Consider the following 71,266-nt stretch of genomic DNA (forward strand, 5'->3'; position numbering starts at 1 on the left):
TTAGATTTATTTATTTATTATGTATACAGCATGTATGGCTGCAGGCCAGAAGAGGGCACCAGATCTCATTACAGATGGTTGTGAGACACTATGTGGTTGCTAGGAATTGCTCAGGACCTCTGGAAAAGCAGCCAGTGCTCTTAACCTCTGAGCCATCTCTCCAGCCCCTCCCCTCCCCCAGTCAGGCTTTCTTTTACAACCCAAAATGGGAGTGGTAAAAGAGGAGGTCAACTGAGTGCTAATGACCGGCTAGTATATCAAAAAGGGGATCTATGTGCTCAGTCGACATTCCTAGAAGTGGTTAGGTAAGAAGTTAGGGGTCTGTTAGTAAGGTTGTATAAGAAAGGAGGGTCTCACCCTAAATTGCACAAGAAATAAAGCTATCCACCTGACCTAGGAGACAGGTGTTGTTTCGTATGGCCTTGGATGCTTCATAGGCATTTTAGATAAATACACTATTAGGAGTTCTTGGACGCATACAAGAAAATCATTTTGGGAACCAGCTAATATTATATATACAAAAGCTAAAATATCACCAAGACCTCTTAAGCCATGGCTTGACCTTTGGAGAAGTCCTTGACTTTTCCAAATAGTAGCTGAATTCCATGACGTTTTCCTGTGGCTTGCAGCATACAGGCACCAGGTATGCATGTAGTGTACTTACATACATGCAGGCAAATAATCATACACCTAAAGAAATCAATCAATGGTAGGGGAGAATGGAATCTCAAAAGACAAGTTCAAAATGGATTCCTCTTACCTCCACACACATGCACTCACACAACACACATGCATACAATACACAACAATACAAAAATCAAATTAAAAATAAAAACAAACAGTAAACAAACAGAAAGAAAATTTAAGATTAAAACAAAAAAATTGGTCAGGTGTTAGTGGTGCACGCCTTTAATCCCAGCACTCAAGAGGCAGAAGCAGGTGGATTTCTGAGTTCAAGGCCAGACTGGTCTACAGAGCGAGTTCTAGGACAGCCAGTGCTACACAGAGAAACCCTGTCTGAAAAACAACAAAAAAATTGCTTATCCTAAGAGCCAGGGATATAGCTCAATGATAAAACATTTGCCAGGAATATACATGGCCCCATGATCCTTAGCACTAGGAAGCTTAAAAAAAAAAAAAAAAAAAGACTGAACCTCCCATGTTGGTTAAACACAAATGAATTACCCTAGCCATATTATACAGGTCATAATTTTTTTTTTTATACGAGAGCAGGAAGCTGATTGCATGTACTACAAGGGGCAGGGAGCAGGCAGTAACAAGAATACCACCGGCAGGCTGCCCATAAATTCTTGACCTTTTCCTCAATAACTGAAGGAAAGCCTAGACTGTGACTTGAAAGACAATAGGAATTGTTTAGGTCACACGAGATAGTTTAAAGAACTCATCAGTAGAGAAAAATGAGACCCTTGGAAGAAAAGTTTTTTTTTTTTACAATAATTAGCATTGTATTTGAATAATTTAATACATTTACACATAATAGAGCAAAGATACATAAGGGAAATTGTAAAACTTCTTAACTGTAGTGAAAAGGTTAGAAAAAGGTCTATACACAATGTCTGAGAGACGAAAAAATGCTCCCTACATAGACCAGGCCTTAGCACAACTGACTCCATGATAGAAGTACCATTCAGGCTGTAAAACTCAGCACACAGACAGCACCACCTGCCAAAACTAAAACAAAGACCTAATCCACCAAAGCCCATAGTTCTGGAAAAGTCCCTAAATGTACTAACCTTGCTTTTTGGCTTCTGCAGTTCCGCTTCTGGCTAACTGTTCTTGTTAACTGAAGTATGTCAACAGAAGACATGGTTTTTGTGCTTAAGAGCTCACCCTAAGAAAGCCTTGGGGCTACAACTGGGATCCTGAACACACAGTGTAGTCCCCAGCTGTCTAATAAAGACTTTCTATTGGCTTAAATCCATGTCTGAGCAATCTCTGGTGACTGCCCCACACGTGAGATGAAAACTGCTGGGCTCAGCTGCTATAAAGTGAGTGAAGAGCACTGGCTTTTCTATCAGATTCCAACCTCAACCCATTAAGGTACCCACAAATGGGTTAGTCCACCGATGAGATTAATACCCTCATGATCCTGTCACCCCCAAAGCCTGCCTGTGAACACTATGGTGTCAGGGAATAAGCCTTCAACATTTGAACTTCTGGGTACATTTAAGATCCTAAGCTTAGTGTGGTGGTGCCGACCTATAATCCCAGGCTGGACTACATACTGAGACAATAGTGTCTCAGAATACTGAGACGACAAAAAACCTCCAAGCTGTAACATGCACTGTTTGCCTTGTTACACATTTTACAGGTCCAAGCTTTTGCTGTGACCCTTGGTTGGTAGTCATCCATACAGTCTTCACCTTGCATAGCTCAGAGTAGTGAATGAAACCCCAGACCTACCTTTAATAGCTTGGTTAACCTCCAGAGTGTTTCCAAATGTCAAATCAACGTTTTCGATTTCTTGAGATATGTTCTCCCTTCCTTAGTTGCTTGTAAGTCTTGCCGTCACACCCCTTTTAAAGGTGGGTATGTCTCGAGAAGTGGTTCTCAACATATGGGTTGTGACCCCTTTGAGGGTTGCATATCAGATATTTACATTACGATTTATAGCAGTAGCAAAATACAGTTATAAAGTAGCAATGAAATAATTTTATGGTTGGGGTCAACACAACATGAGAAACTGTATTAAAGGATCGAATCGCCGGGCGTTGGTGGCGCAAGCCTTTAATCCCAGCACTCGGGAGGCAGAGCCAGGCGGATCTCTGTGAGTTCGAGGCCAGCCTGGGTGAGTTCCAGGAAAAGGCGCAAAGCTACACAGAGAAACCCTGTCTCAAAAAACCAAAAAAAAAAAAAAAAAAAAAAAAAAAAGGGGTCGAATCATTACGAAAGTAGAGAACTGTTGTAGAGACAGAAATAAAATGTAATCCAAATGCAAGGCATGTATGTCATCTAATTTTTTCTGGTAGCTACAATTAGAAAAGCAAAACCAGGCACTTCTTTTTTGTGTGTGTGCTTTTTGAGATAAGGTCTCTCATGGCCCAGGCAGGCCTGGAACTCACTAGTTGAAAATGACCTTGAAGACGAGTGGGTGGTGGTGGCACACACCTTTAATCACAGCACTAAGGAGGCAGAGGCAGGTGATCTCTGAGTTCCAGGACAGCTAAGGCTACAGAGGAACCCTGTCTCAAAATAAACAAAGACCTTGAACTCTTCCTGATTCTCTGACTCGGCTTGCGAGGTGCTGAGATTACAGGCATGTGCCACCACCTCTGCTCAGAGTATTTTTCATTGCCATTTTTCTATTTACTTTTTAATGGACATTGGTATGAGGGTTTCAGATCCCCCTGGAACTGGAGTTACAGTTGTGAGCTGCCATGTGGGTGCTGGGAATTGAACCCAGGTCCTCTGAAGAGCAAGCAGCCAGTAATCTTAAGCGCTGAGCCATCTCTCCAGCCCCTCATCACCATTTTAACATGTCATTAACACCCGAAAATGGAAGCATTCTGCACTGAAGATTCTGGAATGAAGGAAGTCTTTGCTATCTTATGTCCAGTGTTCATACAGCTAGGGTTAGAGCCTTGATACTCAGTATGGTCTGCAAACGAGGGGTATCGGCATCATCTAGGTGCTTGCTAGAAATGCAGAATCTTTCCTTTAATGTAGCCCAGGCTAGCCTTAAATTCCTAATCTTCTTGCCTCCACCTCCAAATTTTGGTGATAAGTATATACTGGAACTCACTATGTAAACCAGGCTGGCCTTGAACTCAAGAGATTCACCTGTTTCCCACGTGCTGGGATTAAAGGAATGTAATGCCACCTTCAGCAAGTTGATGTTGCTAAGCTGCCTCAACTGCACAGTCCTCACAAGGGTACCTGCTTTTTAACAAGCACCCCCAGGTGTGGTGGCACACACCCAAACTCTGGTTATTTGCCAGCCACCTGTCTTTGTAAAAAAAAAAAAAAAAAAAAAAAAAATGCATTGGCAGGCAGCCATATTTATTTACTGTGTATAGCTGGATATTTGTAACAAAATTCTTCTGGCCTGAAAAACCTACAATATTTATCACTGGGCCTTTCCCACTAAGTCTTAAGATGGAAAAGCTTCTCCCCTGTTACTTCCAAGGCTGTTGTAAGTCACTCAGGTCTTAATACCCTCAATGGCTGGGATTTCAATAAATGCTAACTACTGTTGAGAGGCAACGTAACAGAATGGGCTTTGCAGCCTACTAGAAAGGAGCGTAAGCTCTGTGACATTAAACATGGCCCTTAACTTGAGGTTGAATGTTGTTGGCTCTACATTTCAGCTAGTTTCATCTACACTGGCTATGAGGCTGGGGCATGGCACAGGGCAACATTCAATCAGCGGTAGCTTCAGTCACATCTGTGTTCTGTAAGCTGTGCCAAACTACAGCAAACAAACCGTGCCAAACCTGTTAGTCCACAGGGTGCTACTTCCTGTGGCTCCAATCTGCAACCCACAAGTAGATCTCAACGACAGCAAAAGAGTTTATTTGAAAAAATTACTATGTATTGAAAATATACATTAGAAATTATTACAGACGTCCATAGCAGCCCCCTCCCCCACCACAAAAGTAGAAATATCTGCTTGCTATGCTAATGCCATAAGTAAATCCAAACCAGAAGAACACCGGCAGTCTCTCCTCCTCATGTGCTGAGTGAGGGGAAAGGCTGACTGTCTGTGTCAGTCAGTAGGAGTTCAGCAAGTCCCAGTCTTCCACGGCCAGACACACACACTTCTGCTTGGCAGACTGTGGCGGCGCGCTCTGCTCCTGCTCCGACTCCTCGAAAGCTCTCTTCTTGCTCTTCTTTGATTCTTGGCTCAACAGCGGCCCATGGCAGTCCGGAGCCTTCTCTCTATAGAACTGGAGTTTTCCAGAAGAGTTCATGTGGGTGTCTGCCAGGGGACATTTCCTTGAGGCTTCCGAGAGAGCTCGTTTCTGATCTGTAAGAGTACCAAGGGGCTAGTGTGAGTTTTCTGTGCTGGTGGGCCAGGGCCTGCCCAAGTCTGACAGATCGCCTAGGACTAAGACAAGGCCCTAGGGTGGTCTGGGCTGAGTACTGGCAGCAAGAGTGGTGGATGCCCTACCATGACAGAGCGAGAGGTAGGTGCTTACTAGGTTTTAAGTGAGTCTAACTAATACCCCAAGAATCAATTTTCTCAGCTACTCTGAATAGAAAACATAGAATGACACAGATATAAATGTGTCAGTGTCAGGCCTACCCTCAAAGCTCACAAGCTGTTGGCTTCCTTTTTCCTTTCAAAGCCAGACCTACCGTGCCCTCCAAGGCACAGGATCGGCCCCTAGAGTGTCTGGTATGTCCGAGGATTCTTTTTTTAGTTTTTCACAACAGGGTTTCTCTGTGTAGTCCTGGCTGTCCTAGAACTCACTCTGTAGACCAGGCTGGCCTCGAACTCACAGAGATCTGCCTGCCTCTGCCTCTGAGTGCTGGGATTAAAGGTGTCACCTCTATTGTTTCCTTCAGTTTATCAATTCTTGTTTAAAATGACAAAATAAACACAACCGAATTCAGAACTTTCCTTTTTTCAGAGCTGGATGGACTCAGGGTCTTAAGCATGCTAGGCAAGCATTCTACCAGCAGCTACAACCCTTGCCCTCCAGAACACTTTCTTACCTCCGTCACTTTGTGTTTGTGGGTAGGACCTGAGTGTGCACAAACATGTGCCACAGTGCATGTACAGAGGTCAGAGGACAACTCTTGCGAGTGAGTACTCCCCTTCCATCATGAGATCTGAGATCACTCTCGGGCTGCTAGGTTTGCATGGCGAGCATTTCCACCCATTAATCATCTCTCCAGTCCACAGAACTCTATCTTGTACATTAAAAGTCTGTAACTATTAAACAGTAATTCCCTTTTTCGATGAACCTGATGCTCTGGGAAGCTCACAAAGGAACAATCATAATACAGTATTTGTCCTTTCACGACTGCCTTATCTATCTCATGTAACATGTCTTCAAGGCTCATTTGTCAAAGCGTCCTTACCTTAAAAAAATAAAAAACTTAGATCATTTTTAACTGTACGTATGTGATTAGTATGTACACATGAATGCAAGTGTCTGGGGAGATCAGATATGTTCAGTCCCCCGGAGCTGGAGTTTCAGGCAGTTATGAGTCACCTGACGTGGCTGCTGAGAACCCAATTCAGGTGCTCTGTAAGAGCAGTACACACTCTTAACCACTAGGCCATCTCTCTAACCCAAAATGTCCTTACTTTTTAAGACGGAATCACACTCCCTTGTCTATAATCCTGCATTCTGTTTATCCACCCATCTGTTGAAGGTACTTGGGTCTCACTTCTTTTTCTCTAGTGTCTGAGACTGAATCCAGCCTTGCCCACGCTAGGCAACCCCGTCCACTGAACTGCATCCCTAGTCCTGCTTCCGCCTGCTAGGGACACTTAATGTCTTCTTTTGTGCCATGCACATCTTCTTTGGGATGAGACAGATACAAATAATAAAAGCAACCTTCCCAAGGTGGTGCTTACACTGCAAGCTACATTAAGGGGATGATTCGCCTTAGTGGTCATAAACAGACAACACTATTACAATGAAACTCCCCCCGAGAGCAGACAGGCTGAGTGTTTTAGACAAAGGACTTCTCACAGAAGTACTGGGCGGCCTTCCGAGGCTCTGCATCTTTCCGCTGTCGGACAGCTTCCACGCTCACTCGCTCCCACTGCAGAACGATCTAAAAGGAATTTTGAAAGATTTGAACCCAGACAAAAACTTTCCTCCTTCCCCCCTTGGTCTCTTCCCCTTTTTCTCCTCTGTTCTGTCCCAGGGAGGCAAGCACTATACCTTTGAGCTAGTCTTTGCTCCCTTTCCTGAAACACAAACCCATTGATAAATTTTGTTTATAAGAATCAAGCAGACTGGACACACAAATACGATGGATCTGTGTATCTGTGTGATTAGGTCACTCTGCTGAGCCCACTCTTTCCCAGTTCCATTCTTGTTCTAAGGTAGGAATCAACTGCTTGAATTGCACATCTTTACCCTAAACACTAAAATCTAAAATCTTGGTTGTAATACTTTCACATACCCTCAGACCCTTCTTATGCCCTTATTATTACATGTCTGTAATAACTCATCTCTCCTATGTATGTAGAATGCCCACATTTCTATATTCTCACAGTACTTCAATTTCTATTCTTAACTGTTACAAATGTAATTTTATTTATTAGCTACTGCTAATTCTTTAGAAATTTGACTGAATATAAACTATACATGACAGAATGAAAAGTAAATGATCATTTCAACACATCTTGAGTAACAAGGATTTTGCATTTAATATTTGTTACTAATGGAATGTAACAATCATAATGACCATAAATGAGGAAAAACACTTGCAGGATACAGAGCAGTTCAAGTATTAAGAATACAGACCTAGCATGGTAGAGCACACCTGTAGTTCCAGAATTATGAATTTGAGCCCAGCCTGGGATACACAGTGAGACTCAAGACACAAAGAAAATCACAAACCATAAGAGCACATTTACTAGCCAGAGGGCCCTGAGCTTTAGATTTAATTTCTGGGTCTTGACCTGTTATACAGAGCTTAGTAATGGCATGCACACCACAGGGCTGTTATAAGGATTACACGAAGGGTCTATCGCTGTCCATCATGCAGAAAGCACTTGGAACATATTAGTTATGGACCCTACAATGGTATTTCCCGGTTATAGAAAATGAGTACTGATCTAAGGGAAAGCCAATCAATTTGGTGATTTAGTAGGAAATAAAAGACACGATCCTTCCACTAACAGAAATAGAAGGGCTAGCTGTGAATACAGAAAAAGAAAGCAAGTTTGGATAAACTGACTTCAAGGTGCAGGAAGAAACCTGTAGATAATATTTGGGAATACATATGGTTTCTGATAGATGTGAGTCATTTTCAGGACACTGAGAAACCTAAGATCACCAGAGGAGTAGATGTGTAAAAGAGAAAAGAAAGGAGGAATCAGCTAAGAGAGAAAAACCCTAAGGCATGATGTTTATATTAAAGTCACTGAAAGCCACAGAAGGTGAACACTGGCGACTTGGCTGCTTCCAGACACTTAACGTACCGAAGAGGAGGCTAAAAGCAGACTGCAGGGAAGGCAGCAAGAGGTCCGAGAGCCGAGGACAGACAGAACACAGCTGCACTGGGCCGAGGAACTCACTAGAATAAGGATGGCTGACAGAAAGAAATCACCACCAGAGGGGGACACTGAGGATGTGGTGAGGAAGCAAGAGCAACATAGTAACTATGACACAGGAAGCTGAAGGCCAGTCGGGAACAGGACTGAAAGAAAAACAGACAAGCAAGGGCTCACCACTGAAATAAACTGGCATAGCTGTTTCCTTTAGAAAGGAGGGAAGTAGAATGTGGTTGGAGAAGTAAAGGAATCTGGAGACAAAAGACAGTGGGCTCCTGTTAGACAGCCTCCCTCTTCAGGGATGGGTCAGGCTGGAGTTCCTGCAAAGGATTTAGGAGGAGCCAGGAAAGCACCCTCTGAAGCCCTGGAGGTCCCAGGTGACGGCAGGAAGCTGCGCTGGCATAGTCACCTTCCTCTGAGGTCACAGTGTTAGGTGTTTTACTTGATCTTTACCAAACCCACAGAGAAATCCTAGTGTTTTGAGTTTATGGGTCTATTGGATCTACGAGGCAGAACTCTCCAGTCTCTGACTCCACAACCTATGCTCTTTCCCGTGATACTGGCTACCAACCTACAGGAGGTCTTGGCAAGAGACATGTGTCCAAGGTTTGTGGGTGCTAGGTCGCAACCTGGGTTCCACTCTGGCAGTTACTGCAACATGCCCAGTCTGAAACCCCTGACACAGGTCTCCCTTCTTATCTACAGGGGTGATGATATATTCAGGCAGCTGGGCAGGTTCACCATCATGCCTTCTGCTCAGAGCCAGGGAGGGACTCAGGGCAAAGACACCATGCTTCCACCAGGAAACGACAGTTAAGTGTCTGAAGGGGAAAGGTGTCCCACACAGGTGAGCTGCTATCTACCTGGAACCTTCTGACTTTCTATTCAAGGCTGTACTTTACCAATCTGGAGAAGGGCAATATGAAGTCAAGAGAGTCAAAGTCCAGTTCTTTCACTGGCAAGCGTCAAGAGAGAGAAAGACCAAGAGGCTGCTCACTAAGGCTATGGAAAAGGAAAAAGAAAAAGCCCAAAAGAAAGGGAAAAGTCTGGGCTGGAGAGATGGCTCAGAGGTTAAGAGTACTGGCTGTTCTTCCAGAGGTCATGAGTTCAATTCCCAGCAACCACATGGTGGCTCACAACCATCCATAATGAGATCTGGTGCCCTCTTCTGGCCTGCAGGTGTATATGCAGACAGAACACTGTATCCATAATAAATAAATAAATGTTTAAAAAAAAAAAAGAAAGGGAAGAGTCAGATTTGAACTGGATACAGTGTGACACCAGTTAATTCTCTCTGGAGTACAGCTGTTAAGAGAGCAGTTAGAGCAGATTTTCTTCTTACTTATTTCCTGAATCATTTGTAGAATAAGATAGCATTTGTGGCATGATGCCCGTCTACCAACCATAGCAGGGAAGTATGACGCTCTGACACCCAGTACTAACTCCTGAAGTAGATGAGTCAGTACAGTCTCTCACCACTGCTGACTGAGGTGAAGACTACAACTGAGCCCAAGGAGTACCGGAAGGATTAGTGCTTATTTGATTTGTAGGTCCCTAGAGTACAAACGGGATGCTGTAGGGAAAAGCCTGGAGTACCTGGTCAGCCCAGCCCTCTGTCTTGCAGTTACTATGATCAAATTCTTTCAAAGGCACTTTGGAGTGAACAAGGCCTATGTGTGTCTGGAGCTTGTCCTTGACGGCTTTGATATCCTAGTGAGGGAGAAACACCAGAGACATGAATACATTTTCCAATTCTTACTTGCTTTTAGTAGCAAAGACCACCATAAATTAGGTGTGGTGGTACACACTTGTAATTCCAATACTAGGGAGACTGAGGCAGGAGGATCATGAATTCCAAACCAGCTGAGCATGGTGACATATGCCTGTGATCCCAGTATTCAATAAGCTAAGGATTGCCTTGAGTTTGAGGCCAGACTGGGATACATGGGAAATTCAAGCCTAGGAAAGGGTACATAATAACACTGTATCTCAAAAAAGCAAAAAAACAAAACAAGACCATCATAAATACTAGCTCTTCCTAAACACCAATTAATAGAAGCAAAATATCAAATCATAATCTGTAAAATGAAAGAAACCAAAAGCCTTACCTTTAGTCCTGTTCCAGAGATATCTAAGCAGTTTAGTTTTCTAAAAGAAAATAGGTATCCAATGCCAGCATCTGTGATCTCAGGGTTACCTAGATGTCAAAAATAAGGTAGCACTCTGTCATAACTGCTGGTAAAACCCCCACAGCAAACTCAGGAAAAAAAATACCCAGATAACAATAGGTTATAAGTACAGAATGTGTGAATTTTGCAGAGCAAATTCAATATAAGGGTTTTCTTTTCTCTGCTTACAACGAAGCAGCCACACTAGATCCTTCAGAGCTCCAACTGCCTAGGACTTGGATGAGCAGAAGAATATATATATGATCAAGCAGTTATCCCAAATAACTCCATTTGGAGCTGCATGAAACTAATGAAATGGTTTCTATGTTCTGCTCATCACCATTTCACCTCTGAAGTAAAGGCATGTGTTTAGTTTGAAAAGACTTCCAAGGCACTTACAAACAAAGGGACTACTATTCCTTTCTCTTGTGTTTCTCCAGAAGCTTTTCTTATATATTACCTTCTCACATCAGAGAATGCTGCTTTAGCCATTTCCTCTAGGAATGCTACACACAGTGCCAGCTATACAGCAGATGCTCAAATTGTATTTACTGAATAGGTAACTTCCCTGGGGAGGTATGCAAGGGGATTCAATAATGTTACTGTCCAGAGGCCAAAACTAAGGCTCAGAGAAGTCAAATAACTTGCCCAAGGGTACAAGACTGTTCTCTGCCCTCGCCTCTGCAGTTTCCACTCACTGGGAACCAATCTACCTTGCCACAGACAGTGTTACTGGATTCTCAAACTGTTGACTTCCTAACACTGGAGTCAACGGAACTGGTTAATCTTTCTTCTTTTTCTTTCTTTCTTTCTTTCTTTCTTTCTTTCTTTCTTTCTTTTTTTTTTTTTTTTTGATACTGAGTTTCTCTGTATAACCACCCTGGCCATCCTGGAACTCACTCTGTAGCCCAGGCTGGCCTAGAACTCACAGAGATCCACCTGCCTCTGCCTCCCAAGTGGTGGGATTAAAGGTGTGTGCCACCACTGCCCAGAGGATCTGGTTAATCTTAAATAACCACAAGAGTGGACTTATTCAGCTTCTTGTTAGATAAATACTGATGAAAAGAACCTAAATGACAGACACCATGGACCAGAGACTCAAAGTACAGCAAATGTCCTTATGTATGCTCTTAACGTGACAGAAGGGCCCAGTTGGCTAAACACTAAGTGGCATGGGAAATCTGGAAAGCCTTTTCCTCCCTGCAGGAAGTGTGATAAGATGCTAAGGGCACTGGGCCAGGAGTCATGAGCTGCTGGCTTCAGCCCTGTTACTAGACGGCAATGGCTCCTAGAAGGTCAGCTTGCCTTGTATCGTCTCAAATGAGGGGCGATGACCCTAAGGCCATTATTTTCCAGACATTACTACCCCATAACTTACAAGACAAGTCTAAGAGCGTTAGATTCTCAAGGCCTCTTTTCATCACTCTTACTGGTGCTGTCATTTTCCGAATGCCGGCATCAGATAAGCAATTATCCTTCAAGTGGAGCTGAGTTACACTGGAGAAACAAAGTCCATAGAGAGTATCACTTAAATACTGCTTGAGAACATGCTTTAAAACATTTCACTTAAAAACATAAAATATCACCATCTCGAAGTATTATTAAAGTCCACCCAAATCCTACAAGCTGTTATGTTTTCAACTGTCCTTTCTTGCTGCTGCTGTTCTTGAACTTTCGTAAATCTTTAAAAATAATTCTATGTGTTCAGTGTTTTGCCTGCATGCATGTCTGTGCACCATGTGTGTACCTGATACCCCAGAAAGCTAGAAGAGGGCAAGGAATCCCCTGGAACTGGAATTACAGATGGTTGTGAACCACTATGTGGGTGTTGGGAATTGAACCCAGGTCCTCTCCAAGAGCAGCAAGTGCACTTAACCACTGAGCCATCTTTCCAGTCCCAAATTTTTGTTACATATATTTATTTTTGTGTGTGTGGACAGTGGGAGGGATGCATATGCCATGGTAAAAGTGTGGGGGTCAGAGGACAACTGTGGGAGTTGGTTCTCTCTCTACCATGTGGATTTTAGGGATTGAACTCAGGTCATCAGGCTTGGTGACAAGTGACTTTACCCACTGAGCCAGGTTTCCAGCCTCAATTTTTTATCCTTTGCTATAATAAACTAGGAATGGACAAATAAGGGACCTTTTTCAAGCCTGATGGTTTCAATTACTACAGGTTAAATAAAGGTTATTTAGAAAAAAGAACAAATCAATTATCTTTCCTAAGTATTATCCAATCTATATTGTTATACCAAGTAAACAGAGGTTGAAAATATTTTTGAAAAACAATTAGTAAATAAACACAGGAAACTAAGTGGCACCTTAAGATAATACCATTGGATCATCCTTTTAAAAATAAAACAATCATTTAAAGTGACAGCATGCTGGTACCTAGACAGGGCCTCATTGGTGAGATGTTCCAGAAGTTCATGCTCATCTCCAAGCTTGCAACATGAAAGATCCAGGCGGGTCAGCTCCCGGAAAGACTTAATCTCTTCAAGTTTTTCTGCAATCACCAAATACCTGTGCAGTGTGGAGAGCAATCAATAGCTTGTCTTTATCTTTTAGAATTTTCCATTTGTGACCCTGTGTCAGTCAACATGCCATCATCCCAGAGTACCACGTAGTAAGCTCACATCACCAACGACTGTATCACATGGGTTGGGCTAATTAATAAATACCTCAAAAGACTTTGTACATGATGGTGAAATAAACATTCTGAATAAACAGAAGTATATGAGCAAAGGCAAGCCACAAGAAAAAACATAGTTTGTAATTAGTCAGACCTTATAGTGGTAGTGCTGGGACTTCACCTGGGAATTTCCAAACTCTTTAGTATACTACAAATTTCAATTGCTCACTCCTTCTTTTGAGGAAGGGTCTCACTCTATAATCTAGGCTGGCCTTGAACTCCTAAGTCTCCTGTCTCAATTAAAGGCATGAGCGCTAGCTTTAATCTTCATAGACTTAAAAATATTTCAAAAGCTATCTGGCAGATCATATTTTATCTTCCTACTGAAACTCAAGCTTGAGCACCTGTCCACACCACTGGAACTCTGTTACCCTAACTACCCTCAAAGTATGTGGCAGCATGACTCTCATTTAGATGCTCACTAAGATAAACTATGAACATGAGTGACTTCATGACACTGGAGCATCTTGCCAAGCAGTTATCAGGAAGCATCAGGGAGGCCTCTGGAGAGGAAAGATCAAAATGGCATTCCATAGCCTGGCTGGGCTCTGCCCTGCCTTTTAGTTCTTCATCCATTTCTAATGAGGTCAGTGGGGAAAAAAATGAAAGTGGGCTTTAATCCCAGCACTCGGGAGGCAGAGCCAGGCGGATCTCTGTGAGTTCGAGGCCAGCCCGGGCTACCAAGTGAGTTCCAGGAAAGGCGCAAAGCTACACAGAGAAACCCTGTCTCGAAAAACCAAAAAAAAAAAAAAAAAAAAAAAAAAAAAAAAAAAAATGAAAGTGGGGATTCGGTATGACAGGAACAGGAGAGAAGGTGTTCCTAAGGTACCAGGGAAGCTTGACAATGGCAAGAGCATCTTCTTCCCATCTGCTTTCCTCTTGGAGGTCTGAAGTTTCTACAGCAGAAGAGTATGCTAGGTTAGCGAGAGTACAGCTCTCTTACTCAGCAGGAGCTTCACTGCCCAAAACAGGACAGATACTCAGAAGGGCAGAGTGGGGTCAAACTCTTTCCTTCCTATAGCCAACTGAAATTACTGGTACTCAAACTGACCTACTAAGCAGATGGTTTGAGGTACCGAGACCCTCTTTAAACTGAAAAGTTTAATCTGCCCGGAGACAGCTCACCCTGAGACACAAGAAAGCGTTACTTACTCAGACTGCTGTGGTTGCACTGTAAATAGAGCTGTTTCCTACCTTCCAATCACAGTACTGAAGTGTGTTAATGGGAATTTAGGGGATTACTGGCAATTAGAGAAAGGAAAATACATATTCTTACATCAATTACCAAAAGATTTTTAGTAATTCTGAAATAAGGGTGAAGAACATAATACTGTGTAATGTGATTAAGAAACATTACGGAACTCAAGGCTAAGGACCAACATTCTAGGCACAGACAGTGCTAAATGCTAATCTAGGACATAAGGCTCCAGATTCTTGTTTGTAGCTAGTATTCCAAATGACCTTCGAAGGCCCAAACAGTAGAGAAACAACACAGCACACACACGTCAGAGACCTGGGTTTGAATTCTTTTCACTGTATTGTGGGCGGAGAGGCAGAGAGAGAGAGAGAGAGAGAGAGAGAGAGAGAGAGAGAGAGAGAGAGACAGAGAGAGAGACAGAGATGGGGTGGTGAGAGAATAAGAGGAGTTGGTTCTTCCACGTTTATGTGGGCTGCAGGAGTCAAACTCCGTTGTCAGGCTTGCATCGTTGGGAGGTAAGTGCCTTTCTTGACCCACTGAGCCATCCTGCTGGCCCCAGTTTGTATTCCAACAGCTTTAATTTCTTGCTCCATCACTTAACCCTTCTGAGCTTCAATTTTTTCAGCTATAAAACTGCATCTTTCCATTCTTTCTTTCCAGAATTATTAATGAAAACAAACATCAAAGAAGTATATGGCATCCTATGGACCACCCTTTAAATAGTGATTATTACTACTTGATTGACATAGGATGATATTTTAAGGAAAATGTACTTGCTCTCTGTGACCACTAGGATTAAAGTACAGGGAAGGAGAGTTTTGTGTAGCTGGAGCCCAGCTGTAAAGACACTGGCTTCTCCTTTTGGCAGGCAATTTCTGGCCTAACATCAAGACCACAAACAAGTGTCTCACCTGCCCGATTCTCTTACTTTCCATTATTTTCTTAAAGTCCTTCCCCTTGGCCTGACCCTTTGTGTCATCAGTACATCCTCTGCCGCAGCAGCTCTGGGGTGCAAACACATCCCCACAGCTGCTGCTCTCTGATGTTCTTCTGGGTAGTCAGTCAAAACAGAGAGTTTAGGTCACAACTGAAAACTCACTTGTACCTGAGTAAAAATGCAAAGTTTAGAATTACTTTAACAAAATACAATCCAAATATTATGTTGAAAATGTTCCCTATATTCTATTATAAACATAGGATTATTAGGTAAATGGAGAAGAGATTAAGAAACTACAAAAGTACAAAGAAAAATAAAACCAGTCGCAATATTCCCACATAGACATTAGAAGGTTTTCTTTCAAAAATATACAAAAATATTTAGGGTTAAAATAAAAAAAAATTAAGTCATCCCAAATTACCTTGAATTCAATCATTAGTACATGAAAAAATTAATGTTTTAAAAAATGGAATCTGGCCTGGTGTGGTGGATCATGCCTTTGATCTCAGCACTCAGGAAGTAAAGGCAGGTGAATCTCTATGAGTCCAGGCCAGACTGGCCTACAAAGTCAGTTCCAGGACAGCCAAGTGGAATACAGAGAAACCCTGTCTCAAAACAACAACAAAAAAATGGAATATGGGCAGCAAGATGGCCTAGTGGGTAAAGCACTTGTCATTTAGGTCTCAGGACTGAAGTAAAATACCTGAGATCTATGTGAATAGTCTCCATGTGTGTGAGGCACACTGTACATGCCATGGTACACATGTACCTACTCACACATACAGTAATAAAGTTTTCTAAAAAGTCCATTTGCAGCTGGGAATGGTGATACACACCTTTATCCCAGCACTTGGAAGGCAGAGGCAGGCAGATCTCTGAGTTCAGGACCAGCCTGGTCTTCAGAATGAGTTCCAGGACAGCCAGGGCTACACAGAGAAACCCCGTCTCGAAAAACCAAAATAATAAAAAACCCATTTGCCTAAAAACGTTTTAAAATCGTAGAAATGGGATTTTGCTACATAGTTGTTTGGTCGTGTACTGGTTCTATAGCTTACCTCAAACTCACTGCAATCTTCCTACCCTCAGCCTCCTGGTTGTTGGGATTATAGGTGTGAATCATTATGCCTAGGTTCATTTTTCTCATCTCTCACATTTTCAACATTTTACTACATCATTTAAATTACCTTAGAATATTATCTTAACTTCCTTATCTGACTGTACCATAATCTGCTTAGCAAATTCTCTAGCTTTTAGCTTTTCACTGCTACAAATAATATTGTTATCACATTGAAGAGTTTTTTTTAAAAATTATTATTTTTCTTTTTTGAGACGAGATCTCACTACGTAGCCTGGGCTGTCCTGGAACTCCCTATGTAGACCAGGCTGACCTGGAATTCATGCCTGCCTCTGTCTCCTAAATGCTGAGATTAAAGGTATGGGCTACCATGTCTAGATTAAGTTACTTTTAAGCAAGACCTCACTCTGTAGCCCAAGCTGGCCATGCACTCCTGGGCCTTCTGCTTCAGCCTCCTTGTGAGTGCTACAACTGTAACTGCACGTCATCATGACTGGGCCCCCAAGAGAGGCTCTCTTCTGTCACAAGCGTTTCAGCTCCTGTCTTTGCTTGAGGCCCAGAACAAAGAAGAGAAACATGGTTGACTCCTCTCAAGGTGCAACATCATTTGTAACAACCACCTTCTCGGAGCCCAGACTTCCCCTGTAAGACAGATGCTACTTTATAGGGTGGTCATCCTATCTGCCAAGATAGTCTTAATAAGTAGAGTTATAGGCCCAGAATGGTGATACATGCCTGTACTCTCAGTCAGAGGAGGAGGAGGAGGAGGAGGAGGAGGAGGAGGAGGAGGAGGAGGAGGAGGATTAGTCATGAGTTTGAGGTCAACTGGATTTTCACTGAGGTGCAAGCACGGCTTCACAGTGAGACCTTGTCTCAAAAAACCAAAGCAAACAAATAAGTAAAGTGAACCATGGGGTGAACAAGTCATGTGGCTGTTTTTAGGGCTCTCAATACATACTGCCAAACTACTTTCCAGAAATGTTACACTTATGTATTATTTTGGTACTGGAGCTGTTACATTATTTATATGCTTGTCAAATGTGAATTAGTGACATTTTCACAATCTAACCGATCAGACTACAGAGTAACAGGGACAAATAGCATTTTCAAAACCATGGGAAAAATTTAGGCTGTAAAAATAACTGGGGAAGGTAAGGAAGTAGAACACCAATTGTAGAGCTTATGCTCTCAAGTGAATAAAACTATGTATTTGAACGTTATTGCTGTGGTGGGATTATAAAATTTTTAATTTTAATCATATATTCTCAAATATGGAGTTTTTAATACATGATTCTTATTTTTTACCCTTCTAATTTTCTACAATAAACATAAGTAACTTGGAATAAAAGTGAAGAAGTGAGGCACTGCAAGGTGGCCCATGCCTGTAACAGCACCCAGGAGGCTGAGGCAGGAGATTGGCAGTATAAGGCCAACTTGAGCTAGTACAAGAGCCTATCAAGAAAGGAAGGAATGGGGTTGGGTGGGGGATAAAATGTGGAATAAATTGGCTTTGTCACTTAGCAAGAGAAGTGTTTTCTTTTCACTGGCAGCAGTCCCATGTCCTGCCACAACTGAGGCCACAGCACAGACAGAGCTTTCAGGAAATGCCTGCTTCATGGAAGTCCAAGGTTCTGCTCTGTGTCTCTGTCCTTAGGCCTTGTCTTTTTAGAGCAATATATGTGACCTGACCTGGGGTGAAATCATAAACTCCATGAGCCAACTAAATAAGACTAGTTATGCTTTTCTTCATGTTTTGTGAGTTTTATCTTGTATTTTCTGGTATGGCTTTCTCTCTTTTACTGTATACCTTTTGTTTGGCCCCATTTTATAGGTCATATTTCTCTTAATGGTAAATTGGTGGGCTGGGGGAATGTGTCTCAGATAGAACACTTAACTCATATAAAAAAGATCTGGGTTGGATCTTTAGAACCACACACACACAAAATGAACTAACAGCAAACTGCCTTTTAATCACAAAAAAATTCAGATGGTACGTTACAAAACTAAGTCTACAATACTGATTATAAATGAGTTTTAAATTGTAAAGAAAGGTACATAGGTATATGAAGCAAGTAGTCATCTATATTTCCAGTTTGACAAACTAGAAAGCCAAAAAAAAAAAAAAAAAAAAAAAAAAAAGAGAGAGATGTAAATGTTCAGAGTGTATATATATATAGACAGTGACTGGTCTCTGGAAGAGGAACCAGGAGATGAGAAAGATGTTATACTCTTCTGTGCTCTTGTTTGAACTATTTACTGGGGTAGTTTTTACTCTTTTAAATCTAGTAGATGTTCTCAAAGTTTTCTTAAATGATAGTGAAATAAGTATTTTAAGTAAATACATAAAAGCACAATACCAAAGGCAAATCAGTCACAAAAGAAAAATCTGCTTTGTAAGGAGACAGGTCTGGGTGTTGGTAACTTACCTGAGCATTTCTAAACTTTAGGATATTTGAAATTTTAATCAGACATTTTTTAATGTTACTTTTTAGTCTAATACTCAATATCTAGTATTCTTAAAACTGAAACAGGATCAAGAATTCTGAGTACTAACCTTCACATTCCCAAGGGTATACCAAGAGATATTTGGCAGATCAGATCTTGTCTTTCATATCTTGTCTGTATTCCCTTATGGCAAAAGGTGACTCCAAGGGAGCATGATGGTACACACTTGTACTTAAAAAGTTGAGGAGGAGGACAGTTGGAGCTCAGTTGTGTTTTGTTATTTGTTTTGTTTTGTTTTCTAAGACATGGTTTCTCTGTGTAGCCCTGGCTATCCTGGAACTCTCTCTGTAGACCAGGCTGGCCTTGAATCTGCCTGCCTCTGCCTCCCAAGAGCTGGGATTAAAGGTGTGTGTCACTACCACCAGGCAAGTCCAATTGTTCTATGCCAGCCTGGGTAATATAGCAAGACCATATCTCAAATGGAAAAAAAAGGAAAAGAAAAGAGAGAGAGAAGTTAGTTGCAAAGTATTTTTATCTATTGAAAGAGCTGTGGCAGCCACCTAATCCTTACGGAACATTTTCAAAATAGGGCTAAGGGCTGGGCGGTGGTGGCACACTCGGGAGGCAGAGGCAGGCGGATCTTTGTGAGTTCGAGGCCAGCCTGGTCTACAGAGCGAGATCCAGGAATGGCGCAAAGCTACACAGAGAAACCCTGTCTCGAAAAAACAAAAAACAAAAAAAATAGGGCTAAGTGTTGTAGGAAATGAGGAAAGACAGTCAGTGATTCTCCCCCTCCCTCAAAATGGCCTGTACTTTGAATGTTTAAGTTTGAAATTGAAAGTACTGTCTGTTGGCAGACTTTATGAGCCCACTAAGCCCGGGGCTTGACAGGATAAACATATCCACTGAAGTACTTGAATATCTTAATGAGAATACCCACCTGTTTCTTAAGCACAGCGAGCAAAGCACCAGACTCCCATAGGCCTCAGTGAACTTCTGTAAAGCCCTGAGCCCTGCACCTGGCTCTGTGAATTTCTGTCTGGCTTCAGCAGCAGAAAATAGCTTTTCAGCAATCTGCTCAGGAAAGCCAATAAGGGAATCAATGTGATCAACATTGTCAGAGATGAAGCCCAACACCAGGCTGAAGAGGGATTTGGCAGAGTAGCGTAGATTCCCCTCCCGGGTGTATGTGAAGATGAAGTGATCAGTCTTCTCTTTCTGTGCAGTGTCTTCCCTGTTCATGCACAGTTCCACAGAAAAGCCTTTGGGAAAGAGTCTGAAAGGTCGTGGCTTCTGCAGGCTGTTCTTAACACCATCCAGAGCCAGATTGACCATGTGCAGCTGCCCATTTTCTCGAACATAGATGGGCCCTGGATCCACGTGGGTTTGTGAGTTGAGGTAGTAAGCCATTGCCTTGATTTCAACTGTAAAAGCAAATCCAATGAAAATGTTATCTGCAACATGAACTTCACCTTGTTATGCCCACAGCTTTATGGTAAAAGCAAAACTCACCAGTTGCTGAGAACTTTGTCACTATGAGGCACCCACTGTTTCTACTTGAAGTGCCTCTTCTGCACTTTTCTCACTGGCTCAGTAATCTACTCATCTTTCAGAATTTTAAGCTCAATTTTCATTTCTAAAATTCACTCAGAAGTTACTAAAAATACCAGCAACAATTCTTTCAGAAGTCAAGTCACAGCAGCACAGTTTCTGTTAGCACAGCAATAGGAGCATCCTAAATGTCCAACACTGAAGTGTTAGAAAATAAAGTATAAGTAATCCCGTCGCTCGGCCCGCAGAGCGAAGCAAGTCGGGCCGGGTGTCTCCGGGGCCCTCCCCAACCGGAGTCGGAAAAAAAAAAAAAAAAAAAAAAAAAGAAAAAGAAAGAAAGTATACACCTCATTTCATCGGGTATTATGAAGCCATGGACATGTTGCAATTATAAGTGTTTACACATGGAAAAGGAGATAGAAGTGGGTAACCCCCTTGCTACTCTGGCACCCTTCCACACAGCTCTTTGCTGCACTTGGCTCACTGTCCTAGTGATTTGCTTCTGGGCCTGTCTTTGCTGTTTTGCATACAGAGAAAAAGACCACATTTAATTCATCCAGACTCCGGAACAGGACTCTGGCACATTACAGCCCCTGGGGAGAATGTTATGGAACTAGTTTAGTTCCATAAGCCTTAGGTAAACCACAAGCAACAGGATGTTGAATTTGAATTTATAAGTAAAGACCCCCCACCCCAAAAAAGGCTAAATAAAGTTAATTATAGTCCTCGAGAGTGTCAGATCTATTCAGGTTCTGTTAGAGTACTCTAAGTTAAAAAAATAAAAAGCAGTTTAGTGTTTCTTTAGTCATGTTGGTGACATTATGCACCCAAGAATTAACTGTAAAAAATACTTGTTTTCTTGGATAAATGAGATTTCAAATTACATGAGAAACTGCTATGTTAAGTAAAGTGAAGGCATCAGATTATCATTTCTACAACAAGAAAGAAGGAAAGAATGTGAATTTTAATACAATGTAGGCCTGTCAGTATTTCTAAAGGACTTTGAAATTATCCCTCAAAGACTCTGATTGACTTTTAAAGTGAACTCAGCTTCTGTAGCAATGTCTACAATGTCGCCTGAAGCCACTTACAAGTGTCAGCAAACAATTCAGTGAATGACAAAAATGCTGAGTCTCTGGAGATCAAACAATGATCCTGTTTGTGGGAATCACTACTATCCATTTTTTCTCCCGAGAATAATTATGTGTATAAAGTACAGCAGAAAAGAGGGCCTAGCCTAGCCCTGGAGCCTCATCCTTTCTGGCTCATCCACTATGTCCTACTCTGTGGCCCTGCCAACACTAAAAGGGTAAACTGGCCTCTCACTCGACCCCTTGGAATTGGCTTAGTTTACGGCCTTTGGTTGTTATGCCTGACCTAGCTATTTCCTGCTCATCGTTAACATTCAGCTCAACCATCACTCACCATTCTCCTGGGAAACTTCTCCAACCCCTGTACCAGTCCATGCCTGTCTTGTTTTCCCAGAGCACCCATGTTTCCTTCTACACAACACTTAGCACTACGTACTGTGTTCACTTGTACCCAAACTGTGAGTTCTTTGAAGGAAAGGCACTTGATTTATCTCTTAGTCAGGCCTAACACGGTGCTTAGTACTGAGTAAGCACTCAACAGATATGTGCTGAACTGCATGAGACCTCAAAGGGGCAGATTTCGTACTCTGATACTGTTGCTGGGAGCCAGCTCCTCTTCCAGGCAACAGCTGCAAGCTCCTCCCCCCACTTGTCAGCCCTTCTGCAGGTGGTAGAAGCAGAGCAGATGATGGGGCTGTATTGCTACTGGTACTACCAAGGGAGAAAAACAAAACAACTAAAGTAAAAATCAGTTTAAAAAAAGTCTTGCGATAGTGCCAGCTCTAACCCTCCCTACTCTTCTCTTGCCAGCATTCAGAGGCTGCTGCTGCTGCTGCTGAAGAGACACCCCCTCCCATTTCTTTTAAGCACTTCTTTCAGCAGGGGCAAGTATTTGGCCCCTTCAATCTCACAGACCTTAATCCTTACCAGGAGAAAAAGAAAACATCCTTTGATCTTTAAGAGTAGATCTTCAGAGGCTACTCCACCTAAGCATCAGAAAGTAGGTACTAGGTATGGTCCGAAAAAGAAATTACTTGATACTCAGACAAAAAAAAAAAAGTTATAAATGAGTGAATAAAGGAAAGAAAACGTTTTACTTTATCATTATCACCATTTTAGAGTGGCCTGAAACTTACTATACAGTCCACACTGGCTTCAAACTCACGGCAATCTTTCCACCACAGCTTTCCAAGTGCTGGGATTACAGGCAAAACCCACTATGCTTAGCCTAATGATTTAACCATAACAGCAGAAAGGCAAATCCTATGGAAGAAATGTTATCTTAGCGGACCAACACACCATAATGCTGACAAGCAGAAGGAAGGAAAAAAGGTAGAAAAAGATAAAAACCCAGGTTCTACATACATGCACTGCTCTTAATCCTCATCTCTAACAATAACCTTGCACAAACTCCGGAGTAGAATGGAACGACAAGGATTCATGAAACTTAGGAGTGTGATTCCATCCGGCAGAGGGCATAAGTAGGCTGGGACCAGAGTGTGGATGCTAATCCCTTACTCTGCCCCAAATCCTGGCAGCTTTACCTTCTAAGAATCATTTTCAAAAAAAGGGAGCAGTTATGACTATATCATATCTTTAGACTAGCCATCAAATTGTATTCTCCTTTTAAATGACAAAAAAATTCAGCATTTCCTTAAGAGTAAATCTACATCATTTGTCCAGGCAGTACTCCAGGGCTTTGCTTTCTTCAATTATAGTATTTGAAGAACTACCCTTAGTTTAGGGACTCATGGTAACTTTTTTCTTTCTTTCTTTCTTTTTTTTTTTTTTTAAGCATTCTACATTCTCCCAATAAGGCACTTCCTGAAATTTGTGAGGTACTATAAAATGACCTAAGGATTCAATGAATGAACTTTCAACTTTAAGAACCATAAAGGGTAAAGCTTCAATACTGGATATTGCTTGCCCCTCACTATTGTTCACAGTAGCCTATTACAAACTGACCCCTTAAGAGACCGAGCCTTTCTTGCTTGTGGGAGGGTGCTCATTCAAACTGAAAAATTAAGATAATAGCTATCTTCAAGAATAACAATGTTCAGTGTAGATCTCTTGTAGCTATACGTCAGATTAACAGTGACAGGCAGTCTGGTGAGTCTTCCAGCCCACTACAGAGAAGCAGTTCTATGACCTAACCTAACAGCATACAAGTACGTACAATAGTGCATTACCATAGGGAACCCTAAAGGTAGCACAAGCATATCATTTCTTCAAATAAATGAAACGGAACCTTAGTACAGTAAAAGTTCAATTCTCTACAGCTTCTTTAAATAAGAGACAGGATAAAATAATTGATAACTAATCATGACAGTTTCTTAAACCTTCAAGCCAGTTTCTAAGCAAAAAGCAGAATAATTATCCCAGTCAGGTGAACAGGGAGAGAGAAGAGAGAAGGCAACAGGATAACAGTGCTTAAACTGTGAGCCGAGTCTGTGGTTAATTTGAAGGGGGAAAAAAAACCAACAAAATCAAAAAGAACACCCAACCTTAGTAGACAAGTTAACAATCTCCTAAAAACAATAAATAGGCCAAAGAATGACCAATGTTAACGACACCAGATGTGACTGAAAACTCCGATTTACTATGTACCTACCAGCTGGTAAGCACTGTTAGGTACAACATAAAATGATGTCATGCAGTCACCGATCCTATGAGGTCAGTACTGCCTCTTAATGGATGAAGAGGCTCAGAGAAATGAAGTAACTTACTTAGGGCTCACAACTGCTGAGTGACACAGCCTGGATTCAGTCACAGGGCTGTAGGACTCCAAAGCACAAGATCTTTCCACTTGCATGATACTGTACCTCAAGAATAAAAATATGACACCCAGCCTTAAAAATGTTTTAAAAACACTCCAGACTAATCTCACCGGCCATCTGATCTCTGTGGTACTCACACACTGGCTCAAGGTGGGGTTAAGAGGGCAGGGGATATATTAAAAAACAGAAACAGTGGTCATCGGAGGAAAGAAAGAGTGGGTGGAAACAGAACCAGGGCTGTCTTAAGGATGAGGCGTTCCTCCTGCTCTCTGCCAGGGCAGAAATCCGCCATATCCACACACCAGGAAAACATCTGTCAACCCATGACCTTCATCTCAAGACTGCAGACACCTTTGGCTCTTTTGAAAACGTAGTGGCCTTTAAAGACTTTTTCTTAACACAAACATCGGAAGAGAAAGTAGTTCTAAACTATCTCTAACCAACTAACCTCCACCTTCATTGTTCTGTGTCACCGCCATTATTCAATTTGCCACTACTTTTTTTTCCCCCTGTAACTTGCACTTCCCTACCTTTCTCCCCCAAGCTGCAGAAACTCACGTCACACCCAGGCCCCTACTTTCCCCAAAAGCAAGCTGATCGCTCCCACATCTTGATAGTTTGCCCCACTCGACAGCTTTTCATACAAAAAACCAATTCAATCCCCACCCCCCAAATCCTAACTTTGCCCATTCACCACTCCCAGGTCTTCTACCCATCTCCCTCTCACACCTCAGACTCTTCTGCGCCCCTCAAAATTCGGCCCCGGACCTCCAGACTCAAGCCCACCTCCATCCGCCTCCCCGCGCCCTTTTCAGCCCCCATCCTGCTCTCCCTCACCATTCTTCCCTTCCGCTCACCATCGGGGTTCCTCTCAGCACCCTAGTCTCTCCATCTCTTGCCCGGGTTCTGCGCCTTCCACCTCCACAACCCCCTTTCTTCACGCCTCACGGTGCCCAACTTCACAATTCACAGCCTCAACTAGTTTCTTCCCTGCCCCCAAGCCCCACCCCTCCCCCTACTCCGATCCCAGCCCCTTTCCTCGGTGCACGCCTCAACCCCGTTTCTTTTACCCCCTCCCCAGCTTCCACCCAAGCCTCCCCCCAAGTCCCCCCAAGCTGAACCCGTTCCCCCCTCTCCCGCCCAGAACCCTAGTTCTCACACTCACCCTCCGCCTAGCCCCACACACCGCCGACCCCACCCTCCAGCCCACCTCCGACACCCCTTACATCCTCATCCTCCCACCTCTGCGGGCTCCACCTCGTCCCTAGGGCCTTCCCCTCCCCCAGCCCCTCACACTCGGCCCGCCCCCGCCCCCACGCGCTGCCCGAGGTTCGGCGAGCGGCCCTGCCCGCGGCCGCCACCTACCTGTGCCCCTGCCCGGGGCAGCGAGCGGCAGCACCTCCCTGGTGGCTCCTTCCTCCTCCACAGCGCGGCTGACCAGGAAGCGGCTCGGCACCTAGGCCACAAAGCCCGTGAGGGTGGGACACACACACACACACACACACACACACAGAGGGTGCCAAGAGGGAGGGGCTGGGGGCGACCTGGTGCCGCGGGACCGCGGGACCAGCGGGGCGGGAGGAGGCCTCGGCTGGGGAGGCGCGCGTGCGCGGGGCCGGCATGAGGGGCGGGGCCTGGCCTGGAGGTGGGCGGGGCACGGGGCGGGGCGGGGCTGGGCCGGGAGTGGGGTGGGACCGTGGGGGTCTGAGAGAGCTGGGTAGTAGCGGGGAGGGTGGGAGGGGCGGGGACGGGCCGTGCGTGCGCGTGCGCGCCCGCGCGGGGGCGTGTCCCCTGAGACTTCTGCGGGCCCCCGAGGCGTCGCGGAACCGGGTAAGAGTAGTCCCGAGGAAAGGCGCGCGAGCGAGCGAGCGAGCGAGCGAGGTGGCGCATCTGGGCGGGTCCAGCGCCCGGAGGAGGGCGGGGCGGAGCTGCGCCGGGCGCGCGCCTGGGAACTCCGCCGAGGCGGGGGCGGGGCGGGGCGGGGCGGGGCGGGGCGGGGCGGGGCGGGGCGGGGCTCGGCTCGGGGCCCGGGGCCGTGCCGGGCGGGGATAGCGAGCGGACGGTCCCTTGGCGGAGCTACCCGAGGCCCAGGCGAGCGGGTCTGCGCTGCGTGTTGGGCGGGCACCCGAGAGGTGGGAGTCTGGTGGCGAGGCGAGCAGAGGGATGCGAGCGGGAAGGGAGCGGTTGTGAGAGGATGCGCGGCAGGCGACCGCGGGTGGTGCGGCGACGTCACTGGGAGAGGGCAGTCTGACCAGGGCCTGGCCTCTCTCTCTCTGTCTTGGAGACCTAGGGCCCCTCCCCAAGAACCTTTTAGTGACCTGAAATGATGCTTTGACCTCCTCGAAAGGAAGAACAAAATGTAAGACATCATCAGCATCGTCCAAACTCAGTTATAAATTGTATTTAAAGTCAATGCGGGTGCATTTAGGCTATTTTAAATCATTTGGGTCTGGGGCTTGCCAGGACGTGAGAGGACTGTGTCTGGGCCGCCGCTCTGGGAGACAGAGGATGACCGTTTTTCAAATTTACACGGGAGTTACCAGTGGATGGCATAGGAAAGGATTTGGGGCGCGCCGATGTAAGAGCACCCAGAGCCAAGGGTGCTGGCCAACAAGAAAATCAACCCAGGACTTGACCCAAAGGTTTTCTCAGAGAAGGACCAGAAATGGCCACACTGTGCACAGGAGAAGAAAACTATGGCCCTGGTGAAGGATAAGGCACCGGGAGTCCCTGATTGTAGAACACACAAAACCTGCATCTTGAAGCTATGGAAACATGTCTGCTGAGTAACCGGTTTCATGGGTTAACTTGGGGTTGGTTTGCCTCTTTCTCATTAATTGCAACAAAAACTTAATGAAAACCCAACGTCTGCCCCCTTTCTTCCACGTCTAGCAGGACAGATACTGGTGGTTCTAGGAGGTACGAAATACGTTATGTATTAAAGCACTTGTTTGCTCTTTTCGTAGACATCTTAGATCATTTAAGAATGAGGTAAGAAAAGAACTGAGCATTTGAAGAGTACACGCTGGATCCCATTCATCTACTATATACATCAATTCAAGAACATTTCCCTAAATGTTAACTCTTGTTTACTTGGTTTTTTTGTTTTTGTTTTGAGAACAGGCCTCTTGTAGCCCAGGACGGCCTTAAACTCACTTCCAATCCTCCAGCCCCCACCTTCCCAGTATATGTGACATCATCCCTGACTTGTAATTCTCCCTTATACATTATTATCCACATGAAATATACATACTGCATTTGCCTGTTTTGAGACGTTCACATTAATTCAGGTAGCAAAAGTAGAATTAGAAAATACACCACAAATTTGTTTGTCATCCTTTGCAGAGGCGTGCACCCTTAGTACATGCACTGCCAGAGGAGGCACTGTAACTTTTTAAAAAGTTGTTTATTTAGATTTTTATTACGTTTATTTGTTTGTGTGTGCAGGGGAAGGGGGACATGCTCCTGAACGTATGGAACTTCATAATGTCCTTGAAAGGCTCTTCCTAGAACCGAACACAGTATTCTAGATGTGAATCACACTGATGGCGCCCAGCTACTAGTTGTGTGTCCATTATCAGCTTGACAGGAAGCGAATTTCAAGTTGCAGATTATATTAACCTTTACTGGTGTAGTGCCTTGGCACTTAGTACAATTGGGCCTCTTGTTGGTTGGTGTTCAAAGAATTTGATGGAATATAGTACCTCTTTAACTTTTTTTTTGTTTTTTTTTTTTGTTTTTTTTTTTGTTTGTTTTGTTTTTCGAGACAGGGTTTCTCTGTGTAGCTTTGTGCCTTTCCTGGAACTCACTCTGTAGCCCAGGCTGGCCTTGAACTCACAGAGATCCGCCTGCCTCTGCCTCCCGAGTGCTGGGATTAAAGGCGTGCGCCACCACCGCCTGGCCCTCTTTAACTTCTTAAATTGTGTTTTGTTTTGTTGGGGTACTGGAGAATAAACCTGGGGCCTCGTGCTTGCCAGGAAGGCACTTTCCCATTGAGCCACACCCTCAGCCTAACTTTCAGTATAATCTAAAATAGCATTTTAAAATTTTACCTTTGGAGCAGTGTTGTCTTCTGTTGATTTTGTTGTGGACCAAACCAGTTAAATTTTAATATATCTAGATCAAGGGTTGTGAAGGGCCAAATAGTATTTTAGGCTTTATAGTCTGTGACAGCTACTTGGTTCTGCCACACATAGGCAGTCATAGACAATATGTAAATGGATGAGCATGACCTTGTACCACTGAAACTTTTCTCCAGCTTGTCTCTCTCTCTCTCTCTCTCTCTCTCTCTCTCTCTCTCTCTCTCTCTCTCTCTCTCTCTTTCTCTCTCTCCCCCTCTCCCCCTCACCCCCTCTCCTCCTCTCTCCCTCTCCCCCTCTCCTCCCCACCCCCCAATTGAATCCAGGCTCATGAACATGCTAAGCACATGCTGTACAACTGAACTATGCCCCTATCCTTCCGCCATTTCTTTTTGAGGGTCAGTTCTGTCATTCATCATGGAAGCTAACGTCTCAGCTTAGTGTTGTCTGCAGAGTTGATAAGCATGCTTCTGATACCCTTAGTTAACAACAGTGTTGTCTAAAATATCTTTACTTTATCCCATGGTGGGGGTGATAGGATCTTACTCCGTAGCTAGGTTCAATCTCTAGCACTCTAAAAGATAAATTTAAGAAGTACTAACTAAGATAATAATACAAATCTTCCACAAGTTCATTTTGTCTTGCTAATAATTATTCTCTGAGTATAGCTATTCAAAGAGTTATAGTTTTTGAAAGCACTGTCATCCAGCCCATATTTCCTTGGTCCAAAGTGTATCTCGAAAATATTTGTTATGTTGTTCAGAACAAACATGTTCCTAATTGATAGGAACTCCAAGAAAGAGAAAGAACTACTTTGGTGTAAGTTGGTAGTTAATGTTATTATTACCTTCAATTTTACTTGTCTGTACATTTTCAATTCTTAATAAATTAAGAATTTTGTGTGTAATTAATGTCTAGGTCCATCAACATATATGTAGGAATTCTTTATTTTCCTCCTCTTTAAGGATTAACAATATCCATCCAATACCAGTTCTCTGGTATCGATAGTATAAAGGTTATGGTAAGATTGGTCAAGAAAAATGCACACGGAAATGCTAGAACATAGTTTTCACAGTATAGCCATGGTTGTCAGTACCATTGGTACTGTTTTTAAACTATAATAGAAAGTGAACTAATCTAAAATCCAAGTGCTAATCTAAAATCCAAAAATAAATGAATTAAAAGTTATCAGTAATTGCTGGGCGGTGGTGGCGCACGCCTTTAATCCCAGTTCAAGGCCAGCCTGGTCTCCAAAGCGAGTTCCAGGAAAGGCGCAAAGCTACACAGAGAAACCCTGTCTCAAAAAACCAAAAAAAAAAAAAAAAAAAAAAAAAAGTTATCAGTAATTAATATAAGGTCTACAAGATGCCTCAGCTGGGAAAGTGCTTGGTATATAAGCCTGGACTATCTGAGTTCGGTACCCAAAAACCTACATAAAGGTAGAAGGAGACAACTGATTTCTTCAAGTTGTCTTCTGACTTTCACAGGCACCATGACGCTCCCACCAACATAAACATACATACACACTCAGTAATAATAATAAGTAAAATTATTTTAAAATATTTAAATTATAAAAATTGATTCAAGAAGGTATAGAAATCCTGAATAGAACTACCAAATTTGAAGTAATAAAAAATTGCTCTAGAGCTGGGCTGGGTGATACACTGGCACACTCCTGTGATTCTGTCACTAGGGAGGCTGAGGTAGGTGAATCACAGGTTTGAGGCCAGCACTGTAAACATAGTAAGGACTTAAACAAACAAACAACAACAATAAAACAGGCCCTATAAACCAGCTATGGATCAAATACCCCCCTCCCCCAGTGTGTGTGTAAAAATGACCAAACCTAGATAACATGTTAGGCCAGCACTCTCCTACTCAACTACTCCATTCTCTAATAATCCCTACTCTACATAAAATTGTTCCAATAACTAGAGAAAGCTTTCCAGCTCCTTATTTCCTTTGAAATACCATCCTAATCCCAGGGCTATAAAACTGATTAAATGGCAAAAAATTCTAAACATGAAAGTAGCAAATCTTTGGATAAAAATAATGCATCTTGGGCATGTAGACTTTTTTTTTCTGGCCAGGACCTGGGGATACTGTAGCATTAGAAACATTTTATTTAATTGATCACATTAATATTCTTAAGGAAAGCCATATGGGGGTCTGGAGAGATGGCTCAGCATTTAAGAGCATTGGCTGATCTTCCAGCGGTTCTGAGTTCAGTTGCCAGCACCCACATGATGACTTACAACCATCTATAATGGGATCTGATGCCCTGTTCTGGCATGTAGGTATACATGCAGACAGAGCACTCATACCTAAAAAAGTACATAAATAATTTTTTTTAAAAGCCACATGGTATCTTAATACATGAATTTGATAGAATGCAATGCTTATTCATTTAAAAGAAAAAGTTTAACAAACTAGTACAAAAAATTCTTAGAACAATAAGATCTAGTAAAACATCATTTTACTAGATCAAACACAAATTTGACATCTAGTGTTAAAATGTGGTAAATACCCATTGTTTGGCTAAGAATAAGGAATTTTGAGTATTGTTTTTACAAAGATCTCCTTTACAGTAGCAGTAGAAACTAGTGACCAAGAGTTAAAAAATCTAAGATGGGGTAAAGAGATGTTGATAAACTGTATAATATTTTAAGGACTTAAAAAGTCCTAAGTAAATGCAGTTATATGCTAGATACATGACACCTATTCATAGAAGCATGCCAATTCTCTCCACTTTAATCCATAAATTTAATGGAATTGTTTCTAATAAGGTTCAAAGTATAGCACCAAACAAATTTTAAATGGTAAATAGAGGAACTTCCCTTGCTGAATATTATAATGTATACCTGTCAAGCATAGTGACACAGGCCTATAATCCTAGCACATAAGAGGATAAATCAGGAGGATCAAGTATGCAAAGTCAGTGTGTACTGCATAGCAAGTTCAAAGCCAGCTCAGGCTATATAAAAAGACCCTGTCTGGGAAGAAAGAAGAAAAACAAAGTATACTGTATTCTATCATTTGCTTTCAGTCTGTGTCTTTATAAAATTAGAGTGTGTCTCTTGAAAATATTATTTGATTGATTTTTAAATTCAGTCTAATCTAGTGTTTAATTTACTAATGGAAAATGGGGAAATAATGTGTTTTTGTTTAAATCTGTGTTCCTGCCTTCTTTCAATATAGTCAAGTATTTTTCTGGTATTGCCTTTTTATTCTTCTCTGTTGGCTTTTATCTTAGCCTGTTTTGTACTTCTATAACAAATTACTTGAAGCTGGGTAATTTGTAAAGAAAATAAGTTTATTTAATACATCGTTCTGGAGGGCAAAGAACGTGCTAACATTTGCTTGGCTTGGGTGAGGACCTCATAGGTGATAGCATATAGGGGGAAGGAGAGGTCATAAAGCAAGAGAAGGAAGCAGGAGAGCAGGGATGGACCAGGCCTATTCACAGAAATGAATCACTCCTATAAAGCCCAACCTACTCTCTGAGACTAGCATTAATAATCCCTTTAGGAAGCCTATTGTGACCCATTCACCTTCCAGAGGTTTCATCTCTTAAAGGTCCCACCACCTTACAGTATAGTTATAGTAGAGACCAAACTTCCACCATGAACCAGAGAAACCTTCTTTGTTTGTTTGTTGGTTTTCTCGTTATTAGTTACTATATAATCCTAGGATTATGACATGCATCCTTAACATCCTAGTGTCTCTGTCTGTCTGTCTCTCTGTCTGTCTCTGGTTTTGCAGTGCTGAGATCTAACGCAAGGCATTGTGCATGCAAGGTCAGTGCTTTACCACTGAGCTGTATCCCTATCCCCTAGTCTATATTGAATTAATATTGTATTATTTCATGTTCAGTGTTAAGAATTTTACTAACATGATCTATAAATATACTTTCGTTACTTTCTTCTTGCTTTGTATTATTTATTGCCTTTATTTTGTTTTTTATTTTTGAGAAAGGTCTTGTATAGCCCAGATTAATAGAAAGGTCTTGTAGAGCGCAGATTGGTGTCCAGCTTGCTATTATACACTTGAGGATAAACTTGAGCTCTACCCTCCTACCTCCACCCTGAGTACTTGAATTATAGGCATATGCCACCACACCAGGCTCACATTTGCTGCTTCTGCATCTCTACTTTCCATTGCTATTATGTTTAGGCCACTCAGTAGATTGGGTCTTTTCTGTTGTTCTTGTTTTGATGCTGGGGATACAGCCCAGGACCTCTTGTGTATAAGGCAAGTACTCTATTACTAAGTCATGCCTGCAGCCCAGGTCAGTGGTCCTTTAAAGAAAACTTTAAGCTGTTCTGTTAACAGTGTATTTACCATCTCTAGTGCTTTTCATTTCTTCTCAAGATCTGGATCTAGCCTAGAAACATTTTAGTCTTGATTGGACTAAAAACGACCTGCGTTAGTCAAGTACCCTTCTGGAGGTATCAGTCTTTCCAGAGACAAGTTATTGTGGTTTTTGCTCTGACCGCTTTTCTTTTTTTAGCAATTGACTGATGTGCCTAAGTAGAATCTTCTATGTGTTTGTTCAACTTAAAGTTCAGAATTTCTTGGAGTTGTGAGTTTATAGTTTAGATTTGGGGAAAATTTCAGCCATATTTCTTCATAAAATTGTCCTACATTATTCAGTTTCCTCCTTCTAAGATACCAATTCCAATTGTGCATATTTCAGACTAGTTTGTTTTTACTTCATAAGTCTGATGCTCTGTTCACTTGTTTATTTTTAAGTTAATTTATTTTTATTTTATGTGAATGGGTGTTTTGCTTGCATGTATGTCTGTATAGTACATACATGAAGTGCCCTCAGAGGCCAGAAGAGGGCATCAGACCCTTTGGGACTGGAGTTCAGATGGTAGTTAGCTACCACAAGAGTGCTGGGAACTGAACCTGGATCCTCTACAAGAGCAGCTGTTAACCACTGAGCCATCTCTCCAGCTTCCTTCACTTATTTTTTAAAATATTTATTTTGTTTATGTATGTGTGTTTCTGTGTGCATGCCATATGTATGTGGGTGCTTGTGGAGACCAGAAAAGAGTGGTCAGATCTCCTTCCACTGTGTGTTCTGGGGATTGAACTCACATCAGGTGTGGCTGGAAGCACCTTTACTGACTGAGCCATCTTGCCAGTCCCACTGATCTTTGCTTAATACTAAATCCTATGTGATGTTAAGTAACGTTTTTTAAAACTTTAGATAACCGTATTTTTCAATTCCTGAATTTCTGTGTTGTTCCTTTTGAATTTTCATTTGTCTTGTAAAAGTCGTTTTTTAATCCATTTTCTCCATGTCTTTCTAAATTATTTAGCAGATTTATAGTTACCTTTGTATTGTCTGACATAAATTAGCACACGGTAGCTCCAGGACCTGAGTCATCTGTTGAGCTGTTTCTAATTTTATTTGATGTAGTGTCTCAACAGAAGGTAGAGTAAGTAGATAAGTACCCCCTGGAGAGTTCACATCTTTTCCTTTGTCTGGGAGCTGGGCTCAGAGACAAATCAGTTCTTCTGCTGGGTTAGACCATGTTGCAATTTTAAATGTTCAGTTAACTTCTGGTTTCAAATAACTATGTAGTAAGCTTAATTTCTCCTTCATTGGGTTTGTCTCTTATGTACCCTAAACCAAAGAAACCTTTCTTTGCTTTTCAGCTAGCACTAGCTTCCTGTGAAGCTTCACGAGGGCTTGTTTCTTTGATCTCATCTCAGGTGACATGTGTGGGGGCTGTGCTGCAGCTGTACCTAATTGTACTTAACAGTGCTGCATGTGACAGTGATAAATTCACAGACATAAGGGGAGAGAGACGCCAGATACCAACAAGCCTGCACAAGATTCCATGTACGTGAAATGTAGACGATTGATCGACAGTATTAGAAATAGGACCACTCTCCTAGTGGGGAGGAGGGAGAGGTAGACTCAGGAAGGGATGAGGAAGACTTCTCACAAGCTCTAGTATTTCCTTACCCTGATGTGTTGGCTTTGTAAAGCTTTATTGAATATATGTTTGTGATTTGGTCCCTTTTTTGTGTGCATGTTATAGTTGGGTAGGCAACTCTTGCATCAACACCAAAGCCCAAGCCATAAACAAAGCATGGTGAAGCACATCTGTAGTCCTAGCAGTCAGGAGGTTGAGGCAGGAGGATCAGAGTTTGAGCTAATAGTGAGAACCTGCTTCAAAAACAAATTTAAAAAGAAAAATCAATCATGGATTGGGAGAAGACATTTATAAAGATACATGTAACAGGCTTTGTATCTAGAATATGATTTAAGTTTTTTTTTTTTCTTGTTTGTGTGCCTGCAGGTGCGTGCACACAAAAAGTCAGAAAAGGGATTAGATTCCCAGGAGCTGAACTTCAGGTAGCTGTAGGCTGCCCCATGTGAGTGCTAGGAACTGAACTCTGATCCCTAGAATCCTTGGGAAAAAGCCAGATATGGTGGCATGGGCTGTTCAGCTGGGCACTGGCGAAGTGCCAGTGAGAGCCCCTCAGAGGAGGTAAATGGTATTCCTGTGCTTGTCTTCTGGTACTCCCACACGCATACACACAGCTGTCTAGTTACTTCGTATCTATCTGCATCACCATCCGAACAAGGTTGGTGAAGCAGAGGATAAGATCTGAGAGGATCTGTAGCCTCCATAGTGGAGCTCAACAAAGTTTCTTCAGCAGAGATGGGTTTAAGTCTCTGACCAGGTGACTAGTTCAGAATTTTAAAATAAGGGTATCACTTTCCTTATTTCATGTTCCTATTCAGAAAATGATAGCTGCTGCTGTTATGGGTCCCTGTAGTTTTAGCTGTTGGAGAGACTGAGGGAGGGGGATCACATGAGCCTGGGGGTTCTTGAGGACAGCATGGCTAGTAAAGCAAAACTCTCATCTCAAAAACGCAACCAAAGATAGCGTGCCAGATTGTAAAGGAGCCTGGTTTGGTGGGCAGACCTGAAATCCCAACTCCCAGGGAGTAGACAGAAGAGAATCCTAAGTATGAGTGACCTTGTCTCCTCCCAAAGGAAAAAAATCAAAAATACAGCCAGGTGTGGTGGCTCATACCTGTAATCCTAGCACTTGGGAGGCTGAGGCGGGAAGATTACTGTAAGTTCTAGGGCAGCCTGGGCTACAGAGTGACCCAGTCTCAAAAACAAAAACCCGCAAAGTAAGCATTCTTTGATGCTTGGATTGATAAGGGTGTAGAAACTCACAAAATACCTATATTTACTCTCCAATTTTTTTTAAAATTCATAAATAGTAAAAAAAAAAACCCGTAATTTCTGTCACCGTAGCTTGTTAACTATCTCTGTATAATAACTGAGGGTTTTAATTTTAGAAACAGAATAATGATGCCAGTTCACGTAGTCAAAGACATTTTGTGGAGACTAGAAGTGGGAATGATCGTATTTTATAGGTCATCCAGGAGAGGGCCAGCGTTTGCAGGAACCAGTGTGCAAGTCCCTCCCACGTGTGGAATAGCTTGTTGTTAAACGGTGTGCTAGGCAACAGCCTTGCTTTCTCTTCTGTTGAGAATGGAGAGTTGGCTTTTTCACTGTATTTTTATAAACATTTCAGGTTAAAGGCTTTGAGATGAAGAAGACCGATCTCTGTTTGAGCACGGAAGGGACTGAGGTGATTCTGGCTACCTCGAGTGATGAAAAGCACCCACCTGAGAATATCATCGATGGGTAGGAGTGGCTGTTCCTTCTGTTCTGCTTCCAGGCTTAGTGTCAGAGAAGGGAGCCCCTTGAGTGCTGGGGCCTATTCTATAACAACGGGCACTATCAAGTGGTGTAATAAATACTTAGTGAGCTAGATGACTTCATAGTGTCTATTTGTGGAGTCATTCTTTAGCTAATCCAGTTGTGAAGATTTAAGGTTGGGTTTTTTTTGTTTTGTTTTTTTGGGTTTTTTTTGTTTGTTTTTGTTTGTTTGTGGTTTTTTTTTTTTTTTTTCGTTTTTCGAGACAGGGTTTCTCTGTGTAGCTTTGCGCCTCTCCTGGAACTCACTTGGTAGCCCAGGCTGGCCTCGAACTCACAGAGATCCGCCTGCCTCTGCCTCCCGAGTGCTGGGATCAAAGGCGTGTACCACCACCGCCCGGCGATTTAAGGTTTTTAATCCTTAACAATTCTTAGACTTTTGGGCAAACAGATTCAGTTTTTTTTTTTTTTTCCAATTTATTCTCTTTTTCAGTGATGGAAATTGAATCTAGGGCCCTCCGAGGGTAGACAAGTACTCTACCATCATGCTGTTCCCACGGCTTTTTTCCTGTTTGTACCCCCCCCTTTTTTTTTTTTTTTTTGCGTTTTCTTTTTTTTTTTTTTTTTTTTTTTTTTTTTTTTAAAGATTTATTTATTATGTATACAGTGTTCTGTCTGCATGTATCCCTGCAGGCCAGAAGAGGGCAGCAGATCTCATTACAGATGGTTGTGAGCCACCATGTGGTTGCTGGGAATTGAACTCAGGACCTTTGGAAGAGCAAGCAGTGCTCTTAACCTCTGAGCCATCTCTCCAGCCCCCTTTTTTGCGTTTTCTAAGACAAGGTCTTACTGTGTAACCTAAACTGTGTAACCTAAACTCAAGACTTACACAGTTAACTTACTATGTAACTTAAACTCAAAATTCTCCTGTCTCAGCCTCCAGTGTCCAGGAGTATAATTGTGTTCCATCATTCCTAGTTTGCAAAAAGGTGTGTGTGTGTTTTAAATTTTATTTGTTTTTATTTTATTCGTACTGATGTTTTGCATATATGTGTGTATATGTACCACATGTGTGCAATGTTCAAGGACAGAAGAGGGTGTCAGATCTCCTAGACTGGAGTTAGAGATGTGAGTTACAGTTGTGAGCTGCTGTGTAGGTGCTAGGAACCAAACCCAGGTCCTCTGCAAGAGCAGCTAATGCGCTTCACTGCTGAGACATCCTCCAGCCCGTAAATAGATTTTTAAAAGTGATTTACTGAGACAAAAGCCCAAGACTGAAACTTCATTCTATGGATATAAATTTTAATATCTGATGTTGGTTTAATTCCAGATTTCTTGGAAATATATAAACATTGTTACTTCGTGTATATTGCCTGTCTAAGCAGCGTCTTTGCTGAGCTGAATGCTTCACGACTTGCCCGTCCTGCTGTGGTCGGACTTTCTGGGCCCACCAGCCGGCAAATAACTCAGAGATTTATTACTAATTATGAAAGCTTGGCCTTAGCTTAGACTTTTTCCCAACTAGCTCTTATAACTTAAATTAATGTTCGTATTAATCTACGTTCTGCCACATGGTGTTACAGCCTTTCTTCCATTCTCCTGTTTCCTCTCCGTGTCTCGCTGGTGAATTTGAGAGCCTCGGCCTCAATTTCTCCTCTCAGTTTCTCTCTCTGCCCAGAGGTCCCACCTATTCTCTCCCGCCATTTAGCTCTCTATTAAACCAATCAGAAGGTGCCTCAGGCAGAGACACATTTTTACAGTGTACACAAATATTCTGAAACATCCTGCGTTGTGTGCTTCATTCCAGTTTACACATGCCAGTTTACACATGCCAGCGCTAGAGCTTATTCTGGGTAGAGGTCAGTAGTATTCTCAGACCTTTAGTGCCAAGAAAAAGTGGCTAATGGAGAACACACCTTTTATTTATTAATTTTAAAATTTTGTTTTATATGTGGGTGTTTTACCTGCACATATGTCTGTGTACCAGATGTGTGGAGTGCCTGGAGAAGCCAGGAGAGGATGTCAGATCCCCTTGACTGGAGTTACAGACCATTGTGAGCCACCTTGTGGGTGCTGGGTCTTCTGGGAGAGTAGCCAGTACTCTTTACCTCTGAGCCATCTCTCTATTCTGAGAACACCTCTTTTAAATAGTTCTGGCTTATTATTCTTCTAAATCCTCTCAAGGTGTATACTTAGCCAGTTTGACTGGTGGAATCATATCATTTTAGAGCTGAAAGGATCTATTAGATTATCTTTATTTTAGACTTGTTGGAAGACAGCTGTACACATTTAACACTGGTTTTAATTATGGAGGCAGAGCCAGTTGTAAGATGGAGATGTTATGAGTCTCCACAGTATATTGTGCTTGACAAGATCTCAACAATCAGACCTCTTCCTTCAAGGTCAGTTGCTACTCCTTTCTAGCACCCTTTCCCTCAGGCGGGGTTATTCATGTCTTTGCTAGGCTCCAGGAGCATTTGGTTTAAGTCTCTGTTATGAAATTGTATGATTTGATTTGTTTCATTTTTTTGTAATTTTTTTTGTCTGTAATATTAGTGCTCTCTCTCAGCTGTAAATTCTTGGAAATCAGCCTGTGTTTTGTTTACCTTTGACTCTACAGCATCTTGAACTGTTTGTTGACTAGTTTGTTGATTTAGAACACCAAATATTTGTTGAACTAATGTTGGAAAGCATGAGAGTGTAATTTATACACATGCAAACATATATAAATGTATACACACATACTTGTGACTGCAAATTTGTATAGGGCTTTACAGTTTGGGAAGTGATAAACACATATAAAAACTACTTTCAACTGGGCTTGGTGTCTCATAACTCTAATCTTATAGTACTGGGAGACTGAGGCAGGAGGAGAAGTGCCTTGAATTCAAGGCTTGCCTGGACTGTATAGTGAGGCCCTGTCGAAAATAAAGGGGGTGGGAGGTCTGATAAGATGTCTCAGGTAAAGAGTGCTTGCTGCTCTTGGAGAGGACTAGAGTTTTGTCTTAGCACCTATGTTAGATGACTCATGACCTCCTGTAACTCCTGCTCCAAGGGATCTAACATCCTTTTCTAACCTCTGTGGGCAACTGTTTGGGCATGTAGTATAAACACACAAACTCATGCACATACACATAAAGTAAATAAACCTTTTTTAAAAAAGGTATTTTTGGCCGGGCGGTGGTGGCGCACGCCTTTAATCCCAGCACTCGGGAGGCAGAGCCAGGTGGATCTCTGTGAGTTCGAGGCCAGCCTGGACTACAGAGTGAGTTCCAGGAAAGGCGCAACATTACACAGAGAAACCCTGTCTCGAAAAACCAAAAAAATAAAAAATAATAATAATAATAATAATAAAAAGGTATTTTCAACCTCATTTTAAAGATGAACAAAAAGATTACCAAAGGTAAAACAATTTGTTTAAAAAAAAATGGGAGGAGGGGGGTCTGTGGATAGCATGAGGAGTGAGTAGAAAATTTCTTAACAAAGAAAAATTAAAAAAATAAATTAAAAAAATCACACAGATAAACGAATGATAGAATCAACTAATACGCGTGCCTTCTGACTCCCAACTAAAGGTTCTGTATGGCTCAGACTTAAGGCTTGAATCGAAAACTTAGTACCTGCCATCGCCTATGTCTCATAGTTTTCCTTTGTTTTATATTTCCCATGAAAGTCGAGTAATCGTTATTTATACCACTGACTTGCTATAAAAAAATTAGTTACATACATACACAGAACTGCAGAGATTTGTCTTAAGTTGTTCATTTAGAATAGAGGTCTTTCCAGAAACACTCCTCACTTTAATTGGAGATAGATAGTTTTTTTAAGGCAAGATCAACTTATCATGCCCCCCCATTTAAAGCTTTAAAAAAATATGTTATGTGTATGAGTGTTTGCCTGCATGCATGTCTGGTGCCATGGAGGCCAAAAGAGGGCATCGGATCCCCTGAAATCTGAGTTATAGGCAGTTGTGAGCTGCCGTGGGAGTGCTAGGAATTGAACCTAGGTCCTCTGAATGAGGAATCAGTGCTCTTAACTGCTGAGCCATCTCTCCAGCCCCAGAGATTTTTAATCTATGTGGTTCTAGCAATCACTAATAGGCTTTATATAGTAGATATTAAAATTATTTTCTGCTGAAAGATTGTTTGATCTAAATGGAAATAGCTACAGAGTTACTTGGAGAAAGTGATGCTGTAAATTTATCCCTACAGTGAGGATTATCTTATGCTGATGATGAATACTTTAACTTTTCTTACAAGTTAGTTGTACTGTTTTTTGGTGGCTATTTGGTTTTTGTTTGTTTGTTTGTTTGTTTGTTTGAGATGGAGTCTCTTGTAATCAGGCTGGCATAGAACCCACTATATAGACAAAAATGACCTTGACCTCCTGATCTTTCTGCCTCTATTCCCCCAATCCTGGGATTACACTTGGCCAGAAAGAAGGGTTAAAGTGAATGTATTTATTTCCTCTTGACCCTGCCTTTGTCCTCTGTACTTACTATGGCAGTGGAAAAGGAGAAAAGAAACTCCACAGAGAAACAACAAAGCTGGGTGTGAGCTGTCTCAGCACTTGGAAGGCGGAGACAGGAGTGCTTCAGTGAAGCTGGAGGCCAGCCCGGGCAGTTTAGCAAAATACTGTCTCAAATTTTAAAAAATGGGGGGAAAAAAACCAAAAACTAGGACTATAATGGTAGATCCCTGCACAAGTGTGATCTGTGTTCAGTGCCCAATACATACTCATCCACCCCACACCCCGAGGAAGAAGTGGTCCTTTTTGCATAGTACAGTTAAATGTTATAGTTGAATCATATCAAAGGAATCATACATATTGTGGTTTGAGGGTTTTTTTGTTTTTTTTTTGTTTTGTTTTGTTTTGTTTAAAGTGGGATGACACTAGCTGAAGCAATTGATTGTGTATCTCAGGCTGGCCCCAAACCCATAGCAATCCTCCTGCCTTAGCCTTCCAAATGCTAAGAGTTAGAGGTATACATGTGCATCATCATGCCTATCTCATATGAGATCTATTGTTCATTGGTTTTCGGGGTGTGTGTGTGTGTGTGTATGTGTGTTTAATTTATGGGTATGGGTATTTTGCCTGTATACCCAATGTGTGCCTGGTACCCACAGAGGCCAGAAGAGGGTGTCAGATCCCCTGGCACTAAAGTTACAGATGGTTGTGAGCCCACCATATAAGTACTGGGAATCCAAGTCAGGTTCTTTGTAAGAGCAGCCAGTACTCTTAACCTCTGAGCCATCCCTCCAGCCCCCTTTTTAATGTTTTTATGACCAAGTCTAAGTGAGGAGTTGACTGGCCTGGAATTCTTGGTGTAAATCTGGCTGGCCTTGAACTTGCCAGGATCCTTCTATCTTAGCATGAGCCACCACACTCTGCTAGCATGGGGACTGTTGTGATGCTTCTTTCACTTACATGATTTTAAGGTTCCTGTATCTTGTAGTACATATTACTATTTAATTTTTTATTGTCAAACAATATTCACTTATATTGCTAGAGCATGTAGTATTTATGCATTTTAAGTAGACATTGTTTCTACTTTTCTAATTTTACTTAAAAAACAAAACCCACCAGCTTAGGAGCAGGGAGATGGCTCTGCAGGTGAAGACACTGCTGTACAAGCCCGACGGCAGCAGGCTTGTTTACCAGAGAGAGCTCATCAGCAGTGCAGTGTCTGACAGACACTGAAAAGGAGGCGTAAACAGATATATATATATAAAAAAAAAAAACAAACCCTGTCAACCTAGAATTCTTTCTCTGCTGAACATACTTCCAAAGTAAAGATAATTTATTTGTTACAGGTAAACTTGCATGACAGAAAGTATTAAATGAAGTTTTCAGTTTGAAGAGGTATAATACCAGAAAAAAAACTTTATGTAATGTACTAGAAATAAAAAGATATTTGGATAACTCTATTTTTCTGAGAGATAGCTAATCACTTAGTGATTAAAAAACATTATATTATGGAATTTATTACACATGTAAAGTATATTACTGTAGCACAAACATGAAGTTCTGAGTGATTTGATTATCACAAGGCTCTCTCTTTTTTCTGCATTTTCACGTGGTTGAGTATATGGTGTATATGGTGGTTTGAATGAGAATGGCCCCCTTATGCTCATATCTTTGAAAACATGGTCCCCAGTTGGTGGAGCTGTTTGAGAAGGATTAGGAGGTGTGGCTTTGTTGGTGGTATATCACTGCGGGTAAGCTTTAAGGTTTCAAAAGCTCATGCCATTGCCTGTTAGCTCTCTCTGCCTCCTGCTTGCAGATAAGGATATAAGCTTTCATCTGCTCCAGCGCCGTGCATAACTGCCTGCTAACATGCTTCCTGACATGATTGATGCTAATAGCTAACCCTCTAGAACTGTGAGCCCCCAATTTTTTTATAAGTTGCCTTAGTGACAGTGTTTTATCAGAGCAATTGAAAAGCAACTAAGACAGTGTACAGTGTGTGTGTGTGTGTGTGTGTGTGTGTGTGTGTGTGTGTGTGTTTCTCTCTGTATGTACATGTATGTGGAGGCCTGAGGTTGATATCCAGAATCTTCCTCTATTGATTGCCCTTCCCCCTTATTCATTAAGGCAGGGTTTCCCAGTGAAATCCAGGGCTCCCCAGTGATAAGGCCAGTCTTGCTAGCCAGCTTGCTCTGGGCATCCCTTGGCTCCACCTTCCTAGGCTGGAATTATAGGGGAGCTGCTGTGTTTACCTGGAGAGCCAAATTTTGTCTTTCTTGCTTCCATGGCAAGATTTTAACTGCTGATTCATCTCCCCAGTCCAGCAGGTTTTTTCTATATTAACTTTGACAGTAACCACGATAACACTTTTAAAATAAACAAAAGAAAGAGCTACCCTGATGTCATGGTATGTGCCTGTAATCCTGCCACTTGAGGACCCTAGGTGTGCATGATAACTCTGCAAACCTTTAATCCCAGCACTCCAGAGGCAGAGTCAGGTGGATCTCTCTGAGTTCAAGGCCAACTTGGTCTACAGAGTGATTTCCATGCCAGCCAGGAATAATACAGTGAGATCCTGTCTTTAAAGAAAAAAAGCTTTTTCCTTATGGCTGTTGCTATGTCACCCAGACTGAGGAAGACCCAGAAGACTTCTTGGCCATGACTGTATCAGTCAGCATTAGAAGCAGCCAGGAGGTCAGGGTAACACTGACAGCATGCATCCCCACAGGATCAACTTTGACAAGTACCATTCAGGTGACTTTGGGGAAGTTGGTATGAAGCATTATCACTTAGAAAGAACCAGAGCTTCTGCCCAACTATCAACCTGGATAAACTGTGAACATTTGTCAGTAAGCAGATGTGGTAAGCTGCCAAAAACAAGACCAGAGCTACGTCAATCACTGATGTAGTATGATCCTGATACCACAAAGTTCTGTGGAAGAGAAAGTTCCCTAAGCAGGCTGTCATTGTGAAAGCCAGATGCTTCAGAGGAAGAGCTGAGGAGATTAAGGGTGTTGGGAGTTTCTGTGTCCTGATGACTTGAAGCCACATAGGGAGATTAATTAAATGCTAACATTCTTTAAAACAAAAACCCCTGCGTAGATGCCAGTGAGATGGCTCAGCAGATAAAGGCATTTGCCACCGAGTATAGTAACCTGAGTTCAGTTCTTTAGACCCACATGGTGAAGCAAAGTTGATGCCTGAAAGTTGTTCCTTGCCCTTACCCTTCCCACGTGTACCATGGGTTCCACATACAGTTATATATACACACAAAAGAAACTATAATAAAAAATTATAAATGTGAATAGGTTGAAAGTGAGTAAATAAAAAATTATCTTCTGCCGGGCGGTGGTGGCGCACGCCTTTAATCCCAGCACTCGGGAGGCAGAGGCAGGCGGATCTCTGTGAGTTCGAGGCCAGCCTGGGCTACCAAGTGAGTTCCAGGAAAGGCGCAAAGCTATACAGAGAAACCTTGTCTTGAAAAACCAAAAAAAAAAAAAAAAAAAAAAAAAAAAAAAAAAAAAAAAAAAAAATTATCTTCTTGAATGAGGCTTAGCTACATTCATAATAAAGTAGAAAATAAGATTTCTGGGAATAAAAGGCTATTTGATACTGTTAGAGGGTCAATTCCTCAGGACGTTACAAATATATATATATATATATATGGGGAAACTGAAAGATGAACGAAATCTGCAGTTGGATAATTTAACATTCTTCTATTAATAAAGCTAGAACAAAACATGAGTCAATAAAGATTCAGATGATCTGAACAATGCTATCAGTTATCTTCATTAATTCATTTGAAATACTGTCATCAGTGGTGGTATATGAGACAAGTGCACATTGAATTTCCCTGAAGTGTCCTGGAAAATAAGTCCCATCAATCTCAGAAGACTGAAGTCATGAAGAAAATGTGCTTAGCTGGGAGTGCTAGCTCACACCTGCGATCTTAGTATCCAGAGGCCTCTGGGCGGCTACACAGTAAGGCCCTGTCTGAAAGAAGTTAAAAAATAAAACCAATGTAAATATTCAGTTTGGGAATCTAGGAAAAGGAACAAATTAAACCCAAAGAAGGTAGAAGAAAATATAACGGCTGGGATGTCACTCAGTTGGTAGACTGCTTGTCTAGCATGCATGAAGCCTTGAGTATTATCTCCAGCTCTAATCTATAATTTTAGTGCTCAGGAGATGAGACAGGAGATTCCTAAATTCAAGGCCAGCAAAGCTGCATATACAGACTCCGTTTCAACAAGCAAACAAATACAGAAAGCATAAATACTCGGTACTAAAAAGAAAGAAACCATATTAATAGAGAGTCTGAAAGAATAGCCATTACATTATAAATAACAAAATTAAGCTAATAAATTTAACAACTTAGAGGAAAGGGACAAGCCTTAAGTAATTTAAACTGTAAAGATAACACAGGGTTGGGCTGGAGAGATGGCTCAGCAGGTTAAGAACGCTGGCTGTTCTTGCAGTTTCCTGGTTCAGTTGCCAGCACCCATGTTGCAGCTCACAGCAGTTTGTAACTCCAGTTCCAGGAGATCTGATGCCCCCTTCTGGCCTCTATGGGCACTGTGTGCACATGGTATACAGATACACATGCAGGAAAACACCCATACACGTAAAATAAAATGTAAAAATTAAATGATACAAGGTGAAGTAGAAAACTTGAACAGACACACCTACCCATTACAGAAACTATCAAATACTCAAAGAAGAAATATCAATATTTTACAAATCCTTTTAAAAACAAACAAAGCTAGAGTATAGCTCAGTGATAGAGTGCTTGCCTATCATGTTTTAGGAATCAATCCTCAACAGATGGGAGGGGGGACTTCCTATTATCCTATTATCAAAACCAGACAGAGCATTACAAGAAAGAATATTGAAGACCAGTGTTCTTTCTGAAAGTAAATTGAAAGCTTTTAATAAAATATTTTAAATTGAATTGAATGTAGTAGCACATTCTTACAATCCTCACACTGGAGAGGCCGAGGCGGGAGCATCATGAATTCCAGGCTGAGGCCAGCCTAATCTTTGTAGCAAGACCCTGTGTCAACCAAACAAAGATAAAAACACGAAAACCCAAAGAATGGAATCTAAAAAGTGTAGTTTACCCTGGGAATACAAGACTGATCCATGCATAATATCACAGGAATACAAGGTGAAATGTAGAATAATTCACCATATTAGTAGAATGAGCACATGTCTGTAACCCCAGCATTGGGGAAGTAAAGGCAAGATCAGAAGTACAAGGCTAGTCTCGGCTACATAATGAGTTTAGGGGTAGCCTAGGCTATATGCATGATATCCTGGAAAGAAAAATCCTATATCAGGAAAGACAGAAAAGCATTTGACAAAATCTATTATTCATTTTGGTGTCTGCTCTCAACAACCTAAGAGAAGAGGGTCTCTCAGTCTGATAAAGACACTTTTCAGCTCAGTGGTCAAACTGGAACTACTTTCCTCCTAAGATTGGAAAAGTCCTTGCTGGCTTTGTCTTCTGGCGATCTCAGTGAGTACAGTAAGATAAAAAGGGACATGAAAGGAAGAGAAATGAGAAACAGTAACACTGTCTGTTCACAGATGATGTGAAAAACCCCAAAGAATCTACAAAACAAAACAAAAAACTGGTCATGATGGCAAAAGCCTATTCCAAGCACTTGAGAAGCTGAGGTAGGAGCATAAAGACCAAGCTGGGCTTCACAGTTAAACCCTGTCTCAACCCCCTAACTCAAAAGAAAAAAGTGGGGGTGTGGATTAATAGAGCTAGTAAGTAAACTCAGTGGATACAAAAATCAAGGAATTATAAAGTTAATTGTATTGCTGTGTGTTAGTTGGAAGTAAAACTGTAAATTTCACTTACAGAAGCTGGAGGCGTAGCTTAGTTGGTAGAGTGCTTGCCTGCATGCATGAAGCCCAGGGTTAGTTCCCAGAATGGTGTAAACTGAGTGTGCTGGTGCATACATGTACTCCTAGCACTTGGGAGGTAGAGAGATGTAGAAGCGGGAGGATGAACAGTTCAAGGTCATCCTCAGCTACATAGCAAGTTTCAGGCCATCCTGAGCAACCTAGTGAAACCTTGCTTCAAAAAGACAGTACAAGCACTGGGCAGTGATGGTGCACGCATTTAATCCCAGCACTCAGGAGGCAGAGACAGGCAGATAGTTTTGAGTACGAGGCTAGCCTGGTCTACAGAGCGAGTTCCAGGGACAGCTAGGGCTACACAGAGAAACTCCATCTTGGATCAGTGGGGAAGCAGAGACAGAACAAGCTAAGGGTGAAGCTCAGCAGTACAACCCTTCCTTGCCTATAGCATACAGGCCCCTGGTTCACTCCACAGCACTGAAAAAAAAAAAACCTGCAATGAATGAATAATGTAATGTTCATTGCATACACTATTGCATGGTCCATGATAGAAATTAAAGCAGCTGTTGGCTAAGGGCATGGAGAAATTGTCTAGAAGAAAGACAAGGGAATTTTTGGAATCATGGGAATGTTCTTTACCCTCATTGTTGGTATTGGTTACCTTAGTGAATAAGTTACATGAGAATATACATTTATCAAAACTCATTACACTTAAATTTCATTGTATTGAACTTTTACTCCCCAAGAAAGAAAGAAAAGGATTATATTGTTTAAAATAGAAATGATTATTCCTATAGCCAATGCCATACCTGCAACAGATGATTTCATATATGGTATTGACTATAGAAATTATATTCATGTAACGTGTGTGTGTGTGTGTGTGTGTGTGTGTGTGTGTGTGTCTGAGACTTGAAACTTCAGTTTTATTTCAGCAAACATTGTTCATATACTATAGGTCCCCAACTATAATAGTTATTAGGAACATAAAAATAAAGAAAGATTGGGTCTGGAGAGATGGCTCAGAGGTTAAGAGCACTGGCTGTTCTTCCAGAGGTCCTGAGTTCAATTCCCAGCACCCACATGGTGGCTCACAACTATCTATAGTGAGATCTGATGCCTTCTTCTGGTATGCAGACATGCATGCAGACAGAGCACTGTATACATAATAAATAAATAAATCTTTTTTTAAAAAAAGATCATTAAAAATAAAGAAAGGCAAGTGTCTGGGTCCATAGGAGCCATAAAAGCACAAGAGATACATGTCTAGGGTGGGAACGGATGCTATGAGGCAAGTGGAAAGCACAGAGGACATGATTGTCATCTGCTGGAGTTGGAGAAGGGACCATTAACTTTTGCAAGAGGAAGAAGAGATTTGGGGTCAAGAGAACTCATTAAGTTAGGTATAGAAGCATGAGTCTACATGATGTGTTTGAGAGTTGTAAGCAGCTTGCTGTGGCAGCAGTAATGGGATGACGTCGTGATGGGAGGCAATATAGTTTAATGATGGAACTAAAGAGGTTGGGTTTATAGTCAATAGGGGACTGCTGAAGGCTTTTAGATGGGAGGAACATCAGTTCTGCTGCAGCATTTTAGAAGACAATATCTGTTAGGAGTAAAAAGAGGGTACTAAAGTTGGGGAGATTATAGACAAAACCAAGTTAGAAAGGGATTGTAAAATAAGACAGTAGCTGTTTCTAATATTCATTAGAACATTATGATTACATTTTTATATCTGTCTATTCCTTTTATTCCTTTAAAATTAACATTAGGAATCCAGAAACCTTTTGGACCACCACGGGCATGTTTCCCCAGGAGTTCATTATTTGTTTTCACAAACATGTAAAGATTGAAAAGCTTGTGATCCAAAGTTATTTAGGTAAGCAAGTCACACATTAATTTTGTATTATTTTTCCACAGGCAGAGGACACATGTCAACTTTTGGCCAAAAAACTAGTTTTTCTTTATAGCACGGGACCTAGTTTTATTGATGAAATGGGAGGTGGAGAGTATGGGTTAACTGCCTTCAGCACAATTAGCCTCTCTTAAACTGTAAATTTGAAACCCTTCCAAAGCACATCATCATTTCCATGCAGTTTACTATGGGAGAGTCTTTGGCAGAGACTCTGTTAGGGATGTAAGAAGCTGGCTTGTCAAGATACTAGATTCTATGACATCTTCATCCCAGGTTCATTTAGCTGGAGTTCTCGGACTCTTTCGGTAAATCTGATAACCCCAATTATTCCCATCGGATAGTTTCGCTTCTTCTATTGCTAATGACGTTGTCTGGGGATTAAGAGTGGACTCTCCCCTCAGAACATCAAGTCCTGTCTGTGATGAAGTGTATCAGACAGAAGGAATCATGGCAGGAAACAGAATAGATCCCAGATGTTTCAAATGAAGAGACTTTATTACTAGATCTACTTATAAAATTCTGGCCTGGGATGCAGGAATGAATAAGGGTTAATGGCTCTCAGAAACTAGCTACAGTAGGGAGCCACTGCTGTCCTGGGACAAGGGAAGTGTTCCCAGATCCCATGGAGATTTGGGGACTGTACAGAGGGGCCTGGCTATCAGAAGCTATATAGTATATATATACACAAGACCACTCTCAAAGACTTGGCATGAAGCAGGACAGAGTGTAGATAAAATATTCCGCCCTCCAATCTTCTAGTGCTTTCCAGAAGCTAGTTGGTAAGTTAGTCTAGGAGATATAATCTATAGAAGCCAGCCCCTCCAGAATAGGACAGAGAAAGGGAAGGATGGTTCTGGGAGGTCACATGGAAACAATGGAGGAAAGCCTGTGTATAAAGAAGATATCTGCATGCTTGTTATGCTTCTGCCATGAATTTTGGAGGCTCTAGAGCCAGACAGGCCTCATCTGTGAACTCTTGTTCTGCATTTACTAGCTTTAGTCCATTGGACACCTTGCCTGGCTTCTGTAAGCCTGTGTCCTTATCAGGAAAGTGGGTTAATAATACCTTTCTCATAAAGACTTCAGCCAAGAGAGAATGAACATACCTGACTCAAAACATGTTCTCCATAAAGGCTTATGACCAGGCTACTAGAAATATCATAACCAGTATATAAATGCTCCAGATAATAACCAGATTCAGAAAAGCTGTATTAGATTTGTGCTCTGTAGTGTTAAACACTGCTAAGATTGCCATTATACAGTGTTACATTTTGCCATAGGGACTTATGGAAAAACAGTCACAGCTTCCAGGATTTGTTATTCCTGGTCCTAGCACTTTGAGTAGTACCCATCAATCTATGGTAGTCAAGTAGCAGGGAAAAGAAGAACAGAAACAACAAAATAGAATTCAATAGCTAATTAACATCTTTATTTATTCTGTTTATTTATAATGCCAGTGCGGACCTTGAGGATCGAAAAGACCACGTCTAAAGAGCCATTCGATTTTGAGCAGTGGGTTGAAAAGGGTAGGTGTGTTGCCAACATTGTTCTGAGCATGAGTAGATGCCTGGCCTCTGACTCTGCTGTCAGTCCACCTGCATTTTGGTAAATAAAAGGTGATTCTTTAACACAGGTAAGGCCTAGAAAAACACACATTTTGTAGTCTTCTTCATGTATTGTTTATATAACAATTCACATTTTCAAAATTTAGGTTATCAAAAATAGAGATGACACATTTAAGGCTTTTGAGAACGAGTAGCTTATATATCGACAAGCAAACAAATATTAGTTTTGTACCTTTCCTTCCTGATTAATGATACTGTTTAAATATCAGCTGAACTGGGCATGGTAGCACATGTCCTCAATCCCACAATTCAGAAAGCAGAGGCAGGGGGAATCTCTGAGTTTGAGGCCACCTTGATCTACATAGATCTTTCTAGGCTAGCCAACGTGACATAGTGAGTCCCTGTTTAAAAAAAAAAGTTCCTTTTGATAAACATTATCAGCTAAATTGCTATCCTCCATTTAAGCACAAACATACCTAATGACCTCATGTGTCTATCTCCTTTTCTTAGCAAATACTGTGAAAACAGTATAATAAAAACACATACAACTTTAGGGAGAAAAGAAAACATCAACCTAGTGAACCAGCCAAATGTAGATCAATAGATATTATTGCCAGAGGGACAGCAATAAATTCTGGAACATAGAAGATTAGGTTGTAACCAAGTAATATCAAGAAGTAAGCTAATTTATTACATGGAACCCCAGGAAGGCCTAGAATTTGAGAGCAGCAGGTGATGTAGAAAGTATGAACGAGACTGGTTCACAATTGGTTTCTTATTTTAGCAGTGTACTATTCATCTGGTTAGACTAGGAAGTTGATAATGGTTTAAGAACCTAGATTTCTACTTACCACAATATAACTTAACTTATAAATAAATAAAGAGAGCATAAACATATTATAATTCCAGGAAAAAAAACAACCTAAATGTAAAAAAAGAATTATTTATTTAACGTGTATGGATGTTTTGTCTACATGTATATCTATGCACCACATCCATGCCTGGTGCCCACGGAAGCCAGAAGGTAGGCGTCAGATCCCCTGGGACTGTGATTATAGACAGTTGTGAGCTGCTATGTGGGTTCTGGGAACTGAACCCAGGTCCTCTAGAAGAATAGTCAGTGCAGTGCTCTTAACCACTGAGCCATCTCTGAAGCCTCCCACCCCCCACCTCCCACCACCAATTTCTATATAGGTTTTTATTCTTTATGTAGTCTAGGCTGGTCTGGAGCTTATTATAATCAATCCTCCTGCCTCAGTCTCCTGAGTGCTGGGATTCTGGGTGTGTACTACAATACCAGGCTAGAAGGTGGAAAACATTTACTGCTGGGGAGCATACCTAGAGAAGAAGGCACAGGGAAACAGGGGACAATAGTTCTCTGTTATCTAAGGAAGGCATTAGGAAGCAGAAAAAAAGGCTCCAGGATCTTACTTCCCAAAGTCTAACCCTTTGGTCCTGGGTAGCTTTTGAAATTCTGTACATTATTTGGTACAAATTAATGTCAAAAGGTGTTATTATATTAACTAAATAGTTGATGTTTCTGAAAGAATACTCAATATAATTAATTCATGGCTAAATAAATGATTCCAGTAATATGTTATTAAATTTGAGTACCAGGAGAGATCATGTCACAGGCCATTCTACATCACAGTGAAATTTTCCTGTGGGAAAAATGGCTCCTTACATAAAAATCTGAAATTACTATTAGGAACTTGGTCAATAAAAGGGGTGGGGGCTTCTGCATTTTATCAATTCTTGCTTTATATTTCTTTAGTATAATTTATACTTGCATTGTCTTTTGTTTATACTCACTAGAGGTATTTTATAGCTCATTAGTTTTTTTGAAGTCATATGTCTTAAATCAACCCCCAAATAATGATAATTCCTTTAAATCTGGCTGTAACTTGTAGTTTGCCAAATAATCACATTTTGCTGGGCACAAATTTCCATAGCTATCCTTATATATTTGAACCTTAATTTATTTCTATTAAATTTGTGTTTTAGATTTAGTACACACTGAAGGACAGCTTCAAAATGAAGAAATTGTGGTGAGTGAACATACCCTGTAGGGATAAGATTATCTTTAGTGAGCCCAATTTAAATTTTAAACTTTCCTAGTATGAATTATTCATGATGAATATGCTCATGGTATTAGCAGTTCTTTGCCTATTTAACCATTAGAGATTATTCTCAATGATTTTATTAGCTAAATGTATTATTAATTAGGCTCTTTTTTTTTTTCAACCAATCCTGGAGAAAGTGGCTACATGGATACAACAATTGAATTCATTTATTTGTTTTATTTTGTTCAATCATTTATTTTTAAAGTATTTACTTTTTTCGTTTGATTCTTTAGGCTGTTTAGAATAGGAGACTAAAAGGGTTGAGATGTCAAAGATGGATGTTAATTACACGTGAAAGGACAAGAGAGGTTTAGATAAGGGAACTAGAGCATAGGATCAGCAACAAATAAGCCAGAGAGAGCTGAAGTGGAAAGAGAACCCGTGCTTTCTGACAGCATTCCATTGGGCTCTCCTTGTCAAGTGGAGTGAATGCCCACTGACAGATGGAAGCTGCTGCTTCATCAGGACTCCTCTGTCTCTGCTAGTTTGGCATGCCCTCGTTAAACAAACAGGAACTAGTAAAACACTCCAAGTATGTTTAGGTGCCAGTGTTGGTGTACAGCTGCTCTCCAGGAGGCAGAATGGGGGGCTGGAAGCCACTCACACTTTTATTATTGTCATAGCAGATCGACTCCATTCATTCCTCTACTGCTAACCATAGACCTCAGATAGTTACAACAAAATGTGTAGAAAACCTTATGTCATCTTTTTAAACTTAATATTATATTCCAAGCTTTATAATTATGTTTTAAGGTACTGTTTATGTATTTACAGACATTTAAGCTAATTTATTTTTTCTGTCATTACAAGTAATTCATAGCGAATATTAATATATGCTCTGGGCATTATGACCTTCACATTTTTTTTCTAGGATTAAATTTCATGGAATGGAATTGCTGGGCACAAGAGTATATGTATTTTATGGCTTTTTACATATATTGCCAAATTGGTTTCTAGGGAAATTATATAAATGTGAAAGTATAGTCATGCTTCAGGATAGTATATTTCCAAGGCATCACTAACTGACAGAAACTGCTTAGTATGAATAGTACTTTAGAAAGACACTTGTAAAACAGAGTTGCTCAGCGATGTACATTTGTAGTTTATAGTCCTCCCACTGTTTTTCATAAAACCATGAGTGATAGATACCATGCTGAATCACTCCCAGACAAAACTGCTAGACAAAGCTGGCTTGTCTTCTGAACACGATTATATTTTGTTATATGTTAGAAAGCTACTCTTCAGGCTGGGCAGTGGTGGCACACACCTTTAATCCCAGCACTCGGGAGGCAGAGCCAGGCAGATTTCTGTGAGTTCGAGGCCAGCCTGGTCTACAGAGTGAGATCCAGGACACGCTCCAAAACTACACAGAGAAACCCTGTCTCAGGGGGAAAAAAAAAAAAAAAAGAAGAAAGTTACTCTTCATCATCAAAGCTGTTGTTCTGCCAATTGCCTGTTAATAGTTTGCTAGGATTGCTAAAAGCATTCATATTGATTTTTTTTCTCCTTACAGGCACGAGATGGCTACGCCACTTTCTTGAGATTCATCATTGTTTCAGCCTTCGATCATTTTGCATCTGTGCATAGCATTTCTGCGGAGGGACTAACAGTCTCAAATCTTCCTTAGTAATTACAACAAAATGCTCTGAACTACTTTTAAAATATATTTATAGAAACAATGTTATCTTTGATATGTTTACTATTAAAGAGATTTGTATCACTCTGTTTCCATATTTATTCATATTTTCTTCATTATTTTGGCAAAGAAATTCTGGTTACATGAATAGGCAGTGTTGGAGGTGATGAGGAAATTTTGACTCAGTATACAGCTTACTCAAGGAAATGACTCCATGTAAAACCTTATAATTTAGCCGGGTGGTGGTGGTGGCGGCGGCGGCGGCGGCGCATGCCTTTAATCCCAGCACTCGGGAGGCAGAGGCAGGCGGATCTCTGTGAATTCGAGGCTGGCCTGGGCTACCAAGTGAGTTCCAGGAAAGGCACAAAGTTACACAGAGAAACCCTGTCTCGAAAAACCAAAAAAACAAAACAAAACACCTTACAATTTATTGTGCCTGCATAGCATCCCCTATAGGGCTCGTCTGCACTAAGTTTCTAATTTATTAAGGGGTTGTTGCAAAAGTTAAGTGAGCAGTGTAAGCAGTCCACAGTGTAGGAGGCTGGGGAGGAAAAGAACTCGGGGAGGGTGTGAGTACAGTGCTGGGACCCAGCTAGACTAAAAAGTGAGCCCATTTGGGGGCTTTTGTTTCTTTCTTTTTGTTACTGTTGGTTTTTGTTTTTTTTTCTTGGTTTTTTCAAGACAGAGTTTCTCTGTGTAGCTTTGCGCCTTTCCTGGTACTGTTGATTTTTTGATTTGTTTGTTTAGTTTTTTTTTTTTTTTTTGATTGTCTTTTGGTGGATTTTTTTTGCTTATTTATGATTTGAAAAGATGTCAAAGATAGATTAAAAAAACATAATCTTTATTTCCCAAAAACAGTCATTATTGACATTTTAAGTCCTGATATTTTTATGAAGCAAGGAACCTAGTGATAGACCGATTGAATATAAGACTTCTCTGACTATGTCTTATTAGTGTTTTATTTTATTTAAATAACCAGTGGAGCAAAAAGCTAAATTATAAAGCAATTGAAAAATACACCTTCTTCCCTCTGGCTGGCTGTCTCCACGTGTCTCTCCTGAGGATATCAGTCTTATTGAATTAAGGGTCCACCCTGCCTGGTGTGAGCTCATCCCAACTAGTCATATCTGCACTGAGGGGCCTAGTGTAAGATCACACTCATAGCTGTAGCTAGAGTTTTCCTGGTCCTGCCTGGCCCACGGTCAGGACAAATCTCTCTCACCTGCCTGTCCCGCAGCCACTCGGACCCAACCAAGTAAACACACAGAGACTTATATTGATTACAAACTGTATGGCCGTGGCAGGCTTCTTGTTACCTAGTTCTTCTATCTTAAATTAACCCATTTCTATTAGTCTATAAGTTGCCACATGGCTCGTGGCTTACCAGTACCTTACTTCTCACTTGTCATGGCAGCGGCTGGCAGCATCTCTCTGCCTCAGCCTTCCACTTCCCAGAATTCTCTCTCTGTGTCCCACCTATACTTCCTGCCTGGCTACTGGCCAATCAGCATTTTATTTATACAGAGCAATATTCACAGCACATGGCCTCTAGTTAGTATGACTTTATCGTGTCATTTGGGGGATGAAGTTCAACCCACTACATAGTATATTTATAATGGTTAATTTTATTTATCAGTGGGCCATGGTAACTAGAGGTTTGTCAACATTATTCTGGGTGCTTCTGTGAAAGTGTTCACTTTTAATAAACTAAGCATTTAAATTGGTAGGTTTTGAATAAAGTTGCACTCTATAAAGTGCTAGGCCTTGCCTAGACGTTTGGAGGTCTTAACAGAATAAAGACTACTTCCCCAAACACGTAGAGACTTCAGCTGCAGCTTTGGCTCTTCCCTGCATCTTCTTGCAAGCCTTCACTAGCTTCCTATTGAGTCGGGACTGGCTGGCTTCTTTGAGCTAAGTGATGTATGTATAAGCTAGCTTCTGCTTAGTTACAAACAAGACCAAAATGCCCTGGCAGGCAGCAACAGCTTCACCTCTCAATCCTGGCAGGTTTTTTTCTAGTTTGCACCTGATTGGCTGATGTCTGTGGTCCCCTGGCAACTTAGTTTAGGTAACAAAGGTTTGCTGGACCTAGGTGACCTCAGCTGGGATAATTCTCAGCCCCAGGAAGTTCCTACAGTGGTCTACCCTGAGCCTCTTCAGTGATTCTAAAAAGTATTAAGAGAGGGAGAGAAAAAGCCCAAGTGCAAGCTTGTTTACAGTCTGCCCTGATTTCCAGATCATGTCATAGTGTGACAATAAACATGTCTACCCAAGGGCATGCCACTACGAGGTGGGGGCTGTTAATGCTACAATCCATTATACTGAGTTTCTCCTGGTGTGATACTGTGTGAAGCACCCAGCAGCCTATGAGATACTCTGGCCAAAATGACTGAGCTTGAATCTAATCGAGCTCTAGAATTAACTTCTATTTTCAGGAAATTCACAGGGTAGTTGAAGAAAGGTAAATAGACAAGTTGCCATTAATGCAGCAAACTAAAATGTCCCTGGGACTTCCTGGCTTTCTTTGGGTAGTGCCATGTGGTCAGTTCTGGCCAATGAGATGAAGAGTAATACACTTAAGGCTAAGCACTAAATTGCCTTGGTGAGACCCTTCAAGGCTCTTCTCTGTTGCTCCTATGGCCAGCAGTGTTCCGTAGCAAATCCAGTCTGGGTCTGGGCGTGAGGCCAATAGCTTATAGATAGCAGGCTACCTGAGTTGGCTGTGTAGGAATGGGTGCTGTGTCTTTCTGTATGTCTTTCTGTATGCTGTGACTATGTGTTGTTCTCATAGGTTGATAAATAAAGCTGATTCGGCCTATAGCAAGGCAGAATATAGCTAGGCAGGAAAGCCTCACAGAATACAGGAAGAAAGAAGGGCAGAGTTGAGGCAGAAGCCATTCAGCCACCCAGGGAGCAAGATGCCAGCAGACCGGTAATGCCACGGTCACGTGACAAAATACAGATTAATAGAAATGAGTTCATTTAAGTTTTAAGAGCTAGTAATAAGCCTGAGCCATCGGCCAAACATTTATAATTAATGTAAGCCTCTGAGTGATTATTTTATAAATGGCTGTGGGACCTGGCAGGATGCATAAAAGCCTCTGGCTACAAATTGGAAGGCGTCACTGTTCTGTGCTTGGGAGCTTCTGGAGCTGCCTGTCTGTAGTGGGCAGCTGTTGGAGCCATGGCCTGAAGCACCACCCCTAGTGAGGCAGCAGTAGCTGTTACACCTGCCTATGACCTTGGGGTACCTGCCTCTGGGATGCATGAATAGTGCTCTCTCTTGGCTGCCCCGTGGTTTGGATACTGAGATCTTAGACCAAGTCATTCAGCATGGGACATAGCTCAGCTTTCCTGGACCCTACAATAAATCTCCCATGGTTGTGAGTTTACCCCAAAATAAATTCCTTTGATCATTAAGCTGATTCCATGGATTGCTAGCAATTTAATCACATTACCTGTCCTTACAGTTCGACCTCGCCAATCCCAAACCGAACACAAGTGACCTGGGTTTGTCAGTGTCATGGAAAATGTTAAGGAGGGTCTTCACTCTAGGTTCAGAGATGTAAGAGCTCCTACAACCGCATGTCATGTGTGGATCTTGTCTGGGGGGACTTGAACAAAACAACTGAGAATATACAATTTAGAAATAAACTGGGACATTTGCTTGTAGAATGGGTATTGTTCTTTCCACATATCCTGGATGTAGTTTGTGTTTAAAAAACCTGTTGATGCAAGCATAGTGGTGCTTTAATCCGAGCACGCTGAAGGCAGAAGCAGTTGGATCTCTCTGAGTTGGAGGCCAGCCTTGTCTACATAGTGAGTTCAGAGAGCCTGTCTCAAAAAAAAAAACCACTGCCCAGGTCTTTCAAAAATGTACATGGAACTATGCGCAGATAAAAATAAAGTAATAGCTAGGATTTTATTTTAAACACGTAAGCATGGATACTTACTATTTTGTGACTTGAGCCATGCCAGGCAAGTACTTTACTACTGAACTACACCCCAGCCCAATTAGAGCTTTTTAATAATGTTTTTTAAGTAAATTGAAGCAAATGTGTTCATGAATTATTGAATGTGAGTAGTAGATATATGAGGATTCAGTATGCTAGCCTACTTTTATGCATTTTTTTTTTTTTTTTTTTTTTTTTTTTTGGTTTTTCGAGACAGGGTTTCTCTGTGTAGCTTTGCACCTTTCCTGGAACTCACTTGGTAGCCCAAGCTGGCCTCGAACTCACAGAGATCCGCCTGGTTCTGCCTCCCAAGTGCTGGGATTAAAGGTGTGCGCCACCACCGCCCGGCACTTTTATGTATTCTTAAGATTGTTTAGGATGGAAGTAAAAATAATGCCCCATAAACTTTTATTATTTTTTAGCAGATTGAATACACACACACACACACACATAGGTTTTTCGAGACAGGGTTTCTCTGTAGCTTTGTGCCTTTCCTGGAACTCACTCTGTAGTCCAGGCTGGCCTCGAACTCACAAAGATCCACCTGCCTCTGCCTCCCGAGTGCTGGGATTAAAGGCGTGCACCACCACCGCTCGGCTCGATTGAACATATATTTATTGAAGGAAAGTGGTGAAAATCCCTGAGAGTAGGGTTCCAAGGGAAGAATACCTCAGAAGACATTGTGTGCCTGTTTTATATGCCGTTCAGATAGCTTCCTGAGATGAGATTCCCAGAAGGCATCAAAGCTAGGTGCACTGGTGGGTTGTTTTGTTTGCAGGGTGGAGTCACGGCCAGGGCCTCACTGTCAGGCAAGTGTTCTTTCACACAGCTACATCCTCAGCCTAGGGTTTTAAGGCTCTTAGGATTTCTGATAAATTGCTTACAATAATCTGTGACACTGATTTACTCCTGAAAAGTAAGGTGTGAGAACAAAGAAAGTCGGGAAGGATTGTGAGCAGCAATGTTGTTATCAGAGACGGGAAGGTGAAAGCCCACTCATAAGTCACACCTGGGGCAGGATGACTAGGAAAGTCCGACGGAGCGAAGAACCAGCTCATCAGAGCTCCTGGGAAGCTGTCAAGGCTTTTCCTGTAACACGGATTCGTTAGGTTTTTGAGAATGTGACCTAGAGCAATTGCTTTCATGTTCAATAGCAGAAGTGCTGAGGATTTTCTTTTTGCCAAGTTCCTAAACTGAAATGTCAATAGTTCTTTGCCCAAGAACTCTGTGTTAAGGCTTACAAATTGCTGGAAGGGGTCTCCAGGGTTTATCTGGCCCATCTCTGGCACATGCCTAATGAATTCTGTTTAAGCACCTTCTGTGGATTCAGTGAACAAATGGTCGGTCCTGTCCTTATATTTCTGCTTCCTATAGGACTGGAAGGTGGCTGGAGGCAGGGTTCAGTGGTAGAGTGTGCTAGCAACTCAAGCCCTGGGTTGCATTCCCCAAGACAACAGTCAACACTGCACAAAGACAGACATGCACTATAAGAAAACTTCTTGTTCCCGCCTGTTTTCCTTGACCTTAAACCAGTTCTCACTGGTTGGCGGCAGGGGCTCACCTGGGGGCACCTCATTCCATTTCCACTCCAGGCTAAAGCTGCAGGTGGACGTTGCTGCCTTTCCTCTGCTGAACCCCATTGAAGTTTCATTTATTCTGCCCACAGATCCCCACTTGCGCTTGTGCTGGAGGTGAGGCCCTCTACTCAAAGCCCCTGTTCTTCAGCTACCTTCCTCGTTTACTTTGGATGTATAGCTCTTTAGTGAACGTTTGCTGACTGAACGGGTACATTGGTTTGCTTGCCTCTATCTTTATACTGAAATCCTTGAGGTGTTTGTTTAATTAACATAATTTTTTATTGATTCTTTGGGAATTTCACGTCATGTGCTCCAATCCTACTCATCTCCCAATTCCTCTGCATCCGCCTTCACCCTTGTGTTCCCCCACCAAGGAAAACTAAAAACTAAAAAAAAAAAAAATAAGATGAAAAATAAAGGTAAAATTAAACATGCAAATAAGAATATTAATTAAAAATTAACAAGAAAAGCAAACAACACCCCCCCTCCACCCGTTCACTCCTCCATCTTTCCTACCTCTTCATCACCTCATCATTCATCTTGGTGGCATTAGAAGCCTGCTGTGTATCATGCAGTAGACCCTTTGTCCCAACAGCTCTACTTGCAAATGTTCATTGTGTAAAGTGTTGTTGGTCAGGTTCAAGGCCTCTGGCTTCCGGTACACCATCAGTACTGGACCCAAACCGAATCTCCTCTCGGAGATCCTGCAGTTGCCCTAAGTCAGGGAGATCCTGCAGCTATGGTTCCGCAGGACCAGTCCCTCCATGAGCTCCAGTGAGGTGGTGTTTTGTTTTGTGGTCTCGTGTATCTAAGGCTGGCCTTGAACTGCGGAGACTAACCTTAAACTTTTGATCCTCTTTCTTCCTCCTTACCCAGAGTGCTGGGCTCACAGGATTGAGCTGTTAGTTATTTTGCGGCGCTCTTACCCTGCGAGGAAATGTCACGAAACATGACAGAATCCGCTAATCAGAGTTTTATTAAGATAAAAGGGACAGAGAGTGCCCAGGCCTGTGGAAGACACGTGTGTAGAGAAGAAGAAGAAGAGGAGGAGGAGAGAGAGAAAGCCGGGAATATGGCGCCAGCTTATAAAGGCTGGATGGCATACGTGTGTACACAGGTCGACATAACTATTCCACGCATGTGCATAGATCACATGGCTGCGTTGCGCGCTCTTACGTAACCATGCAAAGTCACGGATCCTGGTCACGCAAGATGCCTTGACCCGGAAATGGCTATCTTAACCTGGAACTGGCTAGGCGGAAGTGTCCAGGTCCGCTGGGCATATGCAAACACGCCCAACCGTGGGGGCGTGCTGTGAACCCATCATGAGCTACCATGCCTGGTTTATGGGATGCTCGGTATCAAACCCAGGGTTTTGTTCGTGCTAAGCAGATACTACCAACTAAATTCTAATCCCAGGCCCAAGTTTTTCATATACTAGCTAACCATGTATACATTGTTTTTTAATTCAGCTTGGTGGTTGCCCCTATTGATGTGTGCCTTACCTTTCTCTATAATTTCAGTCCTCCCATAACCCTACCAAAAGAAGGTAGTAAAAGAGAAGGACTGTTAGGGTTCTGAGTCCCTTGGGGAGTTAGAAAGGGAATAGAAACTAAAACAGTCATCGGATGTCACAGAGGTTGACAATGAAGGAGCAGAGCAGGAATGGAGGACAAACAGAAATGCAGGAGGCCTGTGTCCCCCATTACCTCTGCTAAGGGCCTAGAGAGACAACCACAAATGTCAAGGGTGGGTCCTGAAGAAGGGAGGTGGTGTTTTCTCCCAAAGGGGGAAGTAGGGGGTTGGATCAAGGAAGGGGCTTCCTCTTTCTCTGCAGAATGGAATTTCCATCTCGGGCAGCAGCTTGGAAGACTGCAGACACTTCATCACTGTAGGCAACATATGGGAAGAAGTCTTCATGGTGCTCCTGGTGCAGCCGACCCATCGTGGCCCGGCAGGTGGAGTGATGTTGTTGACAAAGAGAAACAAGGCAGGACGCAGGTACATTTGCTTCTGGAGCAAAAGCTAGAGCTGACCAGCTGTAAGACGAGAAGGCACCGGGTATTTCTTTTTGTCCAGATCTCCTATCCAAATTTTGGAAGCTTTTTCTACCACTACCAGGCTGCTCTGGGTACTTCTTTTGAATCTTCTGCCAGAGTGGCCCTTCTCCAGCCAGTGAGCCTCTTTGTACACCAACTTCATTTTCTCCAGAACCAGGCTAGACCAAGCTGAGCCAAGGGAACCCAGGGGACTGGAGTGCTGGGACAGGCAGAAGTGGCCTCCACTCAGACCAGCTTTTTCACACTCCAGCCCACACTCAGGTGAGGCCAATCTCTTGGGCATTTCTGGGTAAGATGACTCCTGTCAGTTGGGGGCAGTCTTAGGAGCAGGGGCATCTGTGAGCCCTCAGCAGCCAGCACTCACAGAGGCTGGCACAGGAGTTGAGACCTGGGCAGAGAACCAGCAGCATCCCCTGAGGCAGCGTGTCTGTCTGCATTGGTGCTCCTGGAGCAGCAACCTCACCTTCATCCCTGGGAACTTGCTAGTGACGCAGGTACCTCAGCCCACCCCCAAGTCTGCTGAACCCCAAACCCTGGAAGTGAGACTCAAGCATCGGCATATTATCCCCCTGGTAGTTTTAGTACATGTCCAAATGTGAGAACCAGTGTGTTATGGGGGCAAATGACTGGGAACTGTAAAACAGGTAAAGTCCCGGGAAAATAAAGAAAATACAGAACATGTTTTGCAGAGAAATCACACACAGAATTCCCAGACTCAAGTGATCCTCCTGACAGAGTAGCTGGGACTGTAGGCACCTGCCACTTCCTCTGACTCCCGAGTTCCAGCAATATTTGCTACAGGACAATCCACACTAGGATAGGCCAGAACACGGTCGGAGAATGGAATTGTATGAGAAAATTCCAAGAAAACAAGAGTCTTGTGACCTCAGTTTCTTCAAAACCACGGAATTGTTCTTGGAATGTGCTTGCATGCTCTTCCCAGGTGTTGAGGATAGGAGTGAGTTGACTTCAGCTGTTGTTATTCCTGTCTCTATGGAAAACATGTTTTTGCCATGTGTGGCTTGTCCTTGTGATTGAACACCTTTCTCAAGTGATTCTTCTTAACCTTCAGCGTATATGTTGTCTGATGCTCTGAATTAGGTTGGCTATTGCATGAGACTTTTTTTTTTTTTTTTTTTTTTTTTTTTTGGTTTTTCAAGACAGGGTTTCTCTGTGTAGCTTTGCGCCTTTCCTGGAACTCGCTTTGGAGACCAGGCTGGCCTTGAACTCACAGAGATCCTCCTGCCTCTGCCTCCCGAGTGCTGGGATTAAAGGTGTGCGCCACCACCGCCCGGCTGCATGAGACTTTTTACTCTGCCTCATTTTCAGGCCCATGCTCCCAGGTTCATGGTGCCTAACTAGAGCAACAAACAGTGATGAATTTTGTCCTTTAAGTTAGCTGATGTTCTGAGAGCCGAATACTTCTAAATGGGTCATTAGTACAGAGCTCTTTCACCTACCAGTAACTCATGTTAGGCAAGCAGAATGAGTTTATTCTTGGACTCTAGACCTCGAGAGTTCACACACACACCCCACATCATCGAATAGAATTGAGCTCAGAGAGACCTCGCAGTCACCTGCACATGCTTCTCTCTGCAGTGTGGTGCTCGACATCTGAAATGCTGTTCTGGTTTACTTTGCTGTTGTAGTAAACACCCTGACCACATGCAACTTGGAGAAGAAAAGGTTTATTCCATCTTACACTTCCAGGTTGCAATCCATCATCGAGGATAATCGTAACAGGAACTCCAGACAGGAACCTGGAATCAGAGACCATGGACAATCTCCCACTACCCCTCCTACTCCTTCTTATTCAGCTAGCTTTATACGTATATGTGAATACACACACACACACACACACACACACACACACACACACACACACAGAGTCCGGACCCATGTGCCTAGGGATGACACCACCCACAGTGGGTTGGACCCCCCTTCATCAATTAGCAATCAAGAAAATGATCACAGATCTGCCCACACAGGTCAATCTGATCTAGGCAGATCTTTCACTGAGGCCCCCTCTTCCCAAGTGACTCTTGTTTATGTCAAGTTGACAATAAAAACTAACCAGCACACATTGCCTGCAAGCTCCCTTCCTAAATGTGGAATACAGGTTATCCTCAGAGACCAAGCCCAAGTACCACCAGCTCCCAAGGCTTTTCTGGATCCATCCGCCCAGCTCAGAGGGATGGCTCTCTCCTCTGTCCTCAGCTCTAGCATATCCTAGCCCTCTCTGAGTGACTGTTTTCATAGCCTAGGTCTGATCTCTATGAGGTTAGGCTGGAGGACTGGTACAGCCATATCTGATGGGAATGGCAAAAGCCATAAAACCAGCACAGCTTCCTGACAAAGATCCAGCAAAGCTGAGTCACATGATTGCCACCATGATCATTTTTCACTTTTGGTTTTTATCTCCATGTGTTGCATGCTAGGGGGGCTTTCGATATTGACACAACTTAGGGATATTAAATTGATGGAAAATTTCCTTCTGAATCATTTATGCCTTCTCCCAAGAGTACTGCTTCTAAGCTTCCCCAGGAAAGTCCTAAACATACTAACCCTCCTGCTTTTAGGGAGATATGCTTATCTACTTGAAGGTCTTCCTTATACCTTGGAGATTGTGATGTGCATAAAGAAGCAGAGATCTCTTTACAAGGCTCTGAGATATACTTAAAACATATGCCCCATACTTAGGAACAAGATAATCAAAACAAAGTAAACTTAGAAAGGTCAGCAAGATGCTGTGGGCTAGAGAAGTTGGCTGCCAGTTGGCTGATCAGATTGGGAGGCCTCTTCCCACTATACACTCAGGCAATTACGTGGCATAGACAGCAACAAAGTTAGATTGGCTGGAGTTACCTCTGCCCTACACGGGGACTTATATTGATGGATAAAGAATGATGTGGAAAGATGATAAAGGAATGAGGTTGTCAGGCCAGGAAGTGGTGGTGCACGCCTTTAATCCCAGCACTCAGGAGGCAGAGGCAAGCAGATCTCTGTGAGTTCAAGCCCAGCCTGGTCTACAAAGGGAGTTCCAGGACAGCCAGAGCAACACAGAGGAACCCGGTCTTGAAAAACCAAAAAAAAAAAAAAAAAAAAAAAGAAAGGAAGAAGAATAATGAGGGTCAGGACCTCCGTTTCTCAGAAAGAGCCACTGTGGTATCATATGACCAAGGAACAAAAGACTGCCAGGATTAGACATATAAACAAATTCTATAAAGATATGTAAAATGTAAACATTGTATTATGCCAGAAATTGAATAATAACTTTGGCCTGAGGATTTTTCTTGGACACTCTGACCCTTAGGAGTTAATAATACACTGCTCAGGACATGGCAATCTGCCTGGGCTAGCTTGGAGATTTTTCTGTCTAGTGTCCTTGAAACCACAAGAGCTGCTCAAAAGTTGGATTACAGGGTTGATGAGTAAAAATGATTGTAAAAGATAACTCTGCTCTGTCACGGTTTATCAATGATGACTAGAAGATATGCAAGAGGAAGTTGAACGTGTGTCCAAGAACAGAAATGATATGATCTATGTTTTTGAACAACATGAATCTATCCCTGCTTACTGAAGTCTGTATAAATGAAGAAGAAGCACTCTGACTGCTAGTCAGTTAGACAGCGAGAGTCTCCTAACCACCATGGCCTGGCCCAATCTTCCCGCGCCTACTCCTTGCCTCCTCTCTGGAAACTGTCAACTGCTGCGGTGGTGTTAGCATTCTGGGCCGCCCCTTGGGTACCCACCCTGCACATCCTGACGTAAAGCCTACTTTAAGAGAAAACTCCTCCTCCTCCCTCTCTCCTTCTCTATTCCCATGAAGTGTGCTCTCTCTTCCTCTCCCTCTCTCCCTGTCTTCTCTTTCCTCTTTCTCTCCCCCTTCTCTCTTTCCTCCCACCAAATAAAACTCTTCACTGAGCGCTGTCTGCATGGCGTCTCTGTCTCTCACCCGCCATGCGGCACCTTGGCTCTACCCACCAGAGCCTCCCACACATTGTATCACAACATTGGTACCATGACTGCAACCTACCTTCTCAGCTCCCTCAAGGAACGGACAGACGGACGCCTGAGATCTCCCCCGCGCTATGCGTGACTCCCCCCTCCCCGTTTCACCCCTTGTCAGCATGAAGCAGTGTCCAGAATTCAGTACCCTTGTTCCCCCACTTGCCAGCCATAACTCACCTTTTTATAGTCATCAAAACAGAGGAATGTTAGTATTCTGACCTGCCCCTTGGAAACCCATCCCTTGGAGACCCGCCCAGTGTCCTGACGTAAAGTCCCCTTTAAAAAAGAAACTGCCCCTCCCCCGCTCTCTCTCTCTCTCTCTCTCTCTCCCCCTTTCCATATCTTTCTCTTCATCTCTCTATTATAATAAAGGGATATGACTGACTATCCGTGCCCCGCAGCCTGCCGCTGCATCTGCCTGGCATGTTTCTCTGCACGAGGGAGATGCTCTGGCCCAGCCAGCCAGTGTCCCCCATGTACGATATCATAACTGCTGGTCCCTGCCTGGCAGAGGACCTCAGCTATATTGTGGTGGTTTGAATGAAAATGGCCCCAGAAGCTCATAGGGAGTGGCACTGTTAGGAAGTGTGGCCTTGTTGGAGGAAGTGTGCTACTGGGGGTGGGTTTGGGGGTTTCAAATACTCAAGCCAGGCCCAGTGTCTTTCTCTTCCTGCTGCCTGCCAATCCAAATGCAGCTTTCTCAGCTACCTTCCCAGGGCCATGTCATGCCGCCACGTTTCCCACCGTGACGATAACGGACTAAACCTCTGAACTGTAAGCCAGCCCCAGTTAAACGTTTTCCTGTATAAGAGTTGCCATGGTCATGGTGTCTCTTCACAGCAGTAGAACATTAACTAAAACATACATTTTTGCATCACTCTGCACCCAGAAAAGAGTCAGCTCTCCCTGCTTGGTGTATTGAAGAGCACTGAACTAGGAAGATGAAGGTCTATTTTATTCAGAAAATTTGGTTCCTGTGGTGGTTTGAAAGAAAATGGCTCCCAAAGGGAGTGGCCCTACTTAAGAGGTGTGGCTTTTGTTGGAGTAGGTGTGGTCTTGTTGGAGGAAGTGTGTCACATGGAGGTGAGCTTTAAGATTTCATATATGCCCAAGCCACACCCAGTGAGACAGTCTACTTCCTGTTGCCTTTGAGTCAAGGTGTAGATCTCTCAGCTGTTTCTCCAGCACCATGTCTGCCTGCACGCTGCCATGGCCTACCACGATGATAACGGATTAAGCCTCCTAAAGTGTCAGCCACCTCAATGCAATGTTTTTCCTTTATCAGAGTTGCTGGTGTCTCTTCACAGCAGAAGAAAGCCTCGCTAAGACAGTTCCAGCTGCTAGAATTTGTTGACAAGTGGGAGTTTGTTGTGTGCTTACCGACAGGATTTGAAGGAGTGTGGGAAGTGGTTCAGAAGTGGGCCGCTCTGCAGAGTACTGAAGGGGGGCCCCTCTGCAGAGTACTGAAGGAGGGCTGTGCCCACTCTGCAGAGTACTGAAGGGGGGCCGCTCTGCAGAGTACGGAAGGGGGGCCGCTCTGCAGAGTACTGAAGGGGGGCTGCTCTGCAGAGTACTGAAGGCACTACTGACCATCCTGTGTTATTATTCAGGATACTGAGGCAGCTTAGCCAATGTCACATAGTTAGAACAGATACAGGGCTCTGGCCTTCAAGAACCAGGCCACATCTCTGTGTTTATTAGCTCAGAGAACTTACACTACTCTGAGCCCTGACTCTCTCATCCACAAATGGGGATAATATCTTTTGGGGGATGTGGTGTTTTGAAAGAGAAATGACCCCCAAAGGGAGCGACACTATTAGGAGGTATGGCCTTATTGAAGTAGGTGTGGTCTTGCTTAGGCAGTGAAGGAAACCACTGAAAACAGAAAGTTGGTGAAGATGTAATTGAATGAGGGAGCCATGTTCCAGCCCCAGCAAGCAGCAGAACTTGGCAACTTTGGCCATATGGTTCTGGCTTTAGAGTCAAGGACAGAAGAAAAGCATTATGGACTCTCCCTCTGCGACTAAGGAAAGATGCTAAATCAGGCATGTGTCGGGGTTGTACCTGAACGGAGGCCTAGAGAGGCCATTGCGTGAAGCTGTGAAGTTGAAGCTTGGATTGGGTTGGAAACCCCAAGATGTTGAAGATGCCAGAGTTGTGGGATACCTGCTGAGGAGAGCTACTAACAGGGAGTGGAACCAGCCCAAGAGAAAGAAGTGTGCTGCAGTCAACAAAGCTGAAAGAGTTGGAGATCTGGAGAGTTTTGACATCAGACATGGAGATGCAGAGTTTGGAGTCTGCCCAGCTGGTTTTTGGTCTTGCTTTGATCCAGTATTTCCTCACTATGCTCCCTTCCCTGTGTTTCAGAAGGGTAATGTATATACTGTGCCATTGTGTGTTGGAAGTATGTGATCTGCTTTTTTGTTTTTACAGGGAATTACAGTTAAGAGATTGCCGTGAGTCTCAGAAGAGACTTTGGACTTTGAAACGAGTTTGAGACTGTTATAGACTATGGAGACTTTTGAAGTTGGACTGAATGCATTTTTGCATTATGATACGGCTACAAGCCTTTGGGGGCCAGGGAGTAGAATGTGGTGGTTTGAAAGAAAATGGCCCCCAAAAGGAGGGGCACTATTAGGAGATTATGGCCTTGTTGGAGTATGTGTGGCCTTGTTGGAGGAAGTGTGTCACTGTAGGTTTGGGCTTTGAGGTCTCCTTTGCTCAAGCTACACCCAGTGAGACAGTCTACTTCCTGTTGCCTGTGTATCAAGATATAGTCAGCAGTGTGTCCTCCCAGCCGCCATGCTCCCTGCCACGATGATGATGATGGACTAAACCTCTGAAACTCTAAGGTGCCACCTCAATTAAATGTTTTCCTTTGTAAAGAGTTGCCATGGTAGTGCATGCCGTTAATTCCCCCAGCACTTGGGAGGCAGAGCCAGGTGAATCTCTGTGAGTTTGAGGCCAGCCTGGTCTACAGATCGAGATCCAGGACAGGCACCAAAACTACACAGAGAAACCCCGTCTCCAAACAAACAAACAAACAAACAAACAGAGTTGCTGTGGTCATGGTGTCTCTTCACAGCAATGGAAACCCTAACTAAGACAGGGGATAAAAGAAATTAAGTAAGAATACTTCTGAAGATGCCTATGATAATCAGATGATTAATAACTGGTTTGTTTGAGACAGAGTCTTATGTAGCCCAGGCTGGCCTCAAATTATCCTCCTGCTTCATACTCCCATGTGGTGTGCACCACCACACCAGCACTAATTACTACTCTTTAAAGGTTTATTTATTTTTATAGTGGCACAGGCCTGTGATCCTGGTACTTGGGAGGTAGAGGCAGGAGGACCAAGAGTTTGGGAATAGCCATGGCTACCCTAGAGTTTGAGCCTTGTGTGAGTGTTTGCATGTATGTAAGTGCACCTTGTGTGTGCCTGGTGCCCAAGGAGGCCAGAAGAGGGCATCACAACCACCTCTAACTGGAGTTATACACTCGAGTGAGTTACCATAGGGGTGCTAGAAACTGAACTCGGGTCCTCTGCAAGAGCAGCAAGTGTTCTTAACCAATGAGCCATATCATTATTATTATTATTATCATTATTATTTAAGTTTTTATTTGAGTATGTGTGTCTGTGTGAATGTTTGTCATGTGTGTTGGAGTACCCGTGTAAACCAGAAGATCCCTAGGAGTGGGAGATACATGTGTTTGTAACCCAACTGGCAAGGGTACCAGGATCCAAACTCAGGCCTTCTATAAGAATAAAGAGTGTTCTCAACTGCTGAGCCATTTCTCCAGTGCCCTACCCTGTGGGGTCCTGTGGGAGCCCTAGTGAGAAATTACTCAGGGTCAGAGAATCTGAGCTTACTTTACCCAGGAGGGCTGCACAATGGGATGATTTGACCATGGGTGTGTTTACCAGGTGTTTGGAAGGGTCTACACTTGGCTGTACGGTGTGCTTTGATCTTGCAAAGGGGAGGTCTTTTGCCTCTCCCCTTGGCGTATTATAAAAAGCCCTTTTCAATAAAGGACGAGGCTGGTGGGTATTGACCCAGGCCCTCCCAAACCTATCCTGTGTTTCTGTCTTTCTTCTCGTAGGCTAAGTCTCTCTTTCTATTTCTTAATTCCTCTCTCTTCCATCTAAGAACCCTTCAAAGGGTGGGAGCAGGTCGGAGCTGGTCTCCCACAGACTCCCACAGGGTCCCCTTTCTCCTCATGGTCCACTGGTCACCAGTCCACAAAGACAAAGGGGCAGAAGCGGTGACAGAGCTTCAGTGAGATAGCTCAATTTTATTCCAGAGTGAGGGGAGATGTAAAGGATGGTCATGGTAGCTGGGGCATCACCTAATTTGCATTAACTAGCACACTTCTGTCATAAAGCTCCTAGTACAAGTCTTAGTTATCGTCTGTGGAATCATGGTCCTATCATAAAGCTCCTAATACAAATCTTCGTTATCATCTACGGAAGCTCCTAGCACAGTGTCTAATTACCACATGGACAGCAGCGGAAAAGCTTCTGCGGGGAACTGTGTCAAGGGCCATACTAGAGATATGTCAGGCATCTGGACCTAGAGACAGTCTCCAAATAAGGTCAGGTAGAAAACAGAGTACCTTCTACCAGGGGGAAGGAGTTGTCCATGTTGCCAAGCTCAGAGAGAGCTACCAGGCCATGGTAGACTGCAACCTCCGACCAACAGGGCCTCCCAGCACTACCCCCTTTTTGAGATAGAGTATCACTGTGTAGCCCCGGGTGGCCTGGAACTCCTTATGTAGACCAAGCTGGTCTTGAACTCACAGAGAGAGATCCACCTGCCTCTGCCTCCTGGATGCTGAGATTAAAGGTGTGTAGCACCATAGCTGACCTCGTTTTTTGTTTTTTGTTTTTTGTTTTTTTTTTTTTTTTTGGTTTTTTGAGACAGGGTTTCTCTGTGTAGCTTTGCCCCCTTTCTGGAACTCACTCTGTAGCCCAGGTTGGCCTTGAATTCACAGAGATCCGCCTGGCTCTGCCTCCTGAGTGCTGGGATTAAAGGCGTGTGCCACCACCGCCCGGCTTAATTTTTTCTTAAAGTAAAGCAGCCAAGCATAGTGGCACATGCCTTTATTCCCAGTACGTGGAAGGTGGAGGCAGAAGGATCAGTTTGGGGATAGCTGTGGCTACTTTAGAGTTTGAGACCAGTGTGAGATACAGGAGACACTGTCTCAGTGAAATGAAATAAACCAAGTACATGTAAGAGTCAAATGGTTTGACATAGTTATACACACCTTGAGTCCCTCCTTGGAGTCTGAGGATTGTGAGTTCACAATCAGGACTATGTAACTAGACCCTGTCTCACCTAAATGCATAAATCAATGCCACATTAAAATGTTTAAAGTGGGCCGGGTGGTGGTGGTGCATGCCTTTAATCCCAGCACCCGGGAGGCAAATATGGGTGAATCTCTGTGAGTTTGAGGCCAGCCTGGTCTACAGAGTGAGATCCAGGACAGGCTCTAAAAGCTACACAGAGAAACCCTGTATCGAAAAACAAAACAAAACAAAAAACAAAAACAAACAAACAAAAAGTTAAAGTGTAGCCCTCAAGGCAGAGTCAAGGAGAAGCTGTTTGTATGCTAGCGTGTGTCCTGTGTGCATTCTCTCATTTCCTTTAAAGGGACTTCGTTGTGAACAGTTACGTCCCTTCAGCAACATTTCACAAAACAGTACACACATTTGACATGTGCTACGTGTGAGCATTCTTCTTCTAGAATGGGGCCCCTCCAGCAAATGATATTGTAGCTGATGAAATCACATGTGGGCGATCATAAACGATAGATCAGGCCAACACAAGTCGGAAAAGAAGATGTACAGACCACACTGACGCCACTCGAAACAGACTGACAGATTTTAATTGTTAGTTTGTTGCCTCTTTTGACATTTTAAAAAATCAAGTCACAGCGGTGTGCACTTTACACTGTGACCATCATAAGCAAATACGAAGAGAAGCAGTCACAACAGATGGACCGATGGTTGTCCATCAGTCTGACGTCATCTAACACGAAGGACCAATAAGAGACATGTGAGTCAGTGGAACAGAGTTTCACCAGGACCTGAATGGCAGCTTTTGCTGGTGCCTGTGATTCGGTTTGGTCAAAGTTATAAAGCTTTTAGGTCAGCACCAGAGAACCAGAGAAGTAG

General features: G+C 42.7%; 2 protein-coding genes across 6 annotated transcripts; one reads left to right on the forward strand and one right to left on the reverse strand.

The window, feature by feature from the left end:
• Positions 1-4,512: 4,512 nt before the first annotated feature.
• Positions 4,513-25,643, reverse strand: Lrrc42 (leucine rich repeat containing 42). Of its 2 annotated transcripts, none has more exons than XM_059254633.1 (8): positions 25,503-25,643; positions 19,659-20,142; positions 12,763-12,894; positions 11,750-11,868; positions 10,312-10,400; positions 9,800-9,913; positions 6,669-6,753; positions 4,513-4,987 (listed from the first exon to the last, which is right to left on the reverse strand). In XM_059254633.1, exons 2-8 carry the CDS (start codon positions 20,126-20,128, stop codon positions 4,731-4,733), a joined length of 1,266 nt encoding a protein of 421 aa, XP_059110616.1. In that variant the 5' UTR covers positions 20,129-20,142; positions 25,503-25,643; the 3' UTR covers positions 4,513-4,730. The 2 variants fall into 2 exon arrangements, with proteins under 2 accessions (XP_059110616.1, XP_059110618.1); XM_059254635.1 differs by lacking the exon at positions 25,503-25,643 and adding an exon at positions 24,087-24,215.
• A 502-nt stretch (positions 25,644-26,145) lies between these two features.
• On the forward strand, positions 26,146-53,574 carry Ift25 (intraflagellar transport 25). Of its 4 annotated transcripts, XM_059254638.1 has the most exons (7): positions 26,155-26,269; positions 33,941-34,070; positions 35,792-35,904; positions 48,024-48,130; positions 49,624-49,692; positions 51,736-51,779; positions 53,368-53,574. In XM_059254638.1, exons 3-7 carry the CDS (start codon positions 35,807-35,809, stop codon positions 53,479-53,481), a joined length of 432 nt encoding a protein of 143 aa, XP_059110621.1. In that variant the 5' UTR covers positions 26,155-26,269; positions 33,941-34,070; positions 35,792-35,806; the 3' UTR covers positions 53,482-53,574. The 4 variants fall into 4 exon arrangements, with proteins under 4 accessions (XP_059110622.1, XP_059110619.1, XP_059110621.1 ...); XM_059254639.1 differs by lacking the exon at positions 33,941-34,070 and having other exon boundaries at positions 26,146-26,228; XM_059254636.1 differs by lacking the exon at positions 33,941-34,070 and having other exon boundaries at positions 26,148-26,269.
• The last annotated feature ends 17,692 nt before the right edge of the window (positions 53,575-71,266 follow it).

This window comes from Peromyscus eremicus, chromosome 2 (assembly GCF_949786415.1).
Source record: "Peromyscus eremicus chromosome 2, PerEre_H2_v1, whole genome shotgun sequence".
Taxonomy (NCBI): domain Eukaryota; kingdom Metazoa; phylum Chordata; class Mammalia; order Rodentia; family Cricetidae; genus Peromyscus; species Peromyscus eremicus.

Excerpts from the sequence above, each read along its gene's own strand:
- Lrrc42 (XM_059254633.1), bottom strand. The coding sequence starts at position 20,128 with ATGGCTTACTACCTCAACTCACAAACCCACGTGGATCCAGGGCCCATC. Across the intron at positions 11,869-12,762 it reads ACCAATGAGGCCCTGTCTAG|TGTAACTCAGCTCCACTTGA; the intron begins GTACCAGCATGC and ends TTGTTTCTCCAG. Across the intron at positions 6,754-9,799 it reads CAGAGGGCTGGGCTGACCAG|ATCGTTCTGCAGTGGGAGCG; the intron begins GTACTCCAGGCT and ends AATTCCTTTTAG.
- Ift25 (XM_059254639.1), top strand. The coding sequence starts at position 35,807 with ATGAAGAAGACCGATCTCTGTTTGAGCACGGAAGGGACTGAGGTGATT. Across the intron at positions 48,131-49,623 it reads TGTGATCCAAAGTTATTTAG|TGCGGACCTTGAGGATCGAA; the intron begins GTAAGCAAGTCA and ends TTATAATGCCAG. Across the intron at positions 51,780-53,367 it reads TTCAAAATGAAGAAATTGTG|GCACGAGATGGCTACGCCAC; the intron begins GTGAGTGAACAT and ends TTCTCCTTACAG.